At 43.6% G+C, this 72,089-nt stretch overlaps 2 protein-coding genes across 2 annotated transcripts; both read right to left on the bottom strand.

Moving 5' to 3' along the window:
* Positions 1–26,324: 26,324 nt before the first annotated feature.
* LOC123774379 (CD151 antigen) lies at positions 26,325–66,420 on the bottom strand. The gene is made up of 6 exons (XM_045768591.2): positions 66,265–66,420; positions 41,095–41,192; positions 36,738–36,929; positions 34,476–34,649; positions 33,572–33,727; positions 26,325–31,549 (listed from the first exon to the last, which is right to left on the bottom strand). The coding sequence occupies exons 1-6, from the start codon at positions 66,275–66,277 to the stop codon at positions 31,397–31,399; spliced, it is 786 nt and encodes a 261-aa protein (XP_045624547.1). The 5' UTR covers positions 66,278–66,420; the 3' UTR covers positions 26,325–31,396.
* Positions 66,421–68,493: 2,073 nt separating this feature from the next.
* On the bottom strand, positions 68,494–69,057 carry LOC138354129 (probable G-protein coupled receptor 152). The gene has a single exon (XM_069308002.1). The coding sequence runs from the start codon at positions 69,055–69,057 to the stop codon at positions 68,494–68,496; it is 564 nt and encodes a 187-aa protein (XP_069164103.1).
* Between the last annotated feature and the right edge of the window lie 3,032 nt (positions 69,058–72,089).

Raw genomic sequence — 72,089 nt, 5'->3', positions numbered from 1 at the left:
TGAAGATATAAAAAAAAGTATCTACATAAATGACGAAGAAATAAATTCATAATTTTTTAATATCCATTTATTATTAGGCTCATTATAATTATTAATACATGCTCATCAACTCATTTGTCTTAATAATATGTTGAGAAAACATGATGATATGTTTGATATTTGAATTGGCTGTATCTCGGTAAATATATGTGTAAAAGGCTTAATTTTGCAAATTAGCAAAGAAAGAGTTAACAGAAAGAAACGTCCAGAGGTGCGGTAATTCTAATGGTAGCATTTTGAAAACGATTCTATGGCTGGTTTTGATTTTGAGTTTTGCGTAAAATGACGATTTCGCCGAGGTGGCGATTTTTTCCGTGGCAGCTCCGCTTTGCGCCATCTTTTGACAATTATTTACTGATTTAACTGACCACTGAGCTGTGTGGCCGTCAAGATGGCGCAAAGCGGAGCTGCCACGGAAAAATCGCCACCTCGGCGAAATCGTCATTTTTCTCAAAACTCAAAATCAAAACCAGCCATAGAATCGTTTTCAAAATGCTACCATTAGAATTACCGCATCGCTGGACGTTTCTTTCTGTTAACTCTTTCTTTGCTAATTTGCAAAATTAAGCCTTTTACACATATATTTACAGAGATACAGCCAATTCAAATATCAAACATATCATCATGTTTTCTCAACATATTATTAAGAAAAATGAGTTGATGAGCAAGTATTAATAATTATAATCAGCCTAATAATAAATGGATATTAAAAAATTATGAATTTATTTCTTCGTCATTTATGTAGACACTTTTTTCATATCTTCAAGCCTATAACAGCCTACAATCACTGTGTAGAAAATTTCTCTGTCTACAATGTCATCAGGATGTTGGATATCCACTAGAGTAAGTCCTGCCTGAATCAGGATGTTGGATATCCACTGGAGAGTCCTGCCTGAATCAGGATTTTCAATATCCACTGAAGAAAGTCCTGACAGAATCAGGCTGTTGGATATCCACTGGGGAAAGTCCTGGTTGAATCAGGATATTCCATATCCACTGGAGAGAGTCCTGCCTGAATCAGGAAGTTGGACGTCCACTGGAGAGAGTCCTGCCTGAAACAGGATGTTGGATGTCCACTGGAGAGAGTCCTGCCTGAATTAGGATGTTAGATATCCACTAGAGGGAGCCTCAATTATTCTTTTGGATATCCTTGATCCTGACGACAATGAAAGCATATCTGAGAGCTGTTGATATCCTGCACTCTGAATATTGTAGAAGGCATCGCATCTATGGATATCTGCTTTCCTTTGATATAATTCTAGTATGTTGTGCCTCAGTGGGAGTCCTATATACTTGTTACAGCCGCCGGATTCCTCCGCGGGTATTCTACATCCTGATTATATTGTAGGATGTCCATCATCCTGAGATATCCAATATGATTAAAATAATGAGGGCAAATTCCTCATAGTGGACATCTAGCATCATGATCAAGGCAGGACTCTCTCCAGTGGACATTAAATATCATGATTCTGGCAGGACTGTCTCCAGTGGAGATTCAACATCCTAATTGAGGCCGAACTCTCTCCAGTTGATATCCAACATCCATATTCAACCAGGACTCTCTCTCCAGTGGATATCCAACATCATGATTCAGGCAGGACTCTCTACAGTGGATATCCAACATCCTGATTCAGGCCAGGACTCTCTCCAGTGGACATCCAACATCCAGATTCAGGCAGGACTCTCTCCACTGGACATCCAACATCCTGATACAGACAGGACTCTCTCCAGTGGATATCCAACATCCTGATGACAATGTAGACAGAAATTTTCTACACAGTGATTGTAGGCTGTTATAGGCTTGAAGATATAAAAAAAAGTATCTACATAAATGACGAAGAAATAAATTCATAATTTTTTAATATCCATTTATTATTAGGCTCATTATAATTATTAATACATGCTCATCAACTCATTTGTCTTAATAATATGTTGAGAAAACATGATGATATGTTTGATATTTGAATTGGCTGTATCTCGGTAAATATATGTGTAAAAGGCTTAATTTTGCAAATTAGCAAAGAAAGAGTTAACAGAAAGAAACGTCCAGAGGTGCGGTAATTCTAATGGTAGCATTTTGAAAACGATTCTATGGCTGGTTTTGATTTTGAGTTTTGCGAAAAATGACGATTTCGCCGAGGTGGCGATTTTTCCGTGGCAGCTCCGCTTTGCGCCATCTTTTGACAATTATTTACTGATTTAACTGACCACTGAGCTGTGTGGCCGTCAAGATGGCGCAAAGCGGAGCTGCCACGGAAAAATCGCCACCTCGGCGAAATCGTCATTTTTCTCAAAACTCAAAATCAAAACCAGCCATAGAATCGTTTTCAAAATGCTACCATTAGAATTACCGCATCGCTGGACGTTTCTTTCTGTTAACTCTTTCTTTGCTAATTTGCAAAATTAAGCCTTTTACACATATATTTACCGAGATACAGCCAATTCAAATATCAAACATATCATCATGTTTTCTCAACATATTATTAAGAAAAATGAGTTGATGAGCAAGTATTAATAATTATAATCAGCCTAATAATAAATGGATATTAAAAAATTATGAATTTATTTCTTCGTCATTTATGTAGACACTTTTTTCATATCTTCAAGCCTATAACAGCCTACAATCACTGTGTAGAAAATTTCTCTGTCTACAATGTCATCAGGATGTTGGATATCCACTAGAGTAAGTCCTGCCTGAATCAGGATGTTGGATATCCACTGGAGAGTCCTGCCTGAATCAGGATTTTCAATATCCACTGAAGAAAGTCCTGACAGAATCAGGCTGTTGGATATCCACTGGGGAAAGTCCTGGTTGAATCAGGATATTCCATATCCACTGGAGAGAGTCCTGCCTGAATCAGGAAGTTGGACGTCCACTGGAGAGAGTCCTGCCTGAAACAGGATGTTGGATGTCCACTGGAGAGAGTCCTGCCTGAATTAGGATGTTAGATATCCACTAGAGGGAGCCTCAATTATTCTTTTGGATATCCTTGATCCTGACGACAATGAAAGCATATCTGAGAGCTGTTGATATCCTGCACTCTGAATATTGTAGAAGGCATCGCATCTATGGATATCTGCTTTCCTTTGATATAATTCTAGTATGTTGTGCCTCAGTGGGAGTCCTATATACTTGTTACAGCCGCCGGATTCCTCCGCGGGTATTCTACATCCTGATTATATTGTAGGATGTCCATCATCCTGAGATATCCAATATGATTAAAATAATGAGGGCAAATTCCTCATAGTGGACATCTAGCATCATGATCAAGGCAGGACTCTCTCCAGTGGACATTAAATATCATGATTCTGGCAGGACTGTCTCCAGTGGAGATTCAACATCCTAATTGAGGCCGAACTCTCTCCAGTTGATATCCAACATCCATATTCAACCAGGACTCTCTCTCCAGTGGATAGTCCAACATCATGATTCAGGCAGGACTCTCTACAGTGGATATCCAACATCCTGATTCAGGCCAGGACTCTCTCCAGTGGACATCCAACATCCAGATTCAGGCAGGACTCTCTCCACTGGACATCCAACATCCTGATTCAGACAGGACTCTCTCCAGTGGATATCCAACATCCTGATGACAATGTAGACAGAAATTTTCTACACAGTGATTGTAGGCTGTTATAGGCTTGAAGATATAAAAAAAAGTATCTACATAAATGACGAAGAAATAAATTCATAATTTTTTAATATCCATTTATTATTAGGCTCATTATAATTATTAATACATGCTCATCAACTCATTTGTCTTAATAATATGTTGAGAAAACATGATGATGTGTTTGATATTTGAATTGGCTGTATCTCGGTAAATATATGTGTAAAAGGCTTAATTTTGCAAATTAGCAAAGAAAGAGTTAACAGAAAGAAACGTCCAGAGGTGCGGTAATTCTAATGGTAGCATTTTGAAAACGATTCTATGGCTGGTTTTGATTTTGAGTTTTGCGAAAAATGACGATTTCGCCGAGGTGGCGATTTTTCCGTGGCAGCTCCGCTTTGCGCCATCTTTTGACAATTATTTACTGATTTAACTGACCACTGAGCTGTGTGGCCGTCAAGATGGCGCAAAGCGGAGCTGCCACGGAAAAATCGCCACCTCGGCGAAATCGTCATTTTTCTCAAAACTCAAAATCAAAACCAGCCATAGAATCGTTTTCAAAATGCTACCATTAGAATTACCGCATCGCTGGACGTTTCTTTCTGTTAACTCTTTCTTTGCTAATTTGCAAAATTAAGCCTTTTACACATATATTTACAGAGATACAGCCAATTCAAATATCAAACATATCATCATGTTTTCTCAACATATTATTAAGAAAAATGAGTTGATGAGCAAGTATTAATAATTATAATCAGCCTAATAATAAATGGATATTAAAAAATTATGAATTTATTTCTTCGTCATTTATGTAGACACTTTTTTCATATCTTCAAGCCTATAACAGCCTACAATCACTGTGTAGAAAATTTCTCTGTCTACAATGTCATCAGGATGTTGGATATCCACTAGAGTAAGTCCTGCCTGAATCAGGATGTTGGATATCCACTGGAGAGTCCTGCCTGAATCAGGATTTTCAATATCCACTGAAGAAAGTCCTGACAGAATCAGGCTGTTGGATATCCACTGGGGAAAGTCCTGGTTGAATCAGGATATTCCATATCCACTGGAGAGAGTCCTGCCTGAATCAGGAAGTTGGACGTCCACTGGAGAGAGTCCTGCCTGAAACAGGATGTTGGATGTCCACTGGAGAGAGTCCTGCCTGAATTAGGATGTTAGATATCCACTAGAGGGAGCCTCAATTATTCTTTTGGATATCCTTGATCCTGACGACAATGAAAGCATATCTGAGAGCTGTTGATATCCTGCACTCTGAATATTGTAGAAGGCATCGCATCTATGGATATCTGCTTTCCTTTGATATAATTCTAGTATGTTGTGCCTCAGTGGGAGTCCTATATACTTGTTACAGCCGCCGGATTCCTCCGCGGGTATTCTACATCCTGATTATATTGTAGGATGTCCATCATCCTGAGATATCCAATATGATTAAAATAATGAGGGCAAATTCCTCATAGTGGACATCTAGCATCATGATCAAGGCAGGACTCTCTCCAGTGGACATTAAATATCATGATTCTGGCAGGACTGTCTCCAGTGGAGATTCAACATCCTAATTGAGGCCGAACTCTCTCCAGTTGATATCCAACATCCATATTCAACCAGGACTCTCTCTCCAGTGGATATCCAACATCATGATTCAGGCAGGACTCTCTACAGTGGATATCCAACATCCTGATTCAGGCCAGGACTCTCTCCAGTGGACATCCAACATCCAGATTCAGGCAGGACTCTCTCCACTGGACATCCAACATCCTGATACAGACAGGAACTCTCTCCAGTGGATATCCAACATCCTGATGACAATGTAGACAGAAATTTTCTACACAGTGATTGTAGGCTGTTATAGGCTTGAAGATATAAAAAAAAGTATCTACATAAATGACGAAGAAATAAATTCATAATTTTTTAATATCCATTTATTATTAGGCTCATTATAATTATTAATACATGCTCATCAACTCATTTGTCTTAATAATATGTTGAGAAAACATGATGATATGTTTGATATTTGAATTGGCTGTATCTCGGTAAATATATGTGTAAAAGGCTTAATTTTGCAAATTAGCAAAGAAAGAGTTAACAGAAAGAAACGTCCAGAGGTGCGGTAATTCTAATGGTAGCATTTTGAAAACGATTCTATGGCTGGTTTTGATTTTGAGTTTTGCGAAAAATGACGATTTCGCCGAGGTGGCGATTTTTCCGTGGCAGCTCCGCTTTGCGCCATCTTTTGACAATTATTTACTGATTTAACTGACCACTGAGCTGTGTGGCCGTCAAGATGGCGCAAAGCGGAGCTGCCACGGAAAAATCGCCACCTCGGCGAAATCGTCATTTTTCTCAAAACTCAAAATCAAAACCAGCCATAGAATCGTTTTCAAAATGCTACCATTAGAATTACCGCATCGCTGGACGTTTCTTTCTGTTAACTCTTTCTTTGCTAATTTGCAAAATTAAGCCTTTTACACATATATTTACAGAGATACAGCCAATTCAAATATCAAACATATCATCATGTTTTCTCAACATATTATTAAGAAAAATGAGTTGATGAGCAAGTATTAATAATTATAATCAGCCTAATAATAAATGGATATTAAAAAATTATGAATTTATTTCTTCGTCATTTATGTAGACACTTTTTTCATATCTTCAAGCCTATAACAGCCTACAATCACTGTGTAGAAAATTTCTCTGTCTACAATGTCATCAGGATGTTGGATATCCACTAGAGTAAGTCCTGCCTGAATCAGGATGTTGGATATCCACTGGAGAGTCCTGCCTGAATCAGGATTTTCAATATCCACTGAAGAAAGTCCTGACAGAATCAGGCTGTTGGATATCCACTGGGGAAAGTCCTGGTTGAATCAGGATATTCCATATCCACTGGAGAGAGTCCTGCCTGAATCAGGAAGTTGGACGTCCACTGGAGAGAGTCCTGCCTGAAACAGGATGTTGGATGTCCACTGGAGAGAGTCCTGCCTGAATTAGGATGTTAGATATCCACTAGAGGGAGCCTCAATTATTCTTTTGGATATCCTTGATCCTGACGACAATGAAAGCATATCTGAGAGCTGTTGATATCCTGCACTCTGAATATTGTAGAAGGCATCGCATCTATGGATATCTGCTTTCCTTTGATATAATTCTAGTATGTTGTGCCTCAGTGGGAGTCCTATATACTTGTTACAGCCGCCGGATTCCTCCGCGGGTATTCTACATCCTGATTATATTGTAGGATGTCCATCATCCTGAGATATCCAATATGATTAAAATAATGAGGGCAAATTCCTCATAGTGGACATCTAGCATCATGATCAAGGCAGGACTCTCTCCAGTGGACATTAAATATCATGATTCTGGCAGGACTGTCTCCAGTGGAGATTCAACATCCTAATTGAGGCCGAACTCTCTCCAGTTGATATCCAACATCCATATTCAACCAGGACTCTCTCTCCAGTGGATATCCAACATCATGATTCAGGCAGGACTCTCTACAGTGGATATCCAACATCCTGATTCAGGCCAGGACTCTCTCCAGTGGACATCCAACATCCAGATTCAGGCAGGACTCTCTCCACTGGACATCCAACATCCTGATACAGACAGGACTCTCTCCAGTGGATATCCAACATCCTGATGACAATGTAGACAGAAATTTTCTACACAGTGATTGTAGGCTGTTATAGGCTTGAAGATATAAAAAAAAGTATCTACATAAATGACGAAGAAATAAATTCATAATTTTTTAATATCCATTTATTATTAGGCTCATTATAATTATTAATACATGCTCATCAACTCATTTGTCTTAATAATATGTTGAGAAAACATGATGATATGTTTGATATTTGAATTGGCTGTATCTCGGTAAATATATGTGTAAAAGGCTTAATTTTGCAAATTAGCAAAGAAAGAGTTAACAGAAAGAAACGTCCAGAGGTGCGGTAATTCTAATGGTAGCATTTTGAAAACGATTCTATGGCTGGTTTTGATTTTGAGTTTTGCGAAAAATGACGATTTCGCCGAGGTGGCGATTTTTCCGTGGCAGCTCCGCTTTGCGCCATCTTTTGACAATTATTTACTGATTTAACTGACCACTGAGCTGTGTGGCCGTCAAGATGGCGCAAAGCGGAGCTGCCACGGAAAAATCGCCACCTCGGCGAAATCGTCATTTTTCTCAAAACTCAAAATCAAAACCAGCCATAGAATCGTTTTCAAAATGCTACCATTAGAATTACCGCATCGCTGGACGTTTCTTTCTATTAACTCTTTCTTTGCTAATTTGCAAAATTAAGCCTTTTACACATATATTTACCGAGATACAGCCAATTCAAATATCAAACATATCATCATGTTTTCTCAACATATTATTAAGAAAAATGAGTTGATGAGCAAGTATTAATAATTATAATCAGCCTAATAATAAATGGATATTAAAAAATTATGAATTTATTTCTTCGTCATTTATGTAGACACTTTTTTCATATCTTCAAGCCTATAACAGCCTACAATCACTGTGTAGAAAATTTCTCTGTCTACAATGTCATCAGGATGTTGGATATCCACTAGAGTAAGTCCTGCCTGAATCAGGATGTTGGATATCCACTGGAGAGTCCTGCCTGAATCAGGATTTTCAATATCCACTGAAGAAAGTCCTGACAGAATCAGGCTGTTGGATATCCACTGGGGAAAGTCCTGGTTGAATCAGGATATTCCATATCCACTGGAGAGAGTCCTGCCTGAATCAGGAAGTTGGACGTCCACTTGGAGAGAGTCCTGCCTGAAACAGGATGTTGGATGTCCACTGGAGAGAGTCCTGCCTGAATTAGGATGTTAGATATCCACTAGAGGGAGCCTCAATTATTCTTTTGGATATCCTTGATCCTGACGACAATGAAAGCATATCTGAGAGCTGTTGATATCCTGCACTCTGAATATTGTAGAAGGCATCGCATCTATGGATATCTGCTTTCCTTTGATATAATTCTAGTATGTTGTGCCTCAGTGGGAGTCCTATATACTTGTTACAGCCGCCGGATTCCTCCGCGGGTATTCTACATCCTGATTATATTGTAGGATGTCCATCATCCTGAGATATCCAATATGATTAAAATAATGAGGGCAAATTCCTCATAGTGGACATCTAGCATCATGATCAAGGCAGGACTCTCTCCAGTGGACATTAAATATCATGATTCTGGCAGGACTGTCTCCAGTGGAGATTCAACATCCTAATTGAGGCCGAACTCTCTCCAGTTGATATCCAACATCCATATTCAACCAGGACTCTCTCTCCAGTGGATGTCCAACATCATGATTCAGGCAGGACTCTCTACAGTGGATATCCAACATCCTGATTCAGGCCAGGACTCTCTCCAGTGGACATCCAACATCCAGATTCAGGCAGGACTCTCTCCACTGGACATCCAACATCCTGATTCAGACAGGACTCTCTCCAGTGGATATCCAACATCCTGATGACAATGTAGACAGAAATTTTCTACACAGTGATTGTAGGCTGTTATAGGCTTGAAGATATAAAAAAAAGTATCTACATAAATGACGAAGAAATAAATTCATAATTTTTTAATATCCATTTATTATTAGGCTCATTATAATTATTAATACATGCTCATCAACTCATTTGTCTTAATAATATGTTGAGAAAACATGATGATATGTTTGATATTTGAATTGGCTGTATCTCGGTAAATATATGTGTAAAAGGCTTAATTTTGCAAATTAGCAAAGAAAGAGTTAACAGAAAGAAACGTCCAGCGATGCGGTAATTCTAATGGTAGCATTTTGAAAACGATTCTATGGCTGGTTTTGATTTTGAGTTTTGCGAAAAATGACGATTTCGCCGAGGTGGCGATTTTTCCGTGGCAGCTCCGCTTTGCGCCATCTTTTGACATTTATTTACTGATTTAACTGACCACTGAGCTGTGTGGCCGTCAAGATGGCGCAAAGCGGAGCTGCCACGGAAAAATCGCCACCTCGGCGAAATCGTCATTTTTCTCAAAACTCAAAATCAAAACCAGCCATAGAATCGTTTTCAAAATGCTACCATTAGAATTACCGCATCGCTGGACGTTTCTTTCTGTTAACTCTTTCTTTGCTAATTTGCAAAATTAAGCCTTTTACACATATATTTACAGAGATACAGCCAATTCAAATATCAAACATATCATCATGTTTTCTCAACATATTATTAAGAAAAATGAGTTGATGAGCAAGTATTAATAATTATAATCAGCCTAATAATAAATGGATATTAAAAAATTATGAATTTATTTCTTCGTCATTTATGTAGACACTTTTTTCATATCTTCAAGCCTATAACAGCCTACAATCACTGTGTAGAAAATTTCTCTGTCTACAATGTCATCAGGATGTTGGATATCCACTAGAGTAAGTCCTGCCTGAATCAGGATGTTGGATATCCACTGGAGAGTCCTGCCTGAATCAGGATTTTCAATATCCACTGAAGAAAGTCCTGACAGAATCAGGCTGTTGGATATCCACTGGGAAGAGTCCTGGTTGAATCAGGATATTCCATATCCACTGGAGAGAGTCCTGCCTGAATCAGGAAGTTGGACGTCCACTGGAGAGAGTCCTGCCTGAAACAGGATGTTGGATGTCCACTGGAGAGAGTCCTGCCTGAATTAGGATGTTAGATATCCACTAGAGGGAGCCTCAATTATTCTTTTGGATATCCTTGATCCTGACGACAATGAAAGCATATCTGAGAGCTGTTGATATCCTGCACTCTGAATATTGTAGAAGGCATCGCATCTATGGATATCTGCTTTCCTTTGATATAATTCTAGTATGTTGTGCCTCAGTGGGAGTCCTATATACTTGTTACAGCCGCCGGATTCCTCCGCGGGTATTCTACATCCTGATTATATTGTAGGATGTCCATCATCCTGAGATATCCAATATGATTAAAATAATGAGGGCAAATTCCTCATAGTGGACATCTAGCATCATGATCAAGGCAGGACTCTCTCCAGTGGACATTAAATATCATGATTCTGGCAGGACTGTCTCCAGTGGAGATTCAACATCCTAATTGAGGCCGAACTCTCTCCAGTTGATATCCAACATCCATATTCAACCAGGACTCTCTCTCCAGTGGATATCCAACATCATGATTCAGGCAGGACTCTCTACAGTGGATATCCAACATCCTGATTCAGGCCAGGACTCTCTCCAGTGGACATCCAACATCCAGATTCAGGCAGGACTCTCTCCACTGGACATCCAACATCCTGATACAGACAGGACTCTCTCCAGTGGATATCCAACATCCTGATGACAATGTAGACAGAAATTTTCTACACAGTGATTGTAGGCTGTTATAGGCTTGAAGATATAAAAAAAAGTATCTACATAAATGACGAAGAAATAAATTCATAATTTTTTAATATCCATTTATTATTAGGCTCATTATAATTATTAATACATGCTCATCAACTCATTTGTCTTAATAATATGTTGAGAAAACATGATGATATGTTTGATATTTGAATTGGCTGTATCTCGGTAAATATATGTGTAAACGGCTTAATTTTGCAAATTAGTAAAGAAAGAGTTAATAGAAAGAAACGTCCAGCGATGCGGTAATTCTAATGGTAGCATTTTGAAAACGATTCTATGGCTGGTTTTGATTTTGAGTTTTGCGAAAAATGACGATTTCGCCGAGGTGGCGATTTTTCCGTGGCAGCTCCGCTTTGCGCCATCTTTTGACAATTATTTACTGATTTAACTGACCACTGAGCTGTGTGGCCGTCAAGATGGCGCAAAGCGGAGCTGCCACGGAAAAATCGCCACCTCGGCGAAATCGTCATTTTTCTCAAAACTCAAAATCAAAACCAGCCATAGAATCGTTTTCAAAATGCTACCATTAGAATTACCGCATCGCTGGACGTTTCTTTCTGTTAACTCTTTCTTTGCTAATTTGCAAAATTAAGCCTTTTACACATATATTTACCGAGATACAGCCAATTCAAATATCAAACATATCATCATGTTTTCTCAACATATTATTAAGACAAATGAGTTGATGAGCAAGTATTAATAATTATAATGAGCCTAATAATAAAGGGATATTAAAAATTATGAATATCTTTATTCATAATTTATGTACATACTATTTTACTATTTTTTATATCTTCAAGACTATCAAATCCTACAATCACAGTGTAGAAAAGTTCCGTCTATAATGTCATCAGGATGTTGGATATCCACTGAAGAAAGTCCTGACAGACTCAGGATGTTGGATATCCACTGGAGAGTGTCCTCCCTGAATCAGTATGTTGAATGTCCACGGATAAGAAACTTGCTCACATTATAAGAATCATATTGGATATCTAAGGATGAAGGGCATCCTACAGTATCATTAGGATGTAGAATACCCGCGAAGGTATTCGGCGGGTGTAACTAGGATATTGGAGTCCCACTGAGGAAAAACATAGCAGAATTATATCAAAAGAAAGTAGATATCCTTAGATACGATGCCTTCTACAATATCCACAGTGCTGGATATCAACAGCTCTGGGATATGCCTTTATTGTCGTCAGGATGTAGGATTTCCTAACGAGTGGTCCTTAAGAAAGAATAATTGTCTGACTCTTGTTTAAATAATTATATAAAAAGGCTTCGTGAGGGTAATAGTGTCAATGTAGGCTACAAGAAGAAGAATTTTTAATGATAGGCTATGAGAGGAATAATGTTAATTACAGGCTATTAGTGGGATAATAATGTTAATGTAGGATACTAGAGGGATAAATGTCAATGATAGACTTCGAAGAGGTTAATAATATAAGGTACAAAGATGTTAAATATTTGCCAAAATAAGCTGTTTTGCTAATAACGAATTTTCCGTATTTTTACTGATCATATATGACTATTACCGTACTGATTATGTTTCAGACATTTGATGTAACACAAATAAGTATATATATAGTTTATAGCGAGAAGGATCATGGGAATTTATAGTTTTTTTATTATAATGTTATCATAAGACTAATAATGCTAGGCTTAGAACAGAAATATATGTATATATATTTATATATAATATGTATAGAAATATACATATATACTTATATGGTCTCCTGATTCCATGTATGACTAACCATCCACTGAAATAAGGGATATTAACAAAGATATCATTAGGACAAATGGGGAGGTTATCTTGAGATGATTTCGGGGCATAGTGTCCCCGCGGCCCGGTCCTCGACCAGGCCTCCACCCCCAGGAAGCAGCCCGTGACAGCTGACTAACACCCAGGTACCTATTTACTGCTAGGTAACAGTGGCATAGGGTGAAAGAAACATTTTGCCCATTTGTCTCCGCCTCCACCGGGGATCGAACCCGGAACCTTAGGACTACGAATCCGAAGCGCTGTCCAATCAGCTGTCAGGCGCCACAGACCATTGGAGAGGGAGATGAGGCCATTGACAAGCCGCCGGCTTCCTTTCCTCGTCAAGGCCACTAGTGTTGGTGGCTCTCAGGTAAATTCAGGTAAAGACATGCGTGTATGAAAATTCTGCAGTCCCACATAGTGTGGTTGTAGATAGATATTGCATATAGAATGTTTAGTCAAATTGTCTAATAGACTTTTCTATGTTCCTATATATTCTTAGCGGATGTGATTGTGCCCTCAGGAAATCATAGGCCTACACATCCATGAAGACAGCAGACATAGGGTCTCTAAAGACTAAGGGAGCCGGTCGGCCGAGCGGACAGCACGCTGGACTTGTGATCCTGTGGTCCTGGGTTCGATCCCGGGCGCCGGCGAGAAACAATGGGCAGAGTTTCTTTCACCCTATGCCCCTGTTACCTAGGTACCTGGGTGTTAGTCAGCTGTCACGGGCTGCTTCCTGGGGGTGGAGGCCTGGTCGAGGACCGGGCCGCTGGGACACTAAAGCCCCGAAATCATCTCAAGATAACCAAGATAACATTTAAGAGAACGCATTGTGTTCTCTTTAATTGATCGTCGAAATACACTCCTCTCCCGTCTATTAAGTCATTCTCCTTGTTGTGCATAACCCAGAAGATACCTAGTTTCGTTTGATAATACTCAGAGAGAGGCGAGATGCCGAAATTTTGAATTGCACGAGTTTTAAGTTTGGTTGTGAAGAGTTAAGAGTGAGTTGGGTAGCAAATATGGCGGCAAGGGGAGGCGGCGGCGGCCAGGCTCCCGCCAAAATACCCCAGGGCGCCAAACCTCCCTGGTTTCGGAGAATGTGATTGGTCGAATGTGTGGGAGGAGCATGCCCAATCTGACCAATAACAGAGCGCCATGACGCTGACGTCACGCCTTGCGCTCAATCTGACCAATAACAGAGCCCCATGGCGCCGACGTCACAGCAAGGAGTGACGTCAACGCTCTAGGATGTAGGATGCTGGCGGGAAAGTCTCCCAGCCGTCATTCGCGCCGCAGCTCTCGTGGTGACGGGTCGCGCCGCGTGTTGCTCCCCCAAGGCGCCACGCGGACCCCAAAGCAGCACTCAAGAGACACTGTAGAGGGATCACCGGCCACTATCTGCACCGCTGGACTGGAATAGGTGGTTACAAGAGGCTCTTTAGTGTCCAGAGAAGGGGTTCAAACCCGTGTAATTGCCATCAGTCCTCTATTAAGGTAAATCAAATTCCCTCCAAAGTCACTTTTCTAATAAGTTGTTGATGTAAATTATTTTATAAACTGAATGATTATTATTTTAATGTGGCGAGTAAGCTAATATATTTAGTTAAGAGTCCCGGTTCCTTCTCGACTCAATCCAGAATCCCGGGTTCGAATCCCGGCCGGGATAGATAAGCCTATAACGTGTATAAGCATGTATGTGTGTATATATATATATATATATATATATATATATATATATATATATATATATATATATATATATATATATATATATATATATATATGTATATAATTATATATATATATAAACATAACGTGTATATAAGCCTAACGTATGAATACACTCTGGCTTCCTGTCCCCCTTCATTAGCATCTGAAGCATTATGCTTCACATGTGTATAATGCTTCAGATGTGCGTAATGCTTCAGATGTGCATAATGCTTCAGGTGTGCATAATGCTTCAGATGTGCATAATGCTTCACATGTGTATAATGCTTCAGATGTGCGTAATGCTTCAGGTGTGCATAATGCTTCAGATGTGCATAATGCTTCAGATGTGTATAATGCTTCACATGTGTATAATGCTTCAGATGTGTATAATGCTTCAGATGTGCATAATGCTTCAGATGTGCATAATGCTTCAGATGTGCATAATGCTTCAGATGTGTATAATGCTTCAGATGTGTATAATGCTTCAGATGTGCATAATGCTTCAGATGTGTATAATGCTTCACATGTGTATAATGCTTCAGATGTGCATAATGCTTCAGATGTGTATAATGCTTCACATGTGTATAATGCTTCACATGTGTATAATGCTTCACATGTGTATAATGCTTCACATGTGTATAATGCTTCACATGTGCATAATGCTTCACATGTGCATAATACTTCAGATGTGTATAATACTTCAGATGTGTATAATACTTCAGATGTGCATAATGCTTCACATGTGCATAATGCTTCACATGTGTATAATACTTCAGATGTGTATAATACTTCAGATGTGCATAATGCTTCACATGTGCATAATGCTTCACATGTGTATAATACTTCAGATGTGTATAATACTTCAGATGTGCATAATGCTTCACATGTGCATAATGCTTCAGATATATTTGGCATCTTCACTTTCATTGGAGAAATTAAACCTAAACCATTATTAAGTAAATTATTTGAATTTGTAACATTTATTTAACTAAACAGACTGTAAGCATTAGCATTTTTAGGTTTTAAGATTGTATATTTTCTTTCCAGAAAGTCTAATGTCTTGTCTAATGGGAAGCCCTGGAACATATACATAGCAACTTGGTAATGTCTGTATATTTTCTTTCCAGAAAGTCTAATGTCTTGTCTTATGGGAAGCCCTGGAACATATACATAGCAACTTGGTAATGTCTTATAAGCGCCAACTGACAAAATTTTTGGGCAAGTTGTAGACCGCTGGAAACAATTCTGTTTTGAAGTAGGTTAAGCATGTTTGATTTTGTTTACCTTGTTTATATGTATTTTTATATAGCTTGATGTTTTGACTAACCTTGGAAGACGCCACTTACCCAAGGGCATGATGTTTCTTAGCTTCTCCGCATGTGAGATTAATCTTCCTCACAAGATTATCTTTGTGATCAACCCATCAACCCCATCTCCATGTAGCATGGGGGCTCTTTAGCCTTTCCTTCCAGCTTCCTCGAGGGTACTCATCCTATCTGGCTAGCCTCCGCCTCTACACCACCATGGGAGGCTCTATAGCCTCTGCCTCTACACCACCATGGGAGGCTCTATAGCCTCTGCCTCTACACCACCATGGGGGGCTCTATAGCCTCTGCCTCTACACCACCATGGGGGGCTCTAGTCTCCACCTCCACACCACCATGGTGGACTCTAGCCTCCACCTCCACACCACCATGGTGGACTCTAGCCTCCACCTCCATGGAGGGCTCTAGTCTCCACCTCCACACCACCATGGAGAGGCTCTAGTCTCCACCTCTACACCACCATGGTGGACTCTAGCCTCCACCTCCACACCACCATGGTGGGGCTCTAGCCTCCACCTCCACACCACCATGTAGAGGCTCTAGTCTCCACCTCCACACCACCATGTAGAGGCTCTAGTCTCCACCTCCACACCACCATGGAGAGGCTCTAGTCTCCACCTCCACACCACCATGGTGGGGCTCTAGCCTCCACCTCCACACCACCATGGTGGACTCTAGCCTCCACCTCCACACCACCATGGTGGGGCTCTAGCCTCCGCCTCTACACCACCATGGGGGGCTCTATAGCCTCTGCCTCTACACCACCATGGTGGGCTCTAGCCTCCACCTCTACACCACCATGGTGGGCTCTAGCCTCCACCTCTACACCACCATGGGAGGCTCTATAGCCTCCACCTCCACACCACCATGGTAGCCTTGGTTGCTGCTCCAATGTCCTTCCTTAAATTCCGTTTCATAATAAATTTTCCTCACAGCCTAACTATGCCTATAATCATTATACTGTGTCTTTCAGTATAATAGTATTGTAACATCTCTTTTGCAGCCTGTCTTATGTTTCTTGTATGCATATTTGTTTGTGAAATGAGCTATAATTATTGTTTACCATTTATAATATGATTATTTATGTTGGAATAATTTTTTTTACAGCCATTATTTTAATATTCTTTTACAGCCTAATTTGTTTAATATTTTTACAGTGTAATTTGTTAAATATTTTTACAGCTTAATTTTTAAATACTTTTTACAGTCTAATTTTTAAATATTCTTTTACAGCCTAATTTTTAAATATTCTTTTACAGCCTAATTTTTTAATATTTTTTTACAGCCTAATTTTTAAATTTCCTTTACAGCCTAATTTTTAAATATTCTTTTACAGCCTAATTTTTAAATTTCCTTTACAGCCTAATTTATAAATATTATTTTACAGCCTAATTTTTTAAATTTCCTTTACAGCCTAATTTTTAAATATTCTTTTACAGCCTAATTTTTAAATTTCCTTTACAGCCTAATTTTTAAATATTCTTTTACAGCCTAATTTTTAAATTTCCTTTATAGCCTAATTTTTAAATATTCTTTTACACCCTAATTTTTAAATTTCCTTTACAGCCTGATTTTTAAATATTCTTTTACAGCCTAATTTTTAAATATTCTTTTACAGCCTAATTTTTAAATATTCATTTACAGCTTAATTTTTAAAATATTCTTTTACAGCTTAATTTTTAAAATATTCTTTTACAGCCTAATTTTTAAATATTCTTTTACAGCCTAATTTTTAAATATTCTTTTACAGCCTAATCTTTTTAATAATTTTACAGCTTAATATATTTTAGCCAAAGGAATTTGTTTTATTTTAACAGCAGTTCGTCATATATGATCTTTATATTAGTAAGTAATGTATACTGTGTTTTTATAAATTAGATATTATTACAAATTTAACAAAAAATGAAATTTAATAATTGTAAGTTTTGCTGGGAATTGTAGTGTATAATTACCTAAAACAATTACATATTTACAATTAATGCTAAATTAATACATTTTTTTTTCTCAAATTTGTTAAACTATTAAAATCTTCTTAATTATGTAAAAACAAAATTGTAAGGTATAGAAATGTTTTAATAATACTTACCACAGTTACAGACCTTGTTGTCATCAGCAGTCAACTCTGTCTACCATATACCCCCTTGTCTTGGATTGAATTCCCGGGCAGAGCGAGACAAGGCATGTTTCCTTGATCTCATGCTTCTGTTCACCTCACAGTGAGTAGGTCTGCAGAATTTTGGTCTTGTGGGTTGTGTAGATGTGAATGGTGTCATGTGTTGGATGGGAATGGGGCCGTGTGGTGGATGTGGATGGGGCCATGTGGTGGATGTGAATGGGGCCATGTGTTGGATGGGAACGGGGCCATGTGGTGGATATGAACAGGGGCATGTGGTGGATGGGAACGGGGCCATGTGGTGGGTGAGAACAGGGCCATGTGGTGGAAGGGAACGGGGCCATGTGGTGGATGGGAACAGGGCCATGTGGTGGATGGGAACAGGGCCATGTGGTGGATGGGAACGGGGCCATGTGGTGGGTGAGAACAGGGCCATGTGGAAGGGAACGGGGCCATGTGATAGATGGGAACAGGGCCATGTGGTAGATAGGAACAGGGCCATGTGGTGGATGGGAACAGGGCCATGTGGTGGAAGGGAACGGGGCCATGTGGTAGATGGGAACAGGGCCATGTGGTAGATAGGAACAGGGCCATGTGGTGGATGGGAACAGGGCCATGTGGTGGAAGGGAACAGGGCCATGTGGTAGATGGGAACAGGGCCATGTGGTGGATGGGAACAGGGCCATGTGGTGGAAGGGAACAGGGCCATGTGGTGGAAGGGAACAGGGCCATGTGGTAGATAGGAACAGGGCCATGTGGTGGATGGGAACAGGGCCATGTGGTGGATGGGAACAGGGCCATGTGGTGGAAGGGAACAGGGCCATGTGGTGGAAGGGAACAGGGCCATGTGGTGGAAGGGAACAGGGCCATGTAGTGGAAGGGAACAGGGCCATGTGGTGGAAGGGAACAGGGCCATGTGGTGGAAGGGAACAGGGCTATGTGGTGGAAGGGAACAGGGCCATGTGGTGGATGGGAACGGGGCCATGTGGTGGAAGAGAACAGGGCTATGTGGTGGAAGAGAACAGGGCTATGTGGTGGAAGGGAACAGGGCCATGTGGTGGAAGAGAACAGGGCCATGTGGTGGAAGGGAACAGGGCCATGTGGTGGAAGAGAACAGGGCTATGTGGTGGAAGAGAACAGGGCCATGTGGTGGAAGGGAACAGGGCCATGTGGTGGAAGAGAACAGGGCCATGTGGTGGAAGGGAACAGGGCCATGTGGTGGAAGAGAACAGGGCTATGTGGTGGAAGGGAACAGGGCCATGTGGTGGAAGGGAACAGGGCCATGTGGTGGAAGGGAACAGGGCCATGTGGTGGAAGAGAACAGGGCCATGTGGTGGAAGGGAACAGGGCCATGTGGTGTGTAGCGAGTAGATTATCCAATAATATACTCGCTCCAAATGCATTGTTAATTTTCCTGTCAACCTTTGGAGATGAATGAGGTGAGGCGTTGCCCGGGTAATACGGTGAGGAGTTGCCCGGGCATATAAGCAGCAGGATAGCAAACATAAACCAGAGTCTACTTTCAAGTGTGGTCTAGAGCAGACACTTGCGAGATACTGTACCGACGCTCAGTGCGCTCAACTCACACCAAAGTATCACCGGTGTACTTCTGTATATTCGACCAAATATATATATAGTATCTTAGTGTCTGTGTTTATTTGTCACCATACTTTACGTAAAGTATGGTGACAAATAAACACAGACACTAAGATACTATATATATATTTGGTCGAATATACAGAAGTACACCGGTGATACTTTGGTGTGAGTTGAGCGCACTGAGCGTCGGTACAGTATCTCGCAAGTGTCTGCTCTAGACCACACTTGAAAGTAGACTCTGGTTTATGTTTGCTATCCTGCTGCTTATATGCCCGGGCAACTCCTCACCGTATTACCCGGGCAACGCCTCACCTCATTCATCTCCAAAGGTTGACAGGAAAATTAACAATGCATTTGGAGCGAGTATATTATTGGATAATCTACTCGCTACAGGTGGAAGGGAACAGGGCCATGTGGTGGAAGGGAACAGGGCCATGTGGTGGAAGAGAACAGGGCCATGTGGTGGAAGAGAACAGGGCCATGTGGTGGACGGAAACAAGGCCATGTGGTGGACATGAACAGGGCCATGTGGTGGACATGAACAGGGCCATGTGGTGGACATGAACAGGGCCATGTGGTGGACATGAACAGGGCCATGTGGTGGACATGAACAGGGCCATGTGGTGGAAGAGAACAGGGTCATGTGGTAGATGGGAACAGAGCCATGTGGTGGACGGAAACAAGGTCATGTGGTGGATGGGAACAGGGCCATGTGGTGGACGGGAACAGGGCCATGTGGTAGATGGGAACAGGGCCATGTGGTGGACATGAACAGGGCCATGTGGTAGATGGGATCAGGGCCATCTGGTGGACGGAAACAAGGTCATGTGGTGGACATGAACAGGGCCATGTGGTAGATGGGAACAGGGCCATGTGGTGGACATGAACAGGGCCATGTGGTAGATGGGAACAGGGCCATCTGGTGGACGGGAACAGGGCCATGTGGTGGACTGGAACAGGACCATGTGGTAGATGGGAACAGGGCCATGTGGTAGATGGGAACAAGGCCATGTGGTAGATGGGAACAGGGCCATGTGGTGGACGGAAACAAGGTCATGTGTTAGATGGGAATAAGGCCATGTGGTAGATGGGAACAGGGCCATGTGGTAGATGGGAACAAGGCTATGTGGTAGATGGGAACAAGGTCATGTGGTAGATGGGAACAAGGCCATGTGGCAGATGGGAAGAGCCATGTGGTGGACTGGAACAGGGTTATGTGAATAGGGCCATGTGGTGGACTGGAACAGGGTTATGTGAATAGGGCCATGTGGTGGACTGGAACAGGGTTATGTGAATAGGGCCATGTGGTGGACTGGAACAGGGTTATGTGAATAGGGCCATGTGGTGGACTGGAACAGGGTTATGTGAATAGGGCCATGTGGTGGAAGGAAAAGGGGCAGTGCGCCAGATAGGACGAAGATCATGCGGTGGATGGGAGAATGGCCAATACAGTGGACAGAATCGTTGTCATGCAAAGGATAGGAACAAGATCATACAGTAGATCGGATCAGGGCTTTATGGTCACTAGGCAGGGGCCAGAAAGAGGCCCATGTGATGGATACTATCAAGACCATGATGCCCATTGAAGCAGGGCCATGCAGTATATAGGATTAAGACCATACAATTGACAGGAATAAGACCAGGGGCCATAGGATGGATAGGATTAGGACCAAGTAATGGAAACTTACTACTTTCTACATGACTGCTCCATGACCTCGATGAGCAGGTCATGGAACAGAGCCAGTGTCTAAGTAGAATTTCAGAGTAGAGGGCAGACGAGGAAAAATGAGGATAACAAGGTAGCCAAAAGGCGAAGGTGTAGAGCAAAGAGGTGACAGATGGTGGAGTAGAGCAGGAGGTCTAATGGTGAACTTACAGAGCAGGACTGGCCTCTTTGGTGAAGGGGCTTAGTGCATAAATGCCTTGCAGTCAGGGCAGGATTTCATTGGTGATATTAGGAGTTGAGAAGTACAGGGTGTAGATGATTTGCAAGGCCTGGAGGGGCGTGCAGCATGGGGTATGTTAAGGTAGGAGAAAATTGCAATGCAGAGGTCGATAGATAAAGAAATCAAAGTACACAAAGGAAGGCTAGGACAAAATTTTATTATAAAATACAATCTAGCATCTCTACGAGGGGGCCTCGTAGCCTGGTGGATAGCGCGCAGGACTCGTAATTCTGCGGCGCGGGTTCGATTCCCGCACGAGGCAGAAACAAATGGGCAAAGTTTCTTTCACCCTGAATGCCCCTGTTACCTAGCAGTAAATAGGTACCTGGGAGTTAGTCAGCTGTCACGGGCTGCTTCCTGGGGGTGGAGGCCTGGTCGAGGAACGGGCCGCGGGGACACTAAAAAGCCCCGAAATCATCTCAAGATAACCTCAAGATAACTATAGCACAGCAAAGCTACGTAAGTTGGTAGACTATGGAGTGTCCATAGCAACCTGGAAGAGGTGAATATTTAATTGTTCATGCTTGACAAGGAGAGAGCCTAAGGGTTGGTATGCAAGAACAAATGAAAGATTAAATGTTGCGTGTGGATGACAAAACGAGCGAGTATCATGCGTCGGTGGCTAGTATGGGATATGGGCAGCATCTGCATGTAGTTGGTGTTACGGTTGTGAGACTTTATTTGGGCTATGTATGGTGTCACTTAGATATGTAGCATAATTTATCAACTCTAACCTGATCCAGCTTAACCCAGACCTAATCCAATCTACCCTTATCTTCCCTATAACACCCTGTGTCTTCAGACAAAAACATAAGACATTTGTATTTTCCCTGTTGAGACTTTATTCGACGTGATTTTCTCTGACGAGACGTCTGGTGTGACATTCTCATGAGACTTGTCCAATGTGACTCTCTCTAATGAGACTGTCCGATGTGACTTTCTGATGAGACTTGTCCGAATGTGACTCTCTATGATGAGACTGTCCAATGTAATATTGCTCATCAAACCTAACGATCCTACTGTACACAATCCTACCTACATCACACCAAATCCTGTAATAAGCATCCATTAGTGTGTATGAGAAGAAAGTCATGGTGCATGTCTTGGTGTTTGAAGAGTAGACATCTGTGAAAAGCGCTATGCTCATCTAGTGTTCAGCCAGTCAGTTAACGACTGACTAGTCTTGGGTTCGATTCCCAGGCAGGACGTGATGTTTGAGCAAATTTTCTTTACAAATGATACTTCAGGTTACCAAGCAGCGAATAGGTGCCTGGAAGTTAAGGCAACTGTTAATTTAAGTTTCATCTTCGGAAAGGTCAGTGGTTGGCCTAGGGGAGCTTCGATAAGCCTAACAGTCCATGACAGACTTCCTGTCATGACATATGGAGGTGATAGGAATCTTTATAGGATGTGGGAAAGAAAAATGTTGTGAACAGATAGTTAAATCACAAGGAGGATTGTGTAGAGGTGATGAAGTTTAGGCAAGTCGTTGATAAGTGGTAGCAAGAAACACCCGATGGACATAGTTCATAGTGGTACAGAACGAGAAGGATAAAGAACCCTTGTAAATTGTGCATAGTATGTGCCTAAATGAGGCACTTGCACTTGCAAGGATCTAAGGGTGTAGTAAGAGATAAAGCGATGTGCAAAAGTATTGCGTCTTGACCGGAAATGGAGAAGTGCACAGGGCATTGTGAAGATTCACAGTGAGGGGTCTAAGAGAGGTGTACAGCATGGGTATGTAGGTAGAAACATACTTCTACTAATGGAGATGCAGAGCATGTGTGTGTGTGGAGTTACAGTAAAATTAACATGTATGTGGAGGCATAGAACAAGGGTGTGCATTAAAGGTGCACAAAGCATGTGTGTGGAGGCATAGAACAAGGGTGTGCATTAAAAGATGCACAGAGCATGACTGTGGAGATATAGAACAAGGGTGTGCATTAAAAGATGCACAATGCATGACTGTGGAGGCATAGAACAAGGGTGTGCAATAAAAGATGCACAGAGCATGACTGTGGAGATATAGAACAAGGGTGTGCATTAAAAGATGCACAATGCATGACTGTGGAGGCATAGAACAAGGGTGTGCATTAAAAGATGCACAGAGCATGACTGTGGAGATATAGAACAAGGGTGTGTACATTAAAAGATGCACAAAGCATGACTGTGGAGGCATAGAACAAGGGTGTGCATTAAAAGATGCACAGAGCATGACTGTGGAGATATAGAACAAGGGTGTGCATTAAAAGATGCACAATACACGACTGGAGGCATAGAACAAGGGTGTGCAATAGAAGATGCACAATGCATGACTGTGGAGGCATAGAACAAGGGTGTGCATTGATAGATGCACAAAGCATGACTGTGGAGGCATAGAGCAAGGTGTGTGCATTGAAGGTGCACAAAGCATGAGTGTGAAGGCATAGAACAAGGGTGTGCATGAGTGTGAAGGCATAGAACAAGGGTGTGCATGAGTGTGGAGGCATAGAACAAGGGTGTGCATGAGTGTGGAGGCATAGAACAAGGGTGTGCATGTGTGTGGAGGCATAGAACAAGGGTGTGCATGTGTGTGGAGGCATAGAACAAGGGTGTGCATGAGCGGAGGCATAGAACAAGGGTGTGCATGTGTGTGGAGGCATAGAACAAGGGTGTGCATTGATAGATGCACAAAGTATGACTGTGGAGATATAGTACAAGGGTGTGCATTAAAAGATGCACAAAGCATGACTGTGGAGATATAAAACAAGGGTGTGCATTAAAAGATGCACAAAGCATGACTGTGGAGGCATAGAACAAGGGTGTGCATTAAAGGTGCACAAAGCATGAGTGTGGAGGCATAGAACAAGGGTGTGCATTGATAGATGCACAAAGCATGTGTGTGGAGGCATAGAACAAGGGTGTGCATTGATAGATGCACAAAGCATGTGTGGAGGCATAGAACAAGGGTGTGCATTAAAGGTGCACAAAGCATGTGTGTGGAGGCATAGAACAAGGGTGTGCATTGATAGATGCACAAAGCATGTGTGGAGGCATAGAACAAGGGTGTGCATTGATAGATGCACAAAGCATGTGTGTAGAGGCATAGAACAAGGGTGTGCATTAAAGGTGCACAAAGCATGTGTGGAGGCATAGAACAAGGGTGTGCATTAAAAGATGCACAAAGCATGTGTGTGGAGGCATAGAACAAGGGTGTGCATTAAAAGATGCACAAAGCATGTGTGTGGAGATATAGAACAAGGGTGTGCATTAAAAGATGCACAAAGCTTGTGTGTGGAGGCATAGAACAAGGGTGTGCATTGATAGGTGCACAAAGCATGTGTGGAGGTATGGAGGAAGGGGTCTATCCCACACAGTATGTGTGTTGAAGATGCCCTCTACTTTTTTTTTAATAAACATTTCCCCTTGCCACTTCTTGTACGTGGCCTTACCTTTATCCTTGCCACTCCTTGTACGTGGCCTTACCTTTATCCTTGCCACTCCTTGTACGTGGCCTTACCTTTATCCTTGCCACTCCTTGTACGTGGCCTTACCTTTATCCTTGCCACTCCTTGTACGTGGCCTTAACTCTCACCCTGCCACTCCTTGTGGGTGGTCTTTGCCGCATATCGCCAGCAGCTTGCTGTTGGCGAGCGATTTCTCGTGGTAACATAGCTATCACGGGAAATCACAAAGTACCTCTGACAATACTAATGTATTTCTCTTTATGAGAAATGCATATGTATCGTCAGGTTCGTGGTTTGGGGTTCCACGCAACAAAGGATTTAATTCTTATTGAAGAATTCCTCCACAAAGGATTTTTTCATGAAGGATTTCCTTTGGACGACTTTCCCCGGTCCGGCCCGTAGTCGCAGACCTCATCGTGGTGGGCTGGTGAACATGAAATAGTACAACTTGCTTTTAAAATCACTACAATTAATCATTAGCAGATTTGTTTTATTAAACGAAATTTTTTTAATATAAAATTCCTACACAGCACAGTACAATATGTTTATATTATTTAGAAGGGTAAACAGCCTAAGCTACTCTATCCTTATGAAATTTATACAGTACTATTACCAATAAACTTAAAACTTGAAATTAGTATTTACTGTCAAACAAGTATAATTATCACATTCTAAATATTTAGCCTAATTATTCTTTTACATTTGCAAGGTGTAAGTACTATTTCATGGCCAACATGCGACAAAGTTGTTTACATTATAGAAATTTATTTTAAAGAGAATGACACACGTGTCTACAATTGAAATGTGAAATCTATAATTTTTTACTATAGATCAAATTATGCTTATAGGTTTATTATCTTTATATGCCTACAAGTTGTAAATAATAAAGATTTGGGAAAATTTCAAAGATCATTATCTCCTAATTGTAATAATAATTACAACTCCCTCCAAGTAGACCAAGCTCAGACACTTCTCAACCAGCCTTTAATACAAGACATGGGTGTGCTGGACTAACTTGTATTTTATACAGAGTAAAGCTTTTAATATACACATTGTGTTCATTGTATTACCTTTACTTAATACATGTGCTGTACTGTATGGCATACCAATAAACCCAAACCTGTTAATAAAAATAATGATATAAATTATTATTCTGAATGTGGTTTGATCACGTGTTATGTAGTAGTAGTAGTATAGTTACTACTACTAGCCCTAAATGAGAAGGATGACCAGAAACTGCATATATTAATGAATATCAGACTCAAATTTCACTACTTTCATTTCCTTAAGTACTGTACCTGTTAAAAAGAAAACACTTTAAACATAATAAGCTTTACATTGGATATAGAAATAAACATTATACACAAATAATGACTTTATTTATAATGGCACAATAGCAGACTAGGTATTTGGGTGTTATACACCCACACAAGTAAATCTATATATTATAATTATATTTTAGAAGCTCTCGATTACCTATACTGTTGTTATTTGAAGGTAGATAGTCACAGGCAATAACCACTGTTGCAAATGAACACACTGAACCTACACGGAAGCACACGTAATAACGTGACACTCAAAGCTACAAAATATAAATATACCCAAGAACATCACTCATGGCTTGAGATAAGTTCTATCATTCGAGATTTTAATTGTCAAATGATACAGGTTAGAGATTATATACCAAAGCAACAAATGCTATTGTCTCAATGTGCTAATATAAAAAATATGATAAATAGTCCATTGTACAATGAAAATGGCACCCCAAAGAACCAGTATAATGTGTTGTGCAGATGGCTGTCTCTGGCACTCATTAGCACTGCACATTTCCTTTCACCTGATGACTGTTCACCTAACAATATATGATTATCCATGAGGTAGGCAACTGTTGTGGGTTGCATCCCGGGAAATGTCAGTCATTGGCCTAGGAGGGTCCTTAACAAGCTAGACATATCTCCTGACCATGACAATAGGAAACTACAAACATTTGGTTCTGGCACCTGACCTCAAGTCAAAATCTTTTATTCTGATTTTTATATTTTATATATACAAGAAATGTTAGGTTAGGGATTATATACCAAAGCCCAGGTTAGGGCTTGTTTACCCTTGTTCCCTATGTTCCCTATTTTTTGCATGTTGAGAATTTATTTCTTGTTTAGTTTGTATTATGTAAAAATAAAAAATCCTTAATAGGCCTTCAGATATTTATGACGAAATTAAATTTATTTTTCTTGTCTACAAAGTGGAGTGGTAAATGCAGGCTTCAACACACGTGGCTCCCAGTCATGTCTTAATTAGGACAAAAAATTGTTTAATGTTCCTAGCATGATGAGTGTAGCCATCACAAAACAAGCTAATTACCTCTTCATCACATGGCAGTGAAAATTAGTGATGAGGTTTGCTTTGACAAGTGTACAAATGAGTGAAAAGTACAGTGAAGCGTAACAAATAAAGGGCAAGGTAGATGAAGAAAGGATAAATCGTCTAATAAAATACTGTTGTCTTTTAAGGCATCGAGTATCAAATCTGAACTACATTTATAATTTAAATATTTCTAAAACTAGGAACCACCAGTGGTAAAAATTTGGACTTTCACCATTTCTTTACCTTAGACAACCAAGGCCAACAACTACTACACAGCTTAAAATGTAAATGTGAGTAGTACAGTAATACTGTATGAGTTCAATTATCCAATGCCTGCTGAACCGAATATTTGGGTTATCTGGCCAAAATTGGGTTCGAATAATTTTCTACAAAACTTCACAATATCAAAACAAATTTAGATAACCAGAGATTTGGCTGGATAATGCAGACTAGCACAGAATAAGTGAAATTCAGATAATTTTCTGGCAAAGCTTCACCATATCCAAATAGAAATTCAGTTTAACTAGAGGACTTTTTATTTTATGGGTGAAAATGTTAGGAACTTTTGTGGTCTCTGTAATCCTTTTGTGCTATTATTCAATGGATGAGTAAGTATGGGGTGCACAATCACCACAATACGTTAGTACAGTATATGGACCAAACTCTCACAAGTCAAGCCTGGCCTCGGGCCGGGCTTGGGGAGTAGAAGAACTCCCAGAACCCCATCAACCAGGTATCAACCAGGCATACCACTGTTGGGAACAGGAACCTTGTCAAGTTGCTAATCCATACACTGTACAGAATAGACCCAAGAGTTTTAACCTGTACAGAGTGGCACTTTGGTTTACAAATTTAATCTGTTCCAAGAGACGGTTCATATACCAAAAATATATAAACTGAAACAAATTTTCTCATAAGAAATAATGTAAATTGAAATAATCCATTCCACATACCCAAAAATATTAACTCAAATTTTTTTCTATACAGAATAGTAATATTTTAATATACCTTACCTTTATTGTGAATTCTTGTTGGTGCATGGGAGACGGGAGGGAGGAGGAGAGGCACTAATGTTTGGAAGAGGATTCCTCTTCCATTATAACATCAGGCAGTGATGATATTTCTGGGGTACACTCTCCTATGTTTTGCAGACATACCACTAGGACTTGGTTGTGGCTCACTGCTTGCTTGTCTTATTATCTGTCAATAGACAATTGTTTTCCCTACGTTTTAAGACTGTAGTGAGACATCACATTGTCATCTAAAAGGTTAATGCAACGGCCTGCTACAGTTTTATCTGGGCGAGTCTTTTCAGCAAAACTTTGCAGTTCTTTGCATACTGTACACATTTTCTTATTTAATGATTAAATTTAATGATTAAATTGAAGATTTGTATACTACCTAGCTAGATTTACAACCTACATACCATCTTCATATTTACGAATGAACTCTTGTTTTTTCCTGTCATCACCCTCGCTACTATTTTCTTAGATTGAACTTTACCACCAACTTTCTTGGGACCCATGGTATGATATTTAATAAGAACTTGCTTGTCCTGCTGTTAAAGAATGTAACATGGATAATCTGAAGACTGTACTGTATTTTATTTAATTTACATTTTTGTTATCAATTGTTGCCATTTTTTTTTTTTAAATCAATACAGTACAGCAGTTGGAAATTAATTACATTATATACCAAATTTATTTTAGTACTGTACCCTTAATCTATTATTATTTAACAGTCTAAAAGCATTTACTGTAGTCCTAGATTTCTAATAATATTTTACATGTTTAAACAATGCTTTATGATGGATACTTTATTTTCATTAATAAACAAAGGCAAACATTTTAATTGGGTGTTGGGTTTAAGGTCTATCAACTTCTGGAGGGTTATTAAGGCCACCACAATAGCTTACTGACCAACCAGCAAGTATACTTTAGTCCTGAACATTATCCAGTTCTGAAGTAAACTCAGTGTACATACACAAGCTGGATACACTTTAGCGCAGCTATACTTAAACTGCAATGCAATATCTCGACTGTAACAGTACAGTATTCATATACGACAAACACAGTAATATAGTTATATTAAAATAGTCTGATAAGTTTTAAGTACTAATAGATTTGATTTAACTCAAATAATAATCTCATACTAAATCGGCTACTGTATCTCCTTACTTGCTGAAAATGTTGTGTTCTATACACCCATTTTGTATTAATTTATATTAAAAACTATATACATTGTTTTTTCATCAATAAATACATTAAATCTTTCTGTAATATCACACAGGCAATGGCAGCTCTATATACTGGATTGCACATTGCATTACTTTTAAATTAAAACAAATTACAGTACAGTATTAAAAACACTGCATAATTTTGACATTTTTCCATATAAGGAATTTTTATCCTTGTTTATGTACTATATCTTACACATACAATATTTACATATATACAATGAGACTACCACATAGAAGTACTCAGAAATATAGTACTGTACAGTACATTAAATTATAACATAGCTCTCACATGCACATTATAATAAACATTGGTTGTAGCTTAACAAAAAAATGTATAATCTATTTCTTGTTAAGCTTTGTTCATCTTGCAGTCAATAAGTACACACACTATTAATGGAATCTCACTCATCAAATTTCCAGTGTGCTAACACAGTCGATATACTTCATAATATTAAACTACATTACATGCCATACAGCTATCGTATTTAATATAAAAAAATAATTTCTGTGTAACAAAGACAGGAAAGGACAACCTGTAATAGCTGCAGTTTTACACCAACGGAACAACAATTTGTAATAATTGCAGTACTGTATATTAAAGTAAGCTAACAATAATTTGTAATAACTACAGTGTTTTAAATATAAGGGAATGACAATCTGTAATAATTACATTAAAATAAAGATCCGAGACTTTTATAACGGCAATTATCAAAAGATAGCAACAAGTTGGGAAGAACAGCATTGTCAGTGTCACCGTGTATTTCAAAAGTCCTAAATATTATGCTACAATTCTTTATAGTTTAATGTTTCAATATACATCTAAAATAAAATTACTGTATACACAAAATATATATGTAGATTACGTTGTATCAAAACTTTATTTTATCTTTTCAGTTACGTAGTCATGATATAATTTATTTCATTAGATGTGGAAATTGCCATACGAAAATAAATCTGTTTAAAATAAATTCTCTCATTAATTCTCATGACAGATTTTTTATTTTTAATAGGCTAGGGAGGAATATAGTAATGAAAAATATTTTCATCCTCTTTATGCATACACTGTATTTAGATTTAACGAAATAAACTCATTAAGCCAATTTATTTCTACCCTTAATCTCTTGCCAATATTTATTTTTCTTAAACCTTATTTATCTTATGCTAGGCATCATTTTAAGTACCATTTCATTATCGGTATCATTTATTGAATTGTACCGATGGACTTTTGGCACTGGGTTATGCGACATCATTTATTCTATGTTATTTGTAGACAATTTACTATTTTTCAAAATTACCACGAGTGCCTCTAACTCTCAAAGCATACCAAAGGTGCTTCTGAGTTCTATATGTTATAAAAGGCTTTAAACCAATTTTCCCATAATAAATTCGTCGGTAGATTATTCTAAAATGGCCATTATTTTTATTCTTGCTTTAAATTGTAAATTTCCTAGCTTCACTATCTTTATCATATACATGTTACTTGCAATTTCTGCTGCCACTGCTGCTTCATGAAGATCTAATCAAGCCCTCCTAGGACAGCTAATTTGTGTGTATTTTCTATAAAAAACTAATAACAATTTCTAAAAAATAATAAGATGCATTCCCTAAATAGTTTTTTGGCTTTTCTCTTCAAACTGAATTCAAATTTCAGGTATTCCTTCTCATACTGAATGTGTTCTCTAAATCCTATTCCCAATTTCTTAAAATATTGGTAGTAATGAATACCTTGTACAGTATACATTTGCTTTTTACTGCAAAGCTTTTGCCTAAATTAATGCCCATTTTCTCATACCATATTTATTTCTAACATTCAGTTTATGTGTCCCTTAAAAATAATTTTCATCAACATCCTTTAGTTTTATGTAGAGACAGCAGGAGAGGATCATCCCAAAGACCTGAATCAGACAGATACCACAACCAACTGCCCCAAGAATCAGCAGATGTCGACCAAGCTCGTCTTCAAACTGATGGATACAGCCCTGGCAAAGAAGAACCTTCAATTTATCATGATTCTTAATAAAGCATAGGTTAAAATACAGCATAAAATGTAGAAGAGTTATTCCTCAGAGGTAAGGTCTTGAGTTTGACTTCCACTCGGGACAAAGACATTTCAGTATGTTTACTTTTACCCGATGCCTCTATTAACCCCAAATTAAGAACAAAGATGATAGGACAGCCCTTACTGTTCACATTGATAAGCTGAATTTCCATTGCCATATACAGTACAAAAATGAAACAAAGGTTCATAAAATTGTAGGCATTATCTTTAAAATTAGATACCAAGTACATACCTTGCCCTGTCTTGGTATCCAATCACATCTTAATAACAGACATTAATATGTAGCCATCAATGACAACCTCTCCTACTATTATTAACCGTAAAAGTGCTACAAAAGCAGCATCTTAGGACCTTTCCTATTTCTTATATACTGTACATCAATGACTTGCCGAATGTGTCTAACATTCTTAAATCTATATATATATACTATTTAATGTATATATGGTGTTGATATTTATATAAATAAATGTTACCACTTCCTGCGCTTCTGTGAGGGTGGGCTGGGTTCTAGCTCCGGTCCCCAGTTGGCCTCTAGAACTGATGTGACCCATTAGATGGTAACCATCTCAGCATATAGCTTCAGGGAGCCACCAAGGCTTGCCCAAAGATTGGCATTTCATTACATTCAATGCTGTTTTGTTTTTTAAATTAAAATCTTGTGTTAACAAAAGTACAGCTATATTGTGGCACACATATTTTACATTACCTTGTTAAACAATCCCTATGATGTAGTTGGCAAGATGCTCGCCTGGCGTTTCGCGAGCGCTTTGTTCTGGGCTCGTATCCTGGCCGGGAAGGATTTACGGAGCGTCAATCCTTAACTGTAGCCTCTGTTTACCTAACAGTAAAATGGGTACCTGGCTGTTAAACGACTTGGTAGGGTCCTATTCCGGAGAACATAGGATTGAGGACTTGCCTGAAACGCTATGCTTGCTAGTGGCTGTACAAGGATTTAAGAACCCTTGTATATGAAAATAAGAAAAAAAGTACAAAATCTTACTGTATTCAACCATATTTATTACATTTTTAATTGTTCTGTATAATCAAGCCTTGATTCAAGTCCCAACTGAGACTTGAAAATACAGTACTGAATAAGATAAATATCTTAAATTTACTCTACTTTTCCAGAGTTTGAAAGTGGAGAAACAAAGAAGCAAAAAATGTAAATTGCCAAGTTTAAATATAGAACAAAGAATACGAAATGCTTTTCTCCAGCTGGGTGGACAGCGCTTCGGATTCGTAGTCCTGAGGTTCCGGGTTCGATCCCCGGTGGAGGCGGAGACAAATGGGCTAAATGTTTCTTTCACCCAGATGCCCCTGTTACCTAGCAGTAAATAGGTACCTGGGAGTTAGACAGCTGCTACGGGCTGCTTCCTGGGGGTGTGTAACAAAAAGGAGGCCTGGTTGAGGACCGGGCCGCGGGGACGCTAAGCCCCGAAATCATCTCAAGATAACCCAAGTACAGTATAATAATACTTATGGAACCACAACCACCAAAGCTGCAAATGCCAAGACACCTGGATGAACTTATTAAGACCCCATCAACTTCCTTCCCTCCCTAAGCCACTTAGATAAGTCCTTGATGGCATAATGGTCACACACTTACCCAACACCTTACAAACAAATTGGTCTGGGTTCAAGTCTTGGCTAGGGAGGATTGACTAGTTGCAATCCTCAACTGTTTACTTCTGCTCACCCAATAGTAATCAAATACCCGTTTGTAAATTAATTGGCAGGTCGTGTTTCAGGGAAAAATTTGTCAAAGTTGTCTGTTCCTATACCCACCATTGTAAAAATAATAAATAATAATAATCTTCCCCGCATTCAGGGACAGGAAGCCAGTAAATATGTTGTGAACAAAGACTGTACCATAAGAGTATAATAAGCGTGAGTCAACCTCATTTAAACATTTTACCATACGAGAGAACATACTGATATTTACATTGTACCAAATGTTGGAAGGATGATTCCTGACACCACAGTAAGGTGAGGGAGTCTTGCAGCAGGAGTCTGGAACAGTGTTATTGATGCCTGGGTTTTCACGCAACCATTGGCTGTCTCCCCATTGGCTGAAGGTTAAGGCCCCGCAACAGTGGTACTGAAAAGAAGTAAACAAATGTCAAGGAAAAATAAAGAAGTAACCAATTTTCATTTTCTAAAATCAGATACTACATACTTCACCCTGCCTCAATAACTATTATGATCTCGTTTATCGATATCTCACCTGTACTGGTGCCTGGGTATCTACTACCCTTAATTACCTCCAACATAAGCAGAAGACACTGCTATATTATAGGTGTATTATAGGTGACCATTTTGGCACTAAGGGCAGGAGCGGCCTGTCAAGGCTGCCAAGGCATAGTGCAACTAGCAAGAAAAATGGAAAAGTTTGAAGCTACCTCACATAAGTGTTTTAATAAGTATCAATATTATACACAAAGTAATCACACTAACGTGATTGCATCAATGAGAAAATCCGTAGGAGCAGTGATGAGGGTTTGAATCTATGCAGTGAGTGTTCCCACACACGAACATAACATGAACAAACATTAATTCGGTAGAACTCCGGGTTGCAATCCTTTTATTATATCATGATCTAGTTGCTAAGGCATGGGAACACCCACCACATAGGTTCAAACCCCTCATTAAATTATTATTATTAGTTTTACTGTACAAATATTTTAAATCTATGGCCCAGCATAGCTAGTTCCATATTAATAATAATACAATTAGAATTAACCTCAATATACAAATACTTTGTGTAGATGAATAAATATTCTTGCATTCACGAGTTCAAAAGTGAGTTTGACGAGTGTAAGTATACAAATTACATTACAGTACAGTACCTCTATCTGCATCTGATCTATGGCCTGAGTGACGTCTGGGTCTATCATATAGTTGTTGTTGAAGGTGGAGGTGAGGGTGTGGGAGAGCTCGGCCATAACCTGTTCCTCATACACGTAGGCCAATACTCCGGCCACTGCTTCTATCAGGAACACCAGCAGCAGAAGAAATGTGTACTGCAAGGAATACAGTATATAGTAGGCATAAAAAGAGAACGATTACTATGCTGCAAGACATGTTGTGGTCTTACCGTTGCACTGATGTTACCTGCTGCACCTGTTAAAAATTTCAACACTATACATGTTTTTAACATCCCAGATAGCCACAATAGGCACAGCAGAGGAAAACAGGAAGGTTTAATTTAGTTTAGCATCCAGAACATGAAAGTCTGGATGCCATGAAAATAATACAAAGAATTAAGAGACAAGTAACAGTCAGGGTATTAAACTTAAGACTTATCTAACAGCAAACCAGGAATAATATAACCTATGAAAATACTTTAGTGCTACCAAAAATAGTACCAACAGACATTAAGAGATCATGATAGGTACAGTTTAGAAAATCAAATCCTTCCTAGTTGTATGCAGTCTCAACACTTGCTATCCTGAGTATCTAAACAACTAGCTATGAATGCCACAGACTTTCTAATCACTCTGCCAACCCAAGTGTATTCCAGGCCTTATACAGTATACAGATCTGGTAGTGATGGGACTTCCAGTCACAACTGCAGTTACCAAAGTTAAAGACTGTACCATACAGACTTTACCATGTTAAAGACTGTACCTCTCTCAACCAGTTTAAGTTAAAAGCGAAGCTATACCTAATAAATTCCCTGTAACCTACCTTACCCTTCTATTGTCAACCAATGTCTTTTTTTCTTTAAAGAGCGCTGTTTGTCGACATAATTGTATTTGTGCTGCTTTTTCATCTATGTTTTCATTTCTTGTTTTCATTCTACTCATTATGCTCAATTAGTATTAAGCTTGTCATTTAAGTTTATCATGCCCGAAACGCTTTGCGTAATAGTGGCTTTAGGCATTGTATGTACTAGCTATACCTATAAGTCAATCCTTGTAAATATTTATTGTATGTATGTACCTTACCTAAATAAAATTGTATTGTATTGTATTGTAAAGAAAACCATCTGTGCATGCCAGGAAACATTGGTCTATAGAGAACACTCGTCTAGCTATAAACAATTGTAATACCTGTAATGTATTTACTTGAATTTGCCCGAGGGCCACTAATGCTCAAGTGGCCTCAACAAGGACAGGAAAATGGCTGCTTGTCAAAGGTCCCCCTATTTACCCTGAAGATATTTTTCAGCTGGATTTCAAAATTTAACAGAGTTTTGGTCTTTAAGTTTTGGTGAATAATATTAAATAGTGTTGAGGGTAAGATGGTATTGTTGGTTTAATTCCTGTTGTTGGGGTCAGGAAGCCTATACTTAGGTTAGTAGACGACCCCCCTACAGTCCTAAACCAACTACTGACCTTCCCCAGGATTGAACCCACAACTATTGACCAGCTCTCAAGTACCTATTGAATTCACACACAGAGATCACACTTTTTTTTTTTTTTTTTTTTTTTTTTTTTTTTTTGAGATATATACAAGTGTTGTTACATTCTTGTACAGCCACTAGTACGCGTAGCGTTTTGGGCAGGTCCCTGGAATACGATCCCTGCCGCGAAGAATCGTTTTTTCATCCAAGTACACATTTTACTGTTGCGTTAAACAGAGGCTACAGTTAAGGAATTGCGCCCAGTAAATCCTCCCCGGCCAGGATACGAACCCATGACATAGCGCTCGCGGAACGCCAGGCGAGTGTCTTACCACTACACCACAGAGACCACGGATGCAACACTAACATGATGCATCAAATGAACAAATCCACAAGGGGTTGTGTAAAAGCCTGGTTTGTGCCTCGGAGAGGCTATGGGATCCAGTAAGTTCAGTAGAACTTCGGTTTCAACCCTTTTAACCCTGTCGTAGCTCAGTCGACTAAGGCAGTGTCTGGGATGCTCCCGGACGCAGGTTCGAATCCTCGTCACGGCCCTTGTGGATTTGTTTACCTATTGAATTGCTAGGTGAACAGAGGCATAAGTTATGAAAGCAAACTTGCCTGTCCTACCAAGGGATTGTACCCAGGTCCCATTTGCATGACCCATTGAAAGGGACAGGAAATCTGTTGGGCTGCTTCTAATCCCTCTGGCCAACAACTAACCATTCTGCTAGATGCAACCCACAACAGTCAATTAACTCACCACAAGCAAGTAGCAGCGGTCCTCCCTGAGGATGGCACAGCAGGCGAGCAAGGCAGCGAAGACGACAATAATGCCAGCCAGGAGGAGGAGGTAAGCGGTGGCGGCATATGTGGCAGTTGTGAGAAGAGCCACATACGTGTGCTTCTGCGCCAGCGTCCAGATGGCCACCCCAAGCACAGCACACCCGCCAAGCTGCAGGATAAAACACACATTACTGCAACAGGTTATCCATGCAATGTATCCCTGAAACGGGGCATACCTTTTACCCTATTATTATTTGATCAAATCCACAAAGGCCTTTATGAGGGTTCGAACCTATGTGCCGAGTGTTGAAACGAACCTGTCATCAAGGCCCTTGTGGATTTGTTCATTTGATATACTGTCTCACTATTGTGATTTGTGTGTATTATAATAATACTAATAATAAATAATAAAGAAGAAAAAAAAATAAGAAAAAATAAGAAGGCAAGAAGAAGAGTAATCACACTAATGTGATGTATTGTATCAAGCCAATATGCAACTGAAAACTTCACACCCCAGAAGTGACTCAAACCCAGACAGCCAGTTGCATAGTGCACCTAGCTTACATGGTACCTTAACCACTTGACCCACTGTGACCGTACGAAAGACATTGGTAGCTGAGGCTATACCCCCGACATCCCGACAGCACTTGGTGGTAAGCTTGGGCATAGTTATTTCATCGAATCACCTCACTTTGTGAGGGCCACGTGAGCAACACAAATGCGAACAAGCTTGAATGGTCCCCAAGCCAATATGCAACTGTAGGAGCTGTGATGAGGCTTCGAACCTATGCGGAGGGTATTCCCATGCACATGCCCCAGACAACCAGGCCACGACATGGTCAAAAGGATCGCAGCCTGGAGTTCTACTGAACACGAGGGTTTCCTGAGGTTTCCACTGAAGCCGGACTAGGATTTTCACACCATACCCCCCCCCCACCCACCATTCACTCTGGCTTTGTCATCTAGCAATGTTCTTGTAACTAGCTCATCAAAATTGTAACTTGCTTAGCTAAATGAACTGTGTGGGTCAGTTATTGAGCCCATTATGTGCCTCTGTAACCCTTTCCATACCACCCACTAGATGGGTATAGGGTGCATAATAAATGAACTTAAAAAAAACACCTTCCATATGATATAAGTCACAATTAGGCTTGCTTGCCGCGGTAACCCAATGTGCTGATCTTCCAGGAATCTGCTTAAGAGCACAAGGCTGCCGTAAGCTGACCTATATAGAAACCATTCATTGAATCAGACTGACTCAACGCCGTCCTAGAAAATGATAACGCCATATGTGCTAGCCATATGCTGTATTGTGACTACCAATTTTTGTCAACTACCATTCAAGCTGTCATTGCAACCAATCTTATATTGTTTCTGCTGTATTATGCCTACCAATTTTTTTGTCAACTACCATTCAAGCTGTCATTGCAATCAATCTTAGCTACCTATGTGCTTTAATATACTGTACCTACAATTTTCTCTCATCTTTTTTTCATTTCATGTAATCTGTTATCATTTTTTGTCTATAATTTTGCAAGTATTTACCTCCTTAAAATTTTCTTAGATTAAGGACCTGCCCGAAACGCTGCGCGTGCTAGTGGCTTTACAAGACTGTAATTACCATATTTGTATCCTCACATTCCTTATGTACATTCTTATATATGCATAAATAAATAAATAAATAAATAAATAAATAATAGCCACCATGACACCTTATGACGGGACCAAAGAGCCAGAGCTCAACCCCCGCAAGCACAACTAGCCGAGTCCGGCGACCTCTCTGCCAGCACATCCTCTCGCGTTAATACGTCGAAATTTTTTAATCAATTGACCACTCCGATAAAAATGCGACGTATTAGTACAAATTCAAGCACTATTTCTATGCATCGGACTTGGTGCATACAAGAGGTCAATTTTTCTGGGTTGTTTGGGCTTGTACGTTTCTGATTAGGGAAAGAAGTTGCATTAATTCAGAGTGGCAGATCATGAGAACTTAAATAAACTAAACTAAACTGCTGATGTCAGAGCCCAGGGCGTGACTAATGGCTCGTTCATTTCTAAAAATACAACCTAATATTATAATATTTCTAAATATACAAACAACCTGTCCATTCAGACACGGACACCCTGTCACCCATACACGGTACAAATACAAAATACAAATATTTATTCAGGTAAAGTACATACATACAAGGTGAGATACAAAACATTGATGGATTTATAGATAGAGCTAGTACATACAATGCCTAAAGCCACTATTACGCAAAGCGTTTCGGGCAGGAAAAACACTAAGACTAAAACTTAATACTGTTGTGGGGCGAGTGTAGCCTAAGGTGTAGGAGTCAGAGGAAGAGCACCAGCAGCAAGGCGGGGTGTACCAACATGTGGGGGTGACGCCCTGTCCATATCTGGCTAGTCCGTTGCTGTCTGTCTACCTGTGGCCTGTCTAACCCGTACTCTCTTGCTTTCTCTCTCTCTCAACCTATCCCCTCATTATCTATCCCCTCTTCCTCATCACCCACCCCTCTCCCGCATCTATCACTCGCTTCATTTACTACATAATGCATCAATTATGCCAGAAATGTGATGGCATTACAATTTGATTTTGTATATGTAAGCGCCTCAATCCCCTTTAGTCGAGTGATCAGTCGGCAGCTACACTATGCACTGTGGAAGTGACATAGTATAAATCTAAACCCATAGACATTGCGAAAATTCTGATGTGCCTCCAGGACCACTTAATACGCTCCTGTGCATAATTTGTAAATACATCATTATAGTTATCATCAATTCATCATGGGAGCGATGAGTGAGGTGGCGTAGTGCCAATGGACTATTGCCCCTCGCCGTCTCACATTTGGTTGAAGACTTAGGCCAAATAAACACAGTAAGGCAGGGCTAAGCTGGGCTCTAAGCTGGGCTCTAAGCTGGGCTCTAAGCAGGGGTCTCCTGCACATCTGCACGCTGCCAGAGCGTGAAGCTGCCCAAGCAAATAATAATTCCTTGAGAGGACGTGGGTGACAGGTGGAAGGGGGTGGGGGGTAGAAACAGCCTAAGCTACTCTATCCCTTTGAGATGTATTTCTTGCTTATGTTGACCAGACCACACACTAGAAGTTGAAGGGACGACGACGTTTCGGTCCGTCCTGGACCATTCTCAAGTCGATTATTTCTTGCTTATCTCAATAAACATACTTGAACTTGGAAGGGGGTGTGGTAGGATAGGTGGTGGCTGGGGGCAGAGCTAAAGCGTTTTACAACCAACATAATATTAGGAGTCTGAGCAGTGAAGGGGTTGAAGGTTGGTTGAGTTGTGAAGAGACATAATCACAACATACACGATACCAAGACATGCAGAAAAGTGGACACTGAACGAGAAGACTCCGGTGTAAGTTGAAACCTTAGGCGAGTCTGATGGACATACCAGAGCACAACTTCATTCCACGAGAACTGAGAAACCGAGACCCAAGAACTAGAGCTCAGTTCCCGGGTACAAGCACTCGCAAAGGCACGAGTAGCACGACCAACAGCTCCAAATCAAAGCAAATAAACCACCCACTTCACACAAGCACACTGTTTGCCGCTATAAAACCAGGAACGGCACTTATCTAGAGGAAATAAGTGGCACTCACGCCTGGGACCAGAGTGCCACTACACCTGCCTCCTGGTGGGTCATATCAGGGGGGCTGCTGCTGCTACTACTACTACTGCTGCTGCTGCTGCTGCTGCTGCTGCTGCTGCTGCTGCTACTACTACTGCTGCTGCTGCTGCTGCTGCTGCAACATTGGGCACCTGCTGTAATCTCCCGGGAAATGGTTTGATAAATGCAGAGTCAGCAGATCAACTCACGCCTCGCTCCATCTACGTCCTCTCAGCAAGATAATTTATATCACTTTTGCCAGCAGGTGTATTTAAGTGGCGGGTGCTCGGATAAACATACTGTATCTTTATGTATATTGTATGTACATATGTAAATAGTGGGCGGTAGGTACTACCAATGGTTGTGTTTGTAGGGACCCTTGGCTTCGAAGAAGAGGATATACAGCACCCGGGGAAGCCTTGTAGAGCCCCCTACATGGATTCACATATCATCTACTACCCGTTATATATTTGTAACATTTCTTTATACCAGGGAAAAGCTGGGTAAACCCCTCCCCCAATCTAGAGTGAGTGAGTGAGTGTGCGAGTGTGTATATGCATAACAGAAGAGTATAGTACGATATAAATATACAAAAAACATACATGTCGAAGCTTAAAAAGGTCTCCGCAGGATGCAATATATCCTCATCACCGCGGCGAAGGGTCGTCCCCCCCCCTACAAAAATGACAACTTACCAGAAATATGAAATTGAAGATGAAGATGACATATTTGAGGAAGTTAATGCTACAGCATCCCCGGTCTCTGGCCGGCCTCCTGTAGGACGTGTCTGGACCTGTAACCACACAACATCAGCTTAGCCACTATATCAACCACACACATCAGCTTAGCCACTATATCAACCACACACATCAGCTTAGCCACTATATCAACCACACACAACATCAGCTTAGCCACTATATCAACCACACACAACATCAGCTTAGCCACTATATCAACCACACACAACATCAGCTTAGCCACTATATCAACCACACACAACATCAGTTTAGCCACTATATCAACCACACACATCAGCTTAGCCACTATATCAACCACACACAACATCAGCTTAGTCACTATATCAACCACACACAACATCAGCTTAGTCACTATATCAACCACACACAACATCAGCTTAGTCATTATATCAACCACACACACATCAGCTTAGTCATTATATCAACCACACACAACATCAGCTTAGTCACTATATCAACCACACACAACATCAGCTTAGTCATTATATCAACCACACACACATCAGCTTAGTCATTATATCAACCACACACAACATCAGCTTAGTCACTATATCAACCACACACAACATCAGCTTAGTCATTATATCAACCACACACAACATCAGCTTAGTCATTATATCAACCACACACAACATCAGCTTAGTCACTATATCAACCACACACAACATCAGCTTAGTCACTATATCAACCACACACAACATCAGCTTAGTCATTATATCAACCACACACAACATCAGCTTAGTCATTATATCAACCACACACAACATCAGCTTAGTCACTATATCAACCACACACAACATCAGCTTAGTCATTATATCAACCACACACAACATCAGCTTAGTCATTATATCAACCACACACAACATCAGCTTAGTCACTATATCAACCACACACAACATCAGCTTAGTCATTATATCAACCACACACAACATCAGCTTAGTCATTATATCAACCACACACAACATCAGCTTAGCCACTATATCAACCACACACATCAGCTTAGCCACTATATCAACCACACACAACATCAGCTTAGTCACTATATCAACCACACACAACATCAGCTTAGCCACTATATCAACCACACACAACATCAGCTTAGCCACTATATCAACCACACACAACATCAGCTTAGTCACTATATCAACCACACACAACATCAGCTTAGCCACTATATCAACCACACAACATCAGCTTAGTCACTATATCAACCACACAACATCAGCTTAGTCACTATATCAACCACAGAAGGGTAAGAGCTACGAGGAGAGGTTAGAAGCATTAAATATGCCAAAACTAGAAGACAGAAGAAAAAGAGGTGATATGATCACTACATACAAAATAGTAACAGGAATTGATAAAATCGACAGGGAAGATTTCCTGAGATCTGGCACTTCAAGAACAAGAGGTGATAGATTTAAACTAGCTAAACACAGATGCCGAAGAAATATAAGAAAATTCACCTTCGCAAACAGAGTGGTAGACGGTTGGAACAAGTTAGGTGAGAAGGTGGTGGAGGCCAAGACCGTCAGTAGTTTCAAAGCGTTATATGACAAAGAGTGCTGGGAAGACGGGACACAACGAGCGTAGCTCTCATCCTGTAACTACACTTAGGTAATTACACTTAGGTAATTACACTTAGGTAATTACATCAGCTTAGCCACTATATCAACCACACACATCAGCTTAGCCACTATATCAACCACACACAACATCAGCTTAGCCACTATATCAACCACACAACATCAGCTTAGCCACTATATCAACCACACAACATCAGCTTAGCCACTATATCAACCACACAACATCAGCTTAGCCACTATATCAACCACACAACATCAGCTTAGCCACTATATCAACCACACACAACATCAGCTTAGCCACTATATCAACCACACAACATCAGCTTAGCCACTATATCAACCACACACAACATCAGCTTAGCCACTATATCAACCACACAACATCAGCTTAGCCACTATATCAACCACACAACATCAGCTTAGCCACTATATCAACCACACACATCAGCTTAGCCACTATATCAACCACACAACATCAGCTTAGCCACTATATCAACCACACACATCAGCTTAGCCACTATATCAACCACACAACATCAGCTTAGCACTATATCAACCACACACAACATCAGCTTAGCCACTATATCAACCACACATCAGCTTAGCCACTATATCAACCACACACATCAGCTTAGCCACTATATCAACCACACACATCAGCTTAGTCACTATATCAACCACACACAACATCAGCTTAGCCACTATATCAACCACACATCAGCTTAGCCACTATATCAACCACACACATCAGCTTAGTCACTATATCAACCACACACAACATCAGCTTAGCCACTATATCAACCACACATCAGCTTAGCCACTATATCAACCACACACATCAGCTTAGCCACTATATCAACCACACACAACATCAGCTTAGCCACTATATCAACCACACACATCAGCTTAGCCACTATATCAACCACACAACATCAGCTTAGTCACTATATATCAATCACTTGATCAGTTTAATCATTTACCAATTGGTCTAAACGAGGCTACCGCTGTGGCACGTAAAGTGGGATATAAAAACGACGAATAGTTTATCAAATGTAATCACAAGTATATAATAGTACATGAATCGATATGATTTACATTCCACAAATACCGTCCAGGGTTCGATTCCCGTCATCCTCAACTGGCCTCCCCACTGGGTCTCCAAAATCCTAGTTCCTGTACATCTTTATCCTCCAAAGATCAACTTATCTCTCAAATTACTGGCCCACTGTTAGTCATGAGAGAGAGAGAGAGAGAGGGAGGGAGGGAGAGACAGACAGAGAGAGGCAGAGACAGAAAGAGAGGGAGAGACAAAAAGGCAGACAGAGAGAGACAGAGACAGTAACAGGACCTATAGCGCACACACATACACCTGATCAACCAGGCTGTGACTCATACGTCAGGCTGCGAGCAGCCGCGTCTAACAGCCTGGTTGATCAGTCCAGCAACCAGGAGGCCTGGTCGACGACCGGGCCGCGGGGACACTAAGCCCCGGAAGCACCTCAAGGTAGCCTCAAGGTAGGTAGGTAGCCACACACACACACACACACACACATATATTGAGCCCGATAGGCTCAAGAATCTGTACACCTGTTGATTGACGGTTGAGAGGCGGGACCAAAGAGCCAGAGCTCAACCCCCGCAAACACAACTAGGTGAGTACACACACACACACACACACACACACACACACACACACACACACACACACACACACACACACACACACACACACACACACGGGGCGAATATTATATTACTAAACTGGTGGTGTATATGGAGCTCCAGCTACCCACACTACCCACACACTGCTCACTCACAACCCACGCCACTCATAAAATGCTAAACTAAGAATATTGTAAACTCTGTTATAAACTGATACGATTAACAGGCTATGAAGAAACAATCTATAGCCTAAATAATCTTGCAAATATAACCTAACAGGGAGAAATATAATAATCAGTTAACCGCCGGCTTCCTGTCCCCGTCGAGGCCACTAGAGATGGTGGCCCCTCACAGTAAACACAGGTAAATTCAGGTTAAAAAAAATGAGTCTTGTAGAAGAATGGTCTACGTTCTCGAAAGACAATCAAAGGTCCCAAGCCCGAACATTCCTAGAGGAAGATCACTAGTCTATTTTTACACCTGATGACTCTTATCACCATTTAAAGTAAGGAACCACGAGTTAAGAAACTGTTGTGGCTTGCATTCTGAGGAACTTCAGGATGTCTAGTGGCGAAACCACGCTAGCTAAGAGGCGGGACCAAGGAGCCGAAGCTCAACCCCACCGCAAGCACCACTAGGTGCAGTACTTGTGCATTCATTACCTCAATAATTCTACCAATAACTGCCCAATTACACTACCCACAGCAACAGCCAGTCCCCTTGGTGTAGTCCACGTCCAGGCATTGCGTCAGTCTACAGAGGGCCCTAGTTTATGCTTTATCTAATTTATTTTGGACTCCATGCCCATCCTGTGGGTGGTAGTGGACCCCATACCCATCCTGTGAGTGGTAGTGGACCCCATACCCATCCTGTGAGTGGTAGTGGACCCCATACCCATCCTGTGAGGGGTAGTGGACCCCATACCCATCCTGTGAGTGGTAGTGGACCCCATACCCATCCTGTGAGTGGTAGTGGACCCCATACCCATCCTGTGAGTGATAGTGGACCCCATACCCATCCTGTGAGTGGTAGTGGACCCCATACCCATCCTGTGAGTGGTAGTGGACCCCATACCCATCCTGTGGGTGGTAGTGGACCCCATACCCATCCTGTGGGTGGTAGTGGACCCCATACCCATCCTGTGGGTGGTAGTGGACCCCATACCCATCCTGTCAGTAGTAGTGGACCCCATACCCATCCTGTGGGTGGTAGTGGACCCCATACCCATCCTGTGGGTGGTAGTGGACCCCATACCCATCCTGTGGGTGGTAGTGGACCCCATACCCATCCTGTGAGTGGTAGTGGACCCCATACCCATCCTGTGAGTGGTAGTGGACCCCATACCCATCCTGTGAGTGGTAGTGGACCCCATACCCATCCTGTGAGTGGTAGTGGACCCCATACCCATCCTGTGAGTGGTAGTGGACCCCATACCCATCCTGTGAGTGGTAGTGGACCCCATACCCATCCTGTGAGTGGTAGTGGACCCCATACCCATCCTGTGAGTGGTAGTGGACCCCATACCCATCCTGTGAGTGGTAGTGGACCCCATACCCATCCTGTGAGTGGTAGTGGACCCCATACCCATCCTGTGAGTGGTAGTGGACCCCATACCCATCCTGTGGGTGGTAGTGGACCCTATACCCATCCTGTGGGTGGTAGTGGACCCCATACCCATCCTGTGAGTGGTAGTGGACCCCATACCCATCCTGTGAGTGGTAGTGGACCCCATACCCATCCTGTGAGAGGTACACGACCCCCCTATACCCACCGTCTGCGTGGTAGAGAAAATATTACACAAGCACCTAAGGGGTTCCGGAATATGCGACCATCCGAGCAAGCGACAGCATTAATTAGCACGCTGCAGTATACAGCAGAGAGAACCGGAGCCCCTGTTACCCGGGCCTCATGCTCACCTCTGTATCATACAGGGGGCCATGTTGTACAGGGGGCCATGTTGTACAGGGGGCCATGTTGTACAGGGGGCCATGTTGTACAGGGGGCCATGTTGTATAGGGGCCATGTTGTACAGGGGGCCATGTTGTACAGGGGGCCATGTTGTACAGGGGCCATGTTGTACAGGGGCCATGTTGTACAGGAGGCCATGTTGTACAGGGAGCCATGTTGTACAGGGGGCCATGTTGTACAGGGGCCATGTTGTACAGGGGGCCATGTTGTACAGGGGGCCATGTTGTACAGGGGGCCATGTTGTACAGGGGCCATGTTGTACAGGGGCCATGTTGTACAGGGGCCATGTTGTACAGGGGCCATGTTGTACAGGGGCCATGTTGTACAGGGGGCCATGTTGTACAGGGGCCATGTTGTACAGGGGGCCATGTTGTACAGGGGCCATGTTGTACAGGGGGCCATGTTGTACAGGGGGCCATGTTGTACAGGGGGCCATGTTGTACAGGGGCCATGTTGTACAGGGGCCATGTTGTACAGGGGCCATATTGTACAGGAGGCCATGTTGTACAGGAGGCCATGTCGTACAGGGGGGCCATGTTGTACAGGGGCCATGTTGTACAGGGGCCATGTTGTACAGGGGGCCATGTTGTACAGGGGCCATGTTGTACAGGGGGCCATGTTGTACAGGGGCCATGTTGTACAGGGGGCCATGTTGTACAGGGGGCCATGTTGTACAGGGGGCCATGTTGTACAGGGGGCCATGTTGTACAGGGGCCATGTTGTACAGGGGCCATGTTGTACAGGGGCCATGTTGTACAGGAGGCCATGTTGTACAGGAGGCCATGTCGTACAGGGGGGCCATGTTGTACAGGGGCCATGTTGTACAGGGGCCATGTTGTACAGGGGGCCATGTTGTACAGGGGCCATGTTGTACAGGGGCCATGTTGTACAGGGGCCATGTTGTACAGGGGCCATGTTGTACAGGGGGCCATGTTGTACAGGGGCCATGTTGTACAGGGGCCATGTTGTACAGGGGCCATGTTGTACAGGGGCCATGTTGTACAGGGGCCATGTTGTACAGGGGCCATGTTGTACAGGGGGGACCATGTCATACAACGCTCCTTCATATCCCAGAGACTTGAGAATGGTCCAGGACGGACCAAAACGTCGTCGTCCCTTCACCTTCTAGTGTGTGGTCTAGACTTAGTCTTAGTCTAGACTTAGGTCTGGTCAACTTAAACAAGCCACAATGCAGGACTGAGACCAGGAGATGCTTCTTCACCCACAGGGTTGTAAGCCCATGGAACCGCCTACCCGCTGAAGCCCTAAATGCCTAAACATCAAACCCCAGATGAAACCCTTAGGAATAATGGAAGGACCTTTGACAAGCCGCCGGCTTCCGGTTGCCGTCGAGGATACTAAAGATAGTGGCCCTCAAGTAGATTTACGTACACAAACATCTTGTCTATGAAAATTAAAATCGCATTGAAATTACCATAACGCGATTTATTTACGAGAAAATATTATAAGAATTACGGAAACTGCAGAAGGCCTATTGACCTACACGAGGCCTCTCGTATCTCCACCCACACCACTTATTAACATACATGTCTAACCTACGCTGGAAACACTCCCGGGATCCCATCAATTACGTTGCCCGCTAATGTGTTCCAACTAACTCCCAGGTACCTATTTACTACTAGGTAACATGGGCATAGGGTGAAAGAAACTCTGCCCATTGTTTCTCCCCGGCGCCTGGGATCGAACCCAGGACCACAGGATCACAAGCCCAGCGTGCTGTCCGCTCGGCCGACCGGCTCCCGTATGGGGGGCGTGGCCCAGCGTCCTTGTGTGGAGGGAGGGGGTGGTGGCCCCTGTGTGGGGGGGCCCAGCGCCCCCGCTGTGTGGAAGGGGGGGCCCAGCGCCCCCGCTGTGTGGAAGGGGGGGCCCAGCGCCCCCCCTGTGTAGAAGGGGGGATGGTGTGGATCGTCTGGGGAGGATGGCCCAGTTAGAGGTGGTGTGGGCGCGACCTCTTCCTGCACTGGTCGATCAGATTAACCCATCAGTACAGCCTGGTGACCAGAATCAGGAGTCACCAGGCACAAACATACATACATAAAATACATAAAACGATCATACATATACATGTGATCATACATGTATACGAACATACAATGTATACATATATGCACACGGACATACTTATACACGATGTATGTACGCGTGTCATACACGGGGTATGCCTCTAGGCTAGTCCCAGAACTAAGAGGTATGAGTTACGAGGAAAGGCTGCGTGAACTACACCTCACGTCGCTGGAAGACAAAAGACCTCAGGGAGACATGATCCCCACATACAAACTTCTCAGGGAAATTGACAGGGGTAGACACGGATGGATTATTTAACACGGGTGGTACACGCACAAGGGGGAACACAGATGGAACCTGAGTACCCAAATGAGCCACAGAGACACTAGAAAGAACTTGTCCAGTGTCAAAGTACTTAGTAAATGGAATGCATTAGGCAGTGATGCGGTGGAGGCTGACTCCATACACAGTTTGTAGATATGATAGAGCTCGATAAGCTCTAGTTGATTGACGGTAGAGAGACGGGACCAAAGAGCCAAGCTCAACCCACGCAAGCACAACTAGGAGAGTAGCAATGTAATATCCAGCAAGACAATATGAGACGAGCAACAAGGAGCAAGCTAAGACAACACAGCAGAGGCCAGTGAAAGAGGTCAGTCTCAACTCCACACAGGCCGGCCCGCACTGCCTGGGGTCAGGGGGTCCACGGTCAGAGATGGGGGGGGAATCTTAGGGGTCCCTAGGATATGGGGGTCCGTTGGATAGGGGTCTTGGGGAAGGTCCGTAGAATGGAAGACCGTGGAATGGGGTCCGTGGGATGGGATCGATTTAAAAACAAAAGAGCATTCGAAGCAAAACATAAATCATTACGTCAACACTTAACCAAGAACCACCACAGGCAGGAGCCACACCCCTGGCCAACAGGAGCCACACCCCTGGCCAGCAGGAGCCACACCCCTGGCCAGCAGGAGCCACACCCCTGGCCAGCATGAGCCACACCCCTGGCCAGCATGAGCCACACCCCTGGCCAGCAGGAGCCACACCCCTGGCCAGTAGGAGCCACACCCCTGGCCAGCAAGAGCCACACCCCTGGCCAGCAGGAGCCACACCCCTGGCCAGCAAGAGCCACACCCCTGGCCAGCATGAGCCACACCCCTGGCCAGCATGAGCCACACCCCTGGCCAGCATGAGCCACACCCCTGGCCAGCAGGAGCCACACCCCTGGCCAGTAGGAGCCACACCCCTGGCCAGCATGAGCCACACCCCTGGCCAGCAGGAGCCACACCCCTGGCCAGCAGGAGCCACACCCCTGGCCAGCAGGAGCCACACCCCTGGCCAGCAGGAGCCACACCCCTGGCCAGCAGGAGCCACACACTAGCCAGTGTGGCCAGTTAACAGGGGAAAGGTTACAGGAGCCAAAGCCTCAATAGCCGAGGCTCTGTAAGGTATTGAATGTCATGTTTAATTTAGTCTCCCTCTGTTCCGTGTTGTCCGGCGACCGTCCCCCTGTTACGTGTGCATCCATGGTAGATGCTGGCACTGCTCCCTACTAGAGGGCCACACCAGCCTACTAGAGAGGTCCACACCAGCCTACTAGAGAGGGCCCACACCAGCCTACTAGAGAGGGCCCACACCAGCCTACTAGAGAGGACCACACCAGCCTACTAGAGAGGACCACACCAGCCTACTAGAGAGGCCCACACCAGCCTACTAGAGAGGCCCACACCAGCCTACTAGAGAGGGCCACACCAGCCTACTAGAGAGGGCCACACCAGCCTACTAGAGAGGCCCACACCAGCCTACTAGAGAGGGCCACACCAGCCTACTAGAGAGGGCCACACCAGCCTACTAGAGAGGGCCACACCAGCCTACTAGAGAGGCCCACACCAGCCTACTAGAGAGGACCACACCAGCCTACTAGAGAGGGCCACACCAGCCTACTAGAGAGGACCACACCAGCCTACTAGAGAGGACCACACCAGCCTACTAGAGAGGGCCCACACCAGCCTACTAGAGAGGGCCACACCAGCCTACTAGAGAGGGCCACACCAGCCTACTAGAGAGGCCCACACCAGCCTACTAGAGAGGCCCACACCAGCCTACTAGAGAGGGCCACACCAGCCTACTAGAGAGGGCCACACCAGCCTACTAGAGAGGCCCACACCAGCCTACTAGAGAGGGCCACACCAGCCTATTAGAGAGGGCCACACCGGCCTATTAGAAGCCGTGGAGACCGCCGTCCCAGACTGGAGCAGGAGAACAAGGGGCCCCCACAGACCATAGCAGCTACTGTGTCCCCCAGACCAAGTGCCTAACAAAGGGACAATTTGTGACAAGAGAGAGAAGTCTCGGAGAGAAGCACAGAGTGGCAGCACACCAGAGGGGAGTATGTAGAGATGAGAGAGTTCCTTCACGTGATACAATACGTCACCTTACACGAGACAGTAAAGCGCATGACGGTATCTTGAGGTTATCTTGAGATGATTTCGGGGGTTTAGTGTCCCCGCGGCCCGGTCCTCGACCAGGCCTCCACCCCCAGGAAGCAGCCCGTGACAGCTGACTAACACCCAGGTACCTATTTTACTGCTAGGTAACGGGCATAGGGTGAAAGAAACTCTGCCCATTGTTTCTCGCCAGCGCCTGGGATCGAACCCAGGACCACAGGATCACAAGTCCAGTGTGCTGTCCGCTCGGCCGACCGGCTCCCATCTCATCAACATCAACCACTCCACAACACACCAAGACATTCTTAACGCACTCAATTGCACCTCAGGGACTCACTAGCGCACGCAATTACACACAGACACAAGGGGGGGGTTCTTGGTCAGCTCCCTCTCACACGAGGTATTTCCACAACACCAACAGCTTGCTGGAACGCCCCCCTCCCCCTCACGACCCCTTCACACAAGGGGGGGGGGTCCCCAGCTGATCACACCCTAGGCACCCTGGGCGACCTTCAGCACCCCCCACCCCACCCCACACCCCCTCCCCAAGCCCCACCCCACCCCACACCCCCTCCCCAAGCCCCACCCCACCCCACTCCCCCTCCCCAAGCCCCACCCCACCCCACACCCCCTCCCCAAGCCCCACCCCACCCCACACCCCCTCCCCAAGCCCCACCCCACCCCACACCCCCTCCCCAAGCCCCACCCCAGCCTCAGCCCTGCGTGGGTGCCACTTCACTCCACAACCCTTCCCGGTCACAGCGGCAGCAGCGCACTCACACACACGTGCGCTAATAATCATTTACAAGATAGCAACTACGCACTTAGCGCGTAAGAGAAGAATTTGGCGCACGCAAGCCAAATATATTGGGCTACTTGTACGCCGTCTTCCACTCTTACAAGGAACTGGGCGGCATTTCTAAGACGCTCTGGCTCACCTATCAGTCTCCTGGGAAGTGAGATCTTGATCTATATGCTCGTCCTCCCTGATAAAACGACGTATTTTGACGTACGCGCTAAGGCCAAATATTGTACTAGAAAATAGAAGCGGCTAGCGAAATTGACACACTCATCCGTTTTCTGTTTTGGGTTCTCTGGTAGCTTATAAGGGAACTAGTATGACATTTTATTGACGTTGGGGAAGCCTAGGATGACGGGCTGACCTAGCTGTTGCGTTATCTTGAGGTTATCTTGAGATGATTTCGGGGCTTTAGTGTCACCGCGGCCCGGTCCGCGACCAGGCCTCCACCCCCAGGAAGCAGCCCGTGACAGCTGACTAACACCCAGGTACCTATTTTACTGCTAGGTAACAGGGGCATAGGGTGAAAGAAACTCTGCCCATTGTTTCTCGCCGGCGCCTGGGATCGAACCCAGGACCACAGGATCACAAGTCCAGCGTGCTGTCCGCTCGGCCGACCGGCTCCCCGAACTATTCTTAACTATTAACTGAACTATTACTGAACTAATAACTGAACTATTCTGACATTCAAGTTCTGTGGAACCTTGCCATAAAGTTGTTGATGGAGGTGGCTTCTATAACTTCTTCAGCGCATTCTACTTGTTCATCAACCAGTACAGTGATCCTGTGGTCCCGGGTTCGATCCCGGGCGCCGGCGAGAAACAATGGGCAGAGTTTCTTTCACCCTATGCCCCCTGTTACCTAGCAGTAAAATAGGTACCTGGGTGTTAGTCAGCTGTCACGGGCTGCTTCCTGGGGGTGGAGGCCTGGTCGAGGACCGGGCCGCGGGAACACTAGGCCCAGAAATCCTCTCAAGATAACCCTCCACAGCATGCAAGCCACAACAGTTGCCTAACTCCGCGTACCTATTTACTGATACATAAACAGAGAGATCAGGTGAAAAAAACAGAAAATCACCTATGTCCTACCGCGGGAATGGAACCCGGGATCCACGATTGTGAGCCCACAACGAAGACTACTCAGTTACAAATACAAGCGCCGTGGGGAGGGGAAGCACAGTCGGTGATCACGTAGGCTGTAGTGTGACTCGCATGCATCCTGAACATGAATAGCAATACAAGCATTAGACAAATTTCTAATACTGGGTGCACCTTAACGCCGCGTTAGTCTTAAACCCTGCCCAACTGGGTTCGATCCCGAGCGCCGGCGAGAAACAATGGGCAGAGTTTGTTTCACCCTATGCCCCTGTTACCTAGCAGTAAAATAGGTACCTGGGTGTTAGTCAGCTGTCACGGGCTGCTTCCTGGGGGTGGAGGCCTGGTCGAGGACCGGGCCGCGGGGACACTAAAAAGCCCCAAAATCATCTCAAGATAACCGTATCTAACATCTTCTTGAGGTTATCTTGAGATGATTTCGGGGCTTTAGTGGTCCTCGACCAGGCCTCCACCCCCAGGAAGCAGCCCGTGACAGCTGACTAACTCCCAGGTACCATGGGTCCCAGGTGGTACCCAGGACCACCATCTTGAGGTTATCTTGAGATGATTTCGGGGCTTTAATGTCCCCGTGGCCCGGTCCTCGACCAGCCCTCCATCCCCAGGAAGCAGCCCGTGACAGCTGACTAACACCCAGGTACCTATTTTACTACTAGGTAACAGGGGGCATAGGGTGAAACAAACTCTGCCCATTGTTTCTCGCCGGCGCCTGAGATCGAACCCGGGACCACAGGATTACAAGTCCAGTGTGCTGTCCGACCGGCCGACCGGCTCCCTTGTTACATTACCTAAGGCAAATAAAACCTTAAACGTTTACAAAAATCTGACCTTTAAAATCCAGCTTGAAAAAATCAAGATAAATGAGGCCCTTTGTTGACCAGACCTCACACTAGAAGGTGAGGGGACGACTCTCCCTTTGAGGACAAAGGTCCTCATCGCCTGAGGACCTTTGACAAGCCGCGGGCTTCCTGTCCTCGTCGAGGCTGCTAGTGACCCTCAGGTAAACTCAGGTAAACAAGGTGTAGAGTAGGTGTGCGACGCGCACGTCGGTACAGGTTTTAGACCCTACTGGTCTGCAGTGAAGAGCCACGGGATCGAACTCTTTCTCGTGATCCTCCAGCCCTTTATATAGGATTGATCTTGATTTCTATGATCAAATTCGCCTCGTTAGTTAATGGTGTGGCCCTGAAGATAACGCGGGCCTACCTACCTTGAGGTTACCTTGAGGTGCTTCCGGGGCTTAGCGTCCCCGCGGCCCGGTCGTCGACCAGGCCTCCTGGTTGCCGGACTGATCAACCAGGCTGTTGGACGCGGCTGCTCGCAGCCTGACGGGCGTCTCACACTCTGCCAGGTTAAGCCCCACAATCGACTTGAGAATGGTCCAGGACGGACCGAAACGTCGTCGTCCCTTCACCTTCTAGTGTGTGGTCCGGTCAACAGGTTAAGCCCCGTTTCGTCTGGCTAGTAACTAGATGGGTACACACACACAGATATCACACTACCGTGATGCATCAAATGATGCAATTTTGACCCTGTCGTAGCTCAGTCGATTAAGGCAGTGTCTGGGATGCTCCCGGACGCAGGTTCGAATCCTCATACGGCCCTTCTGGATTTGTTCACTAGATGGGTAGCCTGGTGGCCGGCATAGCCTCGTCAAGGCAACATACACGGCCCTACCTATCATGCAAGGCCTGCTCGCCACGCTTGTGTATGGAGTATTAATAGCCTTAGCTACAAGAGATAATATAATACGAACTGAACAAGAATATTTACGTGAGGGGAGTGATTGATGAATGTGGAGGGGGGGAGGGGGTGTTTCATTACTTCTCACATACACACGACAAGAATTGGGGGTGAAGGTGCCAGGTAAGTCCACTACGGGCTCACCATAGCCCGTGCTACTTGCCCCGCTACTGTGCCAGGTAAGTCCACTATGGGCTCACCATAGCCCGTGCTACTTGCCCCGCTACTGTGCCAGGTAAGTCCACTATGGGCTCACCATAGCCCGTGCTACTTGCCCCGCTCCTGTGCCAGGTAAGTCCACTACGGGCTCACCATAGCCTGTGCTACTTGCCCCGCTCCTGTGCCAGGTAAGTCCACTACGGGCTCACCATAGCCTGTGCTACTTGCCCCGCTCCTGTGCCAGGTAAGTCCACTACGGGCTCACCATAGCCTGTGCTACTTGCCCCGCTCCTGTGCCAGGTAAGTCCACTACGGGCTCACCATAGCCTGTGCTACTTGCCCCGCTCCTGTGCCAGGTAAGTCCACTACGGGCGCACCATAGCCCGTGCTACTTGCCCCGCTCCTGTGCCAGGTAAGTCCACTACGGGCTCACCATAGCCTGTGCTACTTGCCCCGCTCCCGTGCCAGATAAGTCCACTACGGGCTCACCATAGCCCGTGCTACTTGCCCCGCTCCTGTGCCAGGTAAGTCCACTACGGGCTCACCATAGCCTGTGCTACTTGCCCCGCTCCCGTGCCAGATAAGTCCACTACGGGCTCACCATAGCCTGTGCTACTTGCAACTTTTGTTCCAGGAAAGTGAATCTAAAACAACAACAATGACAAGGGAATCGTGCGCCAAGATTCCAATACCTGGAGATTTCAATCCCAGGGAAATAGACTGGGCAATGAAGGACTCCACACACGAGTGATTCATACAGCTGCATATTAGCCATCCAGAGGTAGCGTCGAGGACCCACCATCAACACAACACTTCGTCGGGCCTCGTAGCCTGGTGGATAGCACGCAGGTCTCGTAATTCTGTGGCGGGGGTTCGATTCCCGCACGAGGCAGAAACAAATGGGCAAAGTTTCTTTCACCCTAAGTGCCCCCTGTTACCTAGCAGTAAATAGGTACCTGGGAGTTAGTCAGCTGTCACGGGCTGCTTCCTGGGGTGTGTGTGGTGTGGGAAAAAAAAACAGAGTAAACAGTTGATTGACAGTTGAGAGGCGGGCCGAAAGAGCAAAGCTCAACCCCCGCAAAACACAACTAGTAAACAACTTGCTGCTAACCCAAAAATGAAGCCCACGAAGAGAAGATAAAGAGAGGCACTCTAAGTGCCAGCGACCTCTATGTAGTCATTCATTACACTGGGAATGACTACATATTGAGGAACTACATCTCTAGAAGCCCCCATAACTACTCCCTATCACAGGAGATGAAACAAACCTGCAAATTGGGAAGTTCTTGAATGGGTTGACCACCAATGGTACTCATTGGTACTCATTGGTACCTGGTACTCTGGGGTACAGCTGTACCGTCTGCTGTAGCAAGGACACTTACGAGGAGATTCCTCCACTCTTGAGACACAAGAGGTGTCTCAAGAGCCCTAAGATCTATCTTAGAATGCCCACTTGGGGGTTTAACTGCCGTACCTAAATGTATAAACACATGATAACTACGCTCTATCATAGACTATGCCGCACCAGTCTTATGAGCGAACTCCTCAAACTTCGAAAGCATACATAAGGAAGCCATTACAATCAGCTTTATAGTAAAAGGCTGGAACCGCTATAGAAAAGGAAATGTATATGTTTATCTCTCAGAATGTTTGGTAATATGTTTATTGTTTGTGATGCGTGTCTATGTATGTATTAACACGATGTACTGAACGGGGTGAGAATAGCTTGAGCTACCTCATCCCTTTGTGTGTATTTTACCTCAGTAAACTTATTTCAATTTCAACTATAGAAACTGCGACAAGAACCAAGACTTTCCAGTATTAAAAGCTTGATCAATAACCCGAGTACTAAGCTTGCTATTTAGCATGCTAGGGACCCTCAATAACCCGAGTACTAAGCTTGCTATTTAGCATGCTAGGGACCCTCAATAACCCGAGTACTAAGCTTGCTATTTAGCATGCTAGGGACCCTCAATAACCCGAGTACTAAGCTTGCTATTTAGCATGCTAGGGACCCTCAATAACCCGAGTACTAAGCTTGCTATTTAGCATGCTAGGGACCCTCAATAACCCGAGTACTAAGCTTGCTATTTAGCATGCTAGGGACCCTCAATAACCCGAGTACTAAGCTTGCTATTTAGCATGCTAGGGACCCTCAATAACCCGAGTACTAAGCTTGCTATTTAGCATGCTAGGGACCCTCAATAACCCGAGTACTAAGCTTGCTATTTAGCATGCTAGGGACCCTCATTGTAATGACTGTCAATAACCAAACTGTTTTACACTCATTACATCTGGAAACAGAAGGAAATTACAATGGCAAAATTGCTCAGCTTGCTTCCTCAAAGATCTCCACCTGCTTGAAGACACACACGACCTCATGAACAAATCTACAAGGGCCGTGACGAGGATTCGAACCTCATGGATTCGAGCTCATGCCTGTTGATGTGTCACCTCCCTGTGAGGAAGAACCATAAGATGCATGATTTGACAACGAAGAAATCCAGCATGTTAACCCAAGAAACGAGACATATCTTGAGAACACACAGAAATCACAATAGCGTGATGCATCAAATGAACAAATCCACAAGGGCCGTGACGAGGATTCGAACCTACGTCCGGGAGCTTCCCAGACACTGCCTTAATCGATTAAAGCAGTGTCTGGGATGCTCTCGGACGTAGGTTCGAATCCTCGTCACGGCCCTTGTGGATTTGTTCATAATCTTGAGAAATTTATAAAAGGGCAGGAAACGAATGATAAAAATCAACATTGACGGAGCTGCTAATCCTACTAATGGAAGGGCTGAAGCAGCTACTCTCTAACAAGGAATAATGCTTACCAAAAAGATGGAAAAAACATTGACAAGCAGGCATCCTTAACGCAAATAAAAGTTCCCTGTCATTGTATTAAGATGCTTAGAACGAAACACAAATGGAACAGTGATCTACACCAACTCAAGAGAAACATTACAAAGCCTTAGACAAAGCCAAACAGAAAACAGAGGGACAGTCTCTGAAATAAAGAAAACTGAATATACTAACCAATCAGGGAAGGATAATAAAGTTCTTGTGAATTCCCTCTTATCTATGGAGAGGAAGGAGCAAGTTGTACTGGCCGCTTAAGATGTTTAACGAGATCATATTAGACTCAACCCTCCCAAGACTCTTTTACACACCAGAGGCATCACGAGACTACAGCACTAGGATAGAGCAGCCGAGGAAACATAGAAGAACAAGCCAGTGAATCAGTACGCGGGTACAATGCAGTTTCAGTGGAACCTAGAATATAAAACCCAGTTTTGGCAATCTCTTCACTTGAGCCAGTTAAGCCAGCGACATCTGGGTCTGTGTACAAGTGACTGAGTTAACAACATAGCAGGGATTTCTCCCAGTGGATGGGTGCTGCAGTGGTGGTGTGTCCACTCACAGGATGAGTGGCGCTGCCCAATACTGTCACTATGGCGGTGTGTCCACTCACAGGATGAGTGACGCTGCCCAATACTGTCACTATGGCGTTGTGTCCACTCACAGGATGAGTGGCGCTGCCCAATACTGTCACTATGGTGGTGTGTCCACTCACAGGATGAGTGGCGCTGCCCAATACTGTCACTATGGCGGTGTGTCCACCCACAGGATGAGTGACGCTGCCCAATACTGTCACTATGGTGGTGTGTCCACTCACAGGATGAGTGGCGCTGCCCAATACTGTCACTATGGCGGTGTGTCCACTCACAGGATGAGTGACGCTGCCCAATACTGTCACTATGGAGGTGTGTCCACTCACAGGATGAGTGGCGCTGCCCAATACTGTCACTATGGCGGTGTGTCCACTCACAGGATGAGCAGCGCTACCCAATACTGTCACTATGGCGGTGTGTCCACTCACAGGATGAGTGGCGCTGCCCAATACTGTCACTATGACGGTGTGTCCACTCACAGGATGAGTGACGCTGCCCAATACACTTGCCCTTCGGGACAAAAATGGAACGATTGAACCGACCTCCTTCCCACCTCACCAAACCTGTCATTCTGTCTTCCAGCATCGCCTCCAGCCTACAACACCTACACGGGAGATAGATCTCTCTCCTCCTCCACACAACACTCCACTCACCCACCCTCCACCCTCCATGGTGATCAGAACGTGGAGTGCGCTGAAAGATGCAGTTGTGGAAGCCACCTCCTTCCGGAACTCAAAAGAGGGCAGATTGGACGAAGAATTCAAAGAGGAAATTTGAATTTATATGCCACAAGTGGAGTATAAAGAGCTCTCACAGTCCCGCATAGGCAAGCACAGCCCGGCAAGCACAGTCAGGCAAGCACAGCCCGGCAAGCACAGCCCGGCAAGCACAGTCAGGCAAGCACAGCCCGGCAAGCACAGCCCGGCAAGCACAGCCCGGCAAGCACAGCCCGGCAAGCACAGCCCGGCAAGCACAGCCCGGCAAGCACAGCCCGGCAAGCACAGCCCGGCAAGCACAGTCAGGCAAGCACAGTCAGGCAAGCACAGCCCGGCAAGCACAGTCAGGCAAGCACAGTCAGGCAAGCACAGCCAAGCAAGCACAGCCAAACAAGCACAGCCAAGCAAGCACAGCCAGGCAAGCACAGCCAAGCAAGCACAGCCAGGCAAGCACAGCCAAGCAAGCACAGCCAGGCAAGCACAGCCCGGCAAGCACAGTCAGGCAAGCACAGTCAGGGAAGCACAGCCAAGCAAGCACAGTCAGGCAAGCACAGTCAGGCAAGCACAGTCAGGCAAGCACAGCCAAGCAAGCACAGCCAGGCAAGCACAGCCCGGCAAGCACAGCCAGGCAAGCACAGCCAAGCAAGCACAGTCAGGCAAGCACAGCCAGGCAAGCACAGCCAGGCAAGCACAGTCAGGCAAGCACAGCCAGGCAAGCACAGTCAGGCAAGCACAGTCAGGCAAGCACAGCCAGGCAAGCACAGCCAGGCAAGCACAGCCAAGCAAGCACAGCCAGGCAAGTACAGTCAGGCAAGCACAGCCAGGCAAGTACAGTCAGGCAAGCACAGTCAGGCAAGCACAGCCAGGCAAGCACAGTCAGGCAAGCACAGTCAGGCAAGCACAGTCAGGCAAGCACAGCCAGGCAAGCACAGTCAGGCAAGCACAGCCAGGCAAGCACAGCCAGGCAAGCACAGCCAGGCAAGCACAGCCAGGCAAGCACAGCCAGGCAAGTACAGTCAGGCAAGCACAGTCAGGCAAGTACAGTCAGGCAAGCACAGTCAGGCAAGCACAGTCAGGCAAGCACAGTCAGGCAAGCACAGTCAGGCAAGCACAGCCAGGCAAGTACAGTCAGGCAAGCACAGTCAGGCAAGCACTTACTTTCCTCCTTGTCTCCACGTGAGTTAAGCGCCAGTCCTCTTATCCCCCCCCTCCTCCCCCCTCTCCATTAGCCAAGAACCAGGATCTCGAACTTAAGTCCACCTCCAGTCACGCCGGCTCCGCCCCACCACACCCACACCCACCACACCCCGACCACTTGGGGTGGACGGTAGAGCGACAGTCTCGCTTCATGCAGGTCGGCGTTCAATCCCCGACTGTCCATAAGTGGTTGGGCACCATTCCGTCCCTCCCATAATCCTTATCCTGAACCCTTCCCAGTGCTATGTAGTCCTAATGACTTGGTGCTTTCCCCTGATAATTGCCTTTCCCCTAGAGTCCATACCTAGTTAAACACAAGATAGAGAGAAGATTCAAAGGTATGCCACTGGACTAGTCCCAGATTTGAGAGGTATGAGCTATGAGGAAAAGCTAAGGGAGCTAAGCCTCACCCTCCTGGAAAACAGAAGAGTAAGGGGAGACATGATAACCACCTACAAAATTCTCAGGGGAATTGACAGGGTGAACAATGACAAATTCTTCAGCACGGGTGGGACACGAACAAGGAGACACAGGTGGAAACTTAGTACCCAGATGAGCCACAGAGACAGAAAGATTTTTTTCTGTCAAGGTAGTTAACAGATGGAATGCATTAGGGGGTGATGTGGTGGAGGCTGACTCCATACACAGTTTCAAGTGTAGATATGATAGAGCCCAATAGGCTCAGGAACCTGTACACCAGTTGATTGACAGTTGAGAGGCGGGACCAAAGAGCCAGAGCTCAACCCCCGCAAGCATAACTAGGCGAGTACACTCCACTAGACTTAGAAGCCGTGTCGTGTTCTTACCAGGAACCAGAGCAATAAATGAGCTGATATCTTATGTATCCGACGATATCACACGCTCACACAACACACCTCAACTTACTAAGGCAATACACTCGCGTTCCTCTCCACACACACACACACACACACACACACACACACACACACACACACACACACACACACACACACACACACACACACACACACACACACACACACAGGGTGAACAACTGGACACAGGGTGCCCAGTTATGGTAATCTGTGATGACAATTTCCAGCTAAAATAATAGCTCAAGGAACATTTTGGTATTCTGACCTGGAAAAAGAAGACCGTACCTCTATCCACTATGGATATGTGTTAGCTTAACTGCTGCAATGACCCCAAGTGTAATCACCTAAGTGTAGTTACAGGATGAGAGCTACGCTCGTGGTGTCCCGTCTTCCCAGCACTCTTTGTCATATAACGCTTTGAAACTACTGACGGTCTTGGCCTCCACCGTCAGTAGTTTCAAAGCGTTATATGACAAAGAGTACTGGGAAGACGGGACACCCCGAGCGTAGCTCTCATCCTGTAACTACACTTAAGTAATTACACACACACAACATATGGTGCCCCTATCAAAAATGTGTGTGTGTGTAACTATTATGTAGATGTGTGTCTTGGCGTAACCGTTGCTCAGATTTGCTACTGTTGGCAATACCGTTGGGCAGATTTGCGAGAGTCGGCAATCCCGTTGGCGCATATCAGTATTGTGTTGGTCGGTTAACATAACGAGTCAATGTGTTTGTCAAGCCGTCGTCAAAACAAGAAATTAGCGTTCAACGCTAACCTGACCCCTCGCAGAACTTCCCGCCCACAAGGGCACCTTTCTCAAGCCCCGGGATTCCTGCTGCTACTTCCGACACTGCCTCCAGGGACGACTCACTGCCCTGGGCCAGAATACACACACATGAACAAATCCACAAGGGCCGTGACGAGGGTTCGAACCTTAGTCCGAGAGAGACGTTATATGTGAAGCCTCGTCACGGCCCTTGTGGATTTGTTCATTTGATGCATCACGCTATTGTGATTTCTGTGTTCCACACATGCTCTGGAGAGTAACCTGTAACTCAGAGCTGAGTTTAAGTAGCCTAAGCTATTCTTTAACCCATAAAAGAACGGTAGCCTAAGCTATTCTTTAACCCATAAAAGAACGGTAGCCTAAGCTATTCTTTAACCCATAAAAGAACGGTAGCCTAAGCTATTCTTTAACCCATAAAAGAACGGTAGCCTAAGCTATTCTTTAACCCATAAAAGAACGGTAGCCTAAGCTATTCTTTAACCCATAAAAGAACGGTAGCCTAAGCTATTCTTTAACCCATAAAAGAACGGTAGCCTAAGCTATTCTTTAACCCATAAAAGAACGGTAGCCTAAGCTATTCTTTAACCCATAAAAGAACGGTAGCCTAAGCTATTCTTTAACCCATAAAAGAACGGTAGCGTAAGCTATTCTTTAACCCATAAAAGAACGGTAGCCTAAGCTATTCTTTAACCCATAAAAGAACGGTAGCGTAAGCTATTCTTTAACCCATAAAAGAACGGTAGCCTAAGCTATTCTTTAACCCATAAAAGAACGGTAGCCTAAGCTATTCTTTAACCCATAAAAGAACGGTAGCCTAAGCTATTCTTTAACCCATAAAAGAACGGTAGCCTAAGCTATTCTTTAACCCATAAAAGAACGGTAGCCTAAGCTATTCTTTAACCCATAAAAGAACGGTAGCGTAAGCTATTCTTTAACCCATAAAAGAACGGTAGCCTAAGCTATTCTTTAACCCATAAAAGAACGGTAGCCTAAGCTATTCTTTAACCCATAAAAGAACGGTAGCCTAAGCTATTCTTTAACGCATAAAAGAACGGTAACCTAAGCTATTCTTTAACCCATAAAAGAACGGTAGCCTAAGCTATTCTTTAACGCATAAAAGAACGGTAACCTAAGCTATTCTTTAACCAATAAAAGAACGGTAACCTAAGCTACTCTTTAACCCATAAGAGTAGAAGTAGCCTAAGCTACTTTATCACAGATATTTAATATCCCAATAAAACCACTTGAAGAATCTATAATCTACTGGACTACAGATAGAGCAGATCTCTAACCCTGTTTATGTGGGACAAGAAAATATGGCCGTTGTTTACAATTGTGTAAGTATGCCACGTCTGTGGTAGAAAATAAATATAAAATGTCCCAGACATGAAAAATGGCACAGTCATTTTACACGCACACTAACAACTTTCTCAAACAAGGAACTCTGACCAACCTAACTCTTGCTCCAGTCATTTGGTACGCTGGAGCCAGACAGCTGGGGGCCTCTTCCCTGGAGCCAGACAGCTGGCCCTCCTGGAGCCAGACAGCTGGCCCTCCTGGAGCCAGACACCTGGCCCTCCTGGAGCCAGACACCTGGCCCTCCTGGAGCCAGACACCTGACCCTCCTGGAGCCAGACACCTGGCCCTCCTGGAGCCAGACACCTGACCCTCCTGGAGCCAGCCCACCACCCGTGCCTGAAACTCTTCGCCAGCAGCACTCAACTTGCATCAGATGATCTGAGCATAAAACAGAATAGCGACACGTTCACCCGTGAATGCGGGATTACTAGATTAATTAAAAGCTTTTTGATAGAAGTGAACCTGGATATCCCCACAGGAGATCTGGCTTATGTTAGCAACAGTAACTCTATACATGTTTGCAACCCCCCCAATCCCTGCCCCAGCCCCCCTAACCCTCCCCAGCCCAATTGAATGCAGTTAAGACTCCCTTCTTCACGTACTGCCTTTTTCCGTAAAATTTTTGCATCATTGCGTGAAAAATTTACATTATCTCAAAGTAAAAAATGAAACTGTAAAATATGAATCTATATATACTATACAGTATAGCAATACCGTATGTATTAAATCGATTGGGGCGTACTGACCCGTTTTCTGTTTTGGGGCCTCTGGTAAGTTAGGAGAAACCACTTTAAAATTGACTGTTTTCTTGACTTTGAGACACCTTAGGAGGCCAGGCTGGAGAGAGAGTGAGAGCATGTTGGGCACTCGCTCACAATCACCCTACTAAAGTAGCAATACAAAATCAAGATCAAATTCAAAAACAATTTTAGGAGAAGATAACTATGACAGGGCAGAAGTTGCCATTATCCACTCCTGGCCATACAAGGCGACCTGGGAAACAACTATCATAACTCAGCCTAAACAAACTACAAGGAAACTAGGATGAGAACCCCTATTCGCCATATTTTGACCATAGACTATATTCGCTATATTTGGACCACAGGCTATAGTCGCCATATTTGAACCACAAGCTATATTCGCCATATTTGGACCATAGGCTATAAAGTTTCACGTTATCCTGTAGGATATCACTACCTCTAAGGACACCCCCCATCACCTCATCTTGGTAGATGAGGTGATGAGGGTAGTGGACCCCATACAAATCCCGTGGGCGGTAGTGAACCCCCATACCCATCCCGTGGGCGGTAGTGAACCCCCATACCCATGGTCAGTAATGGACCCACATACCCATCCCGTGGGCCGTAGTGAACCCCCATACCCATCCCGTGGTCAGTAATGAACCCCCATACCCATCCCGTGGTCAGTAATGGACCCACATACCCATCCCGTGGTCAGTAATGAACCCCCATACCCATCCCGTGGTCAGTAATGAACCCCCATACCCATCCCGTGGGCGGTAGTGAACCCCCATACCCATCCCGTGGTCAGTAATGAACCCCCATACCCATCCCGTGGTCAGTAATGGACCCACATACCCATCCCGTGGTCAGTAATGAACCCCCATACCCATCCCGTGGGCGGTAGTGAACCCCCATACCCATCCCGTGGTCAGTAATGAACCCCCATACCCATCCCGTGGTCAGTAATGGACCCACATACCCATCCCGTGGTCAGTAATGAACCCCCATACCCATCCCGTGGGCGGTAGTGAACCCCCATATCCATCCCGTGGTCAGTAATGAACCCCCATACCCATCCCGTGGTCAGTAATGGACCCACATACCCATCCCGTGGTCAGTAATGGACCCACATACCCATCCCGTGGTCAGTAATGAACCCCCATACCCATCCCGTGGGCGGTAGTGAACCCCCATACCCATCCCGTGGGCGGTAGTGAACCCCCATACCCATCCCGTGGGCGGTAGTGAACCCCCATACCCATCCCGTGGTCAGTAATGGACCCACATACCCATCCCGTGGGCGGTAGTAAACCCCCATACCCATCCCGTGGTCAGTAATGGACCCACATACCCATCCCGTGGGCGGTAGTGAACCCACATACCCATCCCGTGGGCGGTAGTGCACCCCATACCCATCCCGTGGGCAGTAATGGACCCACATACCCATCCCGTGGGCAGCAATGGACCCCCATACTCATCCCGTGGGCAGTAATGGACCCCATACCCATCCCGTGGGCAGTAATGGACCCCATACCCATCCCGTGGGCAGTAATGGACCCCATACCCATCCCGTGGGCAGTAATGGACCCCATACCCATCCCGTGGGTGGTAGTGGACCCCCATACGATGCCTTTTATCGTGCAAAATAATATTAACCTACAGCCTCGATAAAAGCCAAAACGTGTATGAACACAAGCTGGCTTCCTGTCCCCCGAGACAGTGAATAAAGTTCATCACCTTATAAGGTCTTAACATCAGCGTTAGCAGCTGTCGCATATATTACTTTTTTGTTTACTTTTTTATGGTAAATAATCCCATGTTGCCAAGTCTTAAAATTTTGCTCAGGATTAAAGGCCAATGCATAGGAAATATGGAGGGACCACTGACAAGCCGCCGCCTTCCTGTCCTCGTCGAGGCCACTAGAGTGGCCCTCGGGGGGTAAATTCAGGCAAATATGTCTGGGTTTAATTAGCTTGTTTGTTGGGTGCCATGGTGTAGCAATTATACGAGATATTTAATGCTGGGTCAGCTGTGTGGAGGCCAGGCTTGGCACTGACACCTGTTTAGGGCCACTGCTGGGCCAGATGTGTGCCAGGCTTGGCACTGACACCTGTTAAGGGCCAGATGTGTGCCAGGCTTGGCACTAACACCTGTTTAGGGCCACTGCTGGGCCAGATGTGTGCCAGGCTTGACACTGACACCTGTTTAGGGCCACTGCTGGGCCAGATGTGTGCCAGGCTTGGCACTGACACCTGTTAAGGGCCAGATGTGTGCCAGGCTTGGCACTAACACCTGTTTAGGGCCACTGCTGGGCCAGATGTGTGCCAGGCTTGACACTAACACCTGTTTAGGGTCATTGCTGGGCCAGATGTGCGCCAGGCTCGACTCTCAACAGCTGTTCACGACCATTGCTAACACAGCTGTGTACGATCACCAGTTTCATATATATACATATATAACCCACTAACTTCCCCCGGGCCGGAATAAACGGCTATAGCAATGACGGACGTACCTGTTCCGGCCATTTTGGGAGGGCCAGCTAATGGCCTAGAGCGGGTGTAGGGGATTGGGAAGGCCAATTAACCAGGAGGCACACACATGAGGTAGGAGACGCGCCCGCACACACCCTCACCCTCCCGTGGTCACAACAACACTGAGGCTATTGGGAGTCGTCGCTTTCCCAGTCACTTGACTCAAAGGCGACGCCCCAGTCCCCATTTTATTTTTATTACTCCAAGATCCCATTATTTTTTTAATGGGGGGGACGAGAGGAATTTAATTTGATAAGGCAAGATTGAGAAGGGAATGTTCGGGAGAAAGCGCGAAGCAGACTGTGTAAAGGTTAGGCGAGAAAAAACTTTTTTTAAAACAAGCATAAAGTGATAATTTAGTGTAAATATATTTTTTGCCTGCTTCGCTCGAGTTATTAATGATATTCATATGAGTCCATGAATCTAGCACTGGGTTAGGATAAGGATTTGGGATGGGACGGGGGAAAAGAATGGTGCCCAATCACTTGTGTATGGTTGGGGGATTGAACGCTGACCTGTATGAAGCGAGACCGTCGCTCTACCGTTCAGCCCAAGTGGTTGGGCGAGAGAAACCTTTTAAATAAGCATAAAGTGATGATTTAATTAGTGAAAACATATTTTTTTGTCTCAAAACCAATCCCAGACCGTCCACAAGTGGTTGGGCACCATTCCTTTCCCCCTTCCCATCCCAAATCCTTATCCTGACCCCTTCCCAGTGCTATATAGTCGTCATGACTTGGCGCTTTCTCCTGATAATTCATTCCTCAAAAGCATTATAGACGTGCATCATATACCCCGACTCTGTCACGCCATCATTATCATTGAGTAAATACATTCCTATAGGTGGAATCAATGGAACATAATAAACAAAAGTTACTACACATGTGGAAGAAATGTGGAGGCTTTCTGCTTTAGAGAAAGTGCAATACCGGGCAATAAAAATCATTCCAGAGCTAAGTCATCTCTTGTATCAGGAACGACTGAGGACCACAGACATGACAGAGCAGATCTCAGTGAAACTTTTAAAATACTGAACAATTTAGAGGATGCTGATCCGGACAATTTCTTCAAAAAGTCATATGTAATACAAGAAACGACGGTTTCAAACTCAACAAACTACAATGTAGGACTGAAAACAGGAGATGCTTTTTCACCCACAAGTTGGAAGTTTTTCACCCACCCATGAAACCGCCTACCCGCCGAAGCCGTAAATACCAAAACTTAAATTTTACAATCCAGCTTGAAAAATCAACAGGGCAAATGGAGAGACCTTTGACAAGCCACCGGCTTCCTGTCCTTGTCGAGGCTAGTATAGTGTGTTAGTGGCCATTAAGTAAAAATACTTGACCTAATATACACGCACAAATTTTACTAAAAAAAATATCCAACCGTTTTATAAATTTTTGACACATTTTCCCAACCACTAAAAAAAAACTGGACACAATTAGATTAGTAAGCAGCGTCACTTATAATGTGAAGGAACACATACCTCCATATATAGAAACACGTTCAGCATCCTCAAATAGCAGCAAAAAATGAATATATATATTTATTGACCGGGTTCAGAAGATGACTCCAGACATTTTTATATTTAAAGACTATAAATATAGTTGACAATATAAATGTTTCTTACCAAACTTCCGAAACCAAGTCAAAATATCGTATTTCAATCATTCAAGTTCAAATTCAAGTGTGTTTATTGAGATAATTGCATTATATAACGTCCGAAAGTGCAGGAGATGATTTCCATATTTGTATCAGAAAGAAAAAACTTTAACATAGAAAATGGGATGTTAAGCTCCATCATAGGATCTAAAACCTGTATCAACACGGCCACTATGACATCATAGTGACGTCACACATCTGGTCCACACCATATATAAAACAAAACAATCTATTTATTTTCTTTACCTTTGGGTAGATTATGCTACGATAGATTAAGTTGGGTAAGCTTGGGCTAGGTTAGGTTAGATTAGGTTAGATTAGGTGTGTTTTAAAAGATAAGCGATGACGCAGTGTGTGCATACTTTTTGTCAGGTCTTAGACCCTACTAGAAGGTGGGCGTAACCTGCCTCGCCTTAGCCTAGCGGACGAGCGCGGGTTTATAGTCAATTAAATTGATTTATTTATATATATATTATATATATATATATATATATATATATATATATATATATATATATATATATATATACATACAAGAAAGTACATTAGGATTGTAGACTTATCTGCATGATTAAAGACACTATGACTTGTTGCGTGTTGGGGCGGGTGGCTGCGGCTGACATGAGTGGCTGGTGGATGGCTGACATGAGGGGCTGGTGGATGGCTGACATGAGTGGCTGGTGGATGGCTGACATGAGTGGCTGGTGGATGGCTGACATGAGGGGATGGTAGATGATCTCAGGCTTGGGTGTCAGGGCGGGTGGCTGGTAGATGGCTGACATGAGTGGCTGGTGGATGGCTGACATGAGTGGCTGGTGGATGGCTGACATGAGGGGCTGGTGGATGATCTCAGGCTTGGGTGTCAGGGCGGGTGGCTGGTAGATGGCTGACATGAGTGGCTGGTGGATGGCTGACGTAAGTGGCTGGTGGATGGCTGACATGCGTGGCTGGTGGATAGCTGACATGAGTGGTTGGTGGATGGCTGACATAAGTGGCTGGTGGATGGCTGACATGAGTGGCTGGTGGATGTCTGACATGCGTGGCTGGTGGATGGCTGACATGCGTGGCTGGTGGATGGCTGACATGCGTGGCTGGTGGATGGCTGACATGCGTGGCTGGTGGATGATACAGACCGACGTAATCAAAATATTGCATCACTCTTTACTCCATACATTAGGAAAGTCATTCTAATTAACGTAGTCTTACATCATGTCTTGCCTGGGAGCTGAACTGGCGCCCTGTTCATGACCTGATTACAAGACTGCTTATTTTTGTCTGCACAAGTAATACAATTAACAACGGACGCGGCTCTTAATCTGGGCTTTGAGTTCAAGGTTCAGTCTTTATGTCTGGAAACATGCATGTTAATATACCCCCCAGATGATATACCACTAAGTATAGGCCATCTTTTCTACATTGTCATGTACCACTTACGGGCTATTCATGCCCATGCCACCTCTTGAGTGGCTTAATCTTTATCAATCAATCACATTGTCATGTGGGAGCCATTTACTTGCATGAAGTTCCCGGCTTCAGTCTTTTCGTCATGAGCATGGTTCAAGCCTCATTTATTATGTGGACTTAATTGGTCTATTATTCGCTTCATGCTGCATGTGTTAGATTTACCTACTCGTAACGAAATGTCTATGTAGCACGGGCTATGGTGAGCCCGTAATTGAATACGGTTAAAACCTCTCATTTTACTATTTCCCACCAAAGCAGCAAGTTCTCTTTTAAGCTGCTGCAGCTTTCTAGGCAGACAGCCCTCAGATGGAAGGAATTGGGGAATGCTGTACTGTATATGGGTCTCTATGTAAGCCACATACAAGGTTGAAATGTGACTGGCCAAGTTTATTTCCACAGTAGCTCAAGAGAATACACAATAATTCATACTCGATGATTGTTCGAGCCATCAAACCATGATAGTTTTCCCCGCCATATCAATGCACCAATGATATGGTGGGTTCAAGAAAGAAAAAGAGGCATCTATGGAGAAGAAAGGACAATGTTTATACATGTGTTGAACTATGAAGGCTATTAATGAATAATTCCTCCTCTAAGATGTGGGATGCCTTGAAAAACATTGTGTATAGACACGCACTTACAAAGGATGTAAAAACATTTGTAATCTTTTGATTTTATTTTGTGCTCATAAAAACGAACAGCTATATACAATCAACAATATGGAACTGTTCTATAGTCCTAATACTGACTTGTTTTCTCATTAAAAAAAAAGTCTACCTTTGAAAACAAAATTCCACACCTTTCCGCTTCTTAAACATCAATCCAAAAAGTGCAATTTCATTCTTATTAATGCACAACAATGTAGATCCTTGCCAGGGGGTCTCGTACACATTTGTTAGCGTATATTGCTTATCTAGTAACTGAAGATAGTAAGACCTGCCCATGACTTATTCAGCTACTGAATGTCATTGTGAAATCAGTGTTTGTGTGTTAAGAAGATCTGCTATTAGATGACTTGGGTAATGGCACATTTGGATTCTTAGATATTCTGTTACACATATTTAACACCCACCGAGTATGCTAATTATTGTGCAACACTTACAATTTCTCTTTATAATAGGACAGAGAACCTGTGTACAAAAATAATATGTTGCTACAATGAGGTTCATCTCAACACAAATGCAGTTACTTGGGAGAACCATTACAAATTCATGTCAACAAAGATCAAACTCCCAAAAAGCTTTAATGAACCACAAGATTCCCTTCCTTTAACTGTAAACATACCAGTGGGTTCAAGAACCTCACGAATGCCATAGCTGTCAGTTGCACAACTAATTTTACAATACAGAATCAGCACAGATCTCATTATATACACACACATTTGCTATAATTCTGAATAAATATATTTAAAGGCACTAATTGTGACATGAACGATGAATTTAATCATGAGAGAGAGAGAGAATTCAGTCTACTGAAGGTGACTCAAAATGCTTCCACTTCAACTTCAAAAGCAGCCTTTTTTTTTTTACAATAATACCCATTTGTAGCTCACTTGGATAACACCAAATACGAAGCATTAATAATGTTTTACCACAAGACTTCTTCCCTTGCAAAAACAAATGCTTACAATCTTATGATATCCCTTAAAACAATCTGCCTTGAGAACCATAAGACAGTAACTCAAATCTGCATCCAGGTGACTTTTTAAAATAAAACTAATTTAAAATAAAATTCTATTACTGTATATACAAGTTGTCTACGCTTGTTCCCACTTGTGTATAGAAAAAAAAAAAATAAGATTTAATAACGGGTTAATATAATCCCCAAAAATGCACGGAGGAAATTTGAAGTGAATCTTATCACAGCAAAAAATGGTCTACTTTCTCACCTGGCAGAAGGCGACAGTTCTATTTCCCGGGACCCCAGGATTACACTGGCCAAATAACACAGCTGCTACACATTACGCAAGTTGTTTGCCGAATTATGTTCAGAGTGGAGAGAAAACAAAGGAAACTAAAGTGAGAGATACAGAGATAGATTAATATTATATATATATATATTATATATATATTATATATATATATATATAAAATGAGAGATCCCTGAAAATAATGCATATCCACTTATGATAATGACATAGCTAAATAGTACACTTAATAGCGTGATGCTTGACTTCTGTATAAAATGACATTTGCTCTCTCTCAAAAAAAAAATTAAAAAAAAAAAAAAATAGTATTCAAAATGTTCCAAATCAGTAATTTGTGCCTTTCCATGTACAATCACAGACTTCTGTACAGTAATTATGAATATTCTGCACTGTACAGCCAGCCCTTGATTTCCACTAGAGATTATGTTCCTGGAATACCTCATACATAGTGAACATACACAGTGCAAGCTCTATAGCCAATAGGTAAATAAGGATGTATTCTCAAAATCTCCCAAAGATCTCTTTTCTTCTTCTCGCTCCATAAAACACTTGCCCTCAACACTACTGTACTACTAAATACTCCGGCCACAAACCTCGCAAGCAACAAAATGCAAAACACTTCACGGCAAGTTCCGTGTAATAATAATAATAATAATAATAATAATAATAATAATAATAAAAAGTTAAAGCTTATTTTAGTTGTGATGAGTCAAGTTCAGATTGCTATAAATGAATATCAAACAAAAACAC

This window comes from Procambarus clarkii, chromosome 61 (genome assembly GCF_040958095.1).
Source record: "Procambarus clarkii isolate CNS0578487 chromosome 61, FALCON_Pclarkii_2.0, whole genome shotgun sequence".
NCBI classification, from domain to species: domain Eukaryota; kingdom Metazoa; phylum Arthropoda; class Malacostraca; order Decapoda; family Cambaridae; genus Procambarus; species Procambarus clarkii.
This window is presented reverse-complemented; position numbering and strand designations above follow the sequence as displayed.

Bases quoted from the DNA above. Each gene is read 5' to 3' on its own strand.
- LOC123774379 (XM_045768591.2), bottom strand. The intron at 33,728-34,475 runs GTACTGTACTGT...ACTTCTTTTCAG, and splicing joins TAGATCAGATGCAGATAGAG to TACCACTGTTGCGGGGCCTT. The intron at 31,550-33,571 runs GTAAATATCAGT...CTTCTTTGCCAG, and splicing joins CTTCCAACATTTGGTACAAT to GGCTGTATCCATCAGTTTGA.
- LOC138354129 (XM_069308002.1), bottom strand. From the start codon at position 69,057: ATGTCAGCCATCCACCAGCCACGCATGTCAGCCATCCACCAGCCACGC.